This window comes from Mya arenaria, chromosome 5, assembly GCF_026914265.1.
Source record: "Mya arenaria isolate MELC-2E11 chromosome 5, ASM2691426v1".
Lineage (NCBI taxonomy): Eukaryota > Metazoa > Mollusca > Bivalvia > Myida > Myidae > Mya > Mya arenaria.
In genome coordinates this window covers 28379191-28443729 of record NC_069126.1, presented here as the reverse complement: position 1 = coordinate 28443729, position 64539 = coordinate 28379191, and the positions used below count along the sequence as shown (strand labels likewise).

General features: G+C 35.1%; 2 protein-coding genes and 1 long non-coding RNA gene across 7 annotated transcripts; all 3 read right to left on the bottom strand.

Annotated features, from left to right (window-relative positions):
* Window positions 1–7258: 7258 nt before the first annotated feature.
* Window positions 7259–25224, bottom strand: LOC128234983 (uncharacterized). Of its 5 annotated transcripts, none has more exons than XM_052949647.1 (13): window positions 24743–25224; window positions 18334–18630; window positions 16319–16461; window positions 15299–15485; window positions 14536–14847; window positions 14041–14243; window positions 13286–13400; window positions 12507–12641; window positions 11833–11961; window positions 11404–11599; window positions 11156–11172; window positions 9859–9967; window positions 7259–7658 (listed from the first exon to the last, which is right to left on the bottom strand). In XM_052949647.1, the coding sequence occupies exons 1-12, from the start codon at window positions 24885–24887 to the stop codon at window positions 9891–9893; spliced, it is 1956 nt and encodes a 651-aa protein (XP_052805607.1). In that variant the 5' UTR covers window positions 24888–25224; the 3' UTR covers window positions 7259–7658; window positions 9859–9890. The 5 variants fall into 5 exon arrangements, 4 of the variants coding, with proteins under 4 accessions (XP_052805607.1, XP_052805611.1, XP_052805609.1 ...); XM_052949651.1 differs by having other exon boundaries at window positions 24587–24862; XR_008261094.1 differs by lacking the exon at window positions 11156–11172 and having other exon boundaries at window positions 24743–25223.
* An 18-nt stretch (window positions 25225–25242) lies between these two features.
* On the bottom strand, window positions 25243–29210 carry LOC128234986 (uncharacterized). The gene is made up of 3 exons (XR_008261095.1): window positions 28728–29210; window positions 27754–27875; window positions 25243–25937 (listed from the first exon to the last, which is right to left on the bottom strand). It is a non-coding gene; the product is annotated as an uncharacterized LOC128234986 (long non-coding RNA).
* A 311-nt stretch (window positions 29211–29521) lies between these two features.
* LOC128234984 (uncharacterized) lies at window positions 29522–34466 on the bottom strand. The gene is made up of 7 exons (XM_052949652.1): window positions 34327–34466; window positions 33133–33319; window positions 32188–32505; window positions 31644–31843; window positions 30711–30825; window positions 29823–29957; window positions 29522–29644 (listed from the first exon to the last, which is right to left on the bottom strand). The coding sequence occupies exons 1-6, from the start codon at window positions 34327–34329 to the stop codon at window positions 29887–29889; spliced, it is 894 nt and encodes a 297-aa protein (XP_052805612.1). The 5' UTR covers window positions 34330–34466; the 3' UTR covers window positions 29522–29644; window positions 29823–29886.
* Window positions 34467–64539: the final 30073 nt, after the last annotated feature.

The window sequence follows — 64539 nt, the reverse complement described above, 5'->3', positions numbered from 1 at the left end:
GGATTCGACATTCATCAGTGATGTCGACATCGGTGAATCCGCTTAACATCTCAACAAGTTGATGGTTCAGATATAATAAAATAAAGCGTACAATCATACATTGCTACTCATAATATGTCGGGAAACTTGTAAGCTGCGTTTTAAATAAGGAGTTTTGACCGCTAGGCTATTTTTACCATATATTTCAAGAATATTTCGGTTGATTACAAGGAGAAACTATTTTCTTCACATAATAAATCGAGCGTCCATCCTAAGGTTTTAATGCACTTTCAATAAAGCTTGGTTTTCTCTTAAATACAATTGAGCACAAGCATTGAATAAAAACTATCTAAGGCAGGCACTGACCGTAATGGACTTTGGGTAATTGTCAATGAACAGTTCCAATCAATCCGAAAATGCTGGTGTGAAACATGTTTAAGTAAAATATAGAGTAGTAGCAGTAAGAGTATTAAAGGCAGGCGTTGACTGTGTTGTAAATGAAAATTCAAGTAGTAGTAGCAGCAAAACCACCACCACCATCACCAACACCAGCAGCAGCAACAAAAGTAACACAAGCAGAAAAAACAGCAGCACAAGCACCAGTACCAGCAGCAGCGATACCAGCAACACAACCAGCAGCAGCAGCAACAGCAGAAACATCCATATCACCACAAACAGTAGCAGCAGCAGCAACAACAATAGAAACAGCACTAGCAGCAACACTAGCAGCACCACCAGCAACAACAGCAGTAGCAGCAGCACTGGTAACAACACTAGCAGCAGCACCAGCAGCAGCAACAGTGCCATCAGTACAAGCAGCACCAGCACTAACAGAAGAATAATCATCATTAGCAGCAGCACCTGAAGCAGCAGCGCCAGCAACACAAGCAGTAGAATTTCCAGCAGAAGTAGTTGCAGCAACAGTAGCAGCTACAGCAGTAGCAGCAGAGCAGCAGTAGCATCAGCAGAAGTAGCAGCGGAAGAAGCAGTAGCAGCAGTAGCAGCAGTAACACCAGCAGAAGTAGGAGCAGAAATATCAGTAGCAGTAGTAACAGCAGTTCCAGCAGTAGAAGCATTAGCATTAGCAGCAGCAGGCGGCAGTAGTAGTAGTAGCAGTAAAAGCGGTAGTAGCGGCAATAGTAGCAGCAGCAGAAGCAGCAGTAAACGCATAGTAGCGGCAGTAGTAGCAACAGCAGCAGTAGTAGTAGTAGTAGTAGTAGTAGTAGTAGTAGTAGTAGTAGTAGTAGTAGTAGTAGTAGTAGTAGTAGTAGTGGTGGTGGTGGTGGTGGTGGTGGTGGTGGTGGTGGTGGTAGTTGTGGTGGTGGTGGTGGTGGTGGTGGTGGTGGTGGTGGTGGTTGTAGTAGTAGTAGTAGTAGTAGTAGTAGTAGTAGTAGTAGTAGTAGTAGTAGTAGTAGTAGTAGTAGTAGTAGTAGTAGTAGTAGTAGTAGTAGTAGTAGTAGTAGTAGTAGTAGTAGTAGTAGTAGTAGTATTAGTAGTAGTAATAGTAGTAGTAGTAACAAGTAACGTGATTACCTCAACAGGACTCATTTTCGCTGACGACGTCACATATTCAAGCTTTCTGACCGCTTCAGTATCACGCTATACCATACGCATCACTCGTTTATAATTGAATATTCAAAACAACATAAATATGCGTTGCCTCCCTTGCATTAGGTTGAAAAATACGCGATATTCAATCATATTAAGAATTCACAAATCATGTTGCCAAAAAAAAAAAAAAACACTTTCAAGTGTCATTTTAAAATAAAAAAGATGTTTTCCCTATACTTAAATTTTAGGCAATGTAGTTGTACGTCTTCTGCATAAACACCTAAATTGTCAGTATTTCGAAAGCCAATTCTAAAATTCATTGACAAATACGTTTTTTGTTAAACGCAGGATTCGGATTAAAAAAGAGAATTCGGTACACAACCTATTACATAGAAGCCGGTCCTATCACATGTATTCAGTTTACTGCGTTGTGATAAGTCATCTGGCCCATGTTCATGTTTAACATTTCAAACAGAAAATGCAAAATATCATTGATGAATGTAACTGAAACGTATATCTCATACATTCAAAGGGATTCAAAAACTTATAAAATTGATAAACACTAGTACTAAACATAAAGTTCCCTGCGGTCTCCTCACTCAAAGGGATTCAACAAGTAATAAAGCTAATAAATACTAGTAACATCCATTAAGTTCCCTGCGGTCACCTCATTAAACTGAATAAATAAATGTTTATAAATAGGGACTTAATTGGAAGATAGAGGGTATTGCTATGTCCATTATATTGTTCAGTACATGTGTACATATTGTGTACGTTTTAGAAGCAACCAATACTATACGCCTTTAATAGTCTACATGTTTAAACTATATTATTTATTTATTATTTCGAAACGCCTATTACCTGTTCATCAGCAAAACCCTGAGGGATCTTATCACCAGTTGTGCGCTTTATCAATTCTGTAATGATATGTAAATTTTGAGTGCAGTAAATGTTCAATTAGACATATTTATATATAGAAGAAAGAAATATTTTTTTTCTAATTTGTTTATATAGACTAGTAGTAATTGTTCGAATAGCTGTAATACTATTTTATCCAGATACTATTAATGGTAGCACAAGTAATGATAAAAAATAAATTATATAGCATTAATAGTAGTAGTAGTAGTAGTAGTAGTAGTAGCAGTAGCAGTAGCAGAAGCAGTAGTAGTAGTAGTAGTAGTAGTAGTAGTAGTAGTAGTAGTAGTAGTAGTAGTAGTAGTAGTAGTAGTAGTAGTAGTAGTAGTAGTAGTAGTAGTAGTAGTAGTAGTAGTAGTAGTAGTAGTAGTAGTAGTAGTAAATAATTGTTTGCTTTGCGCGGTAATTTATATAATTATCATCATTTAACGGACAGACGAACGGACGGACGGACAGACGGACGGACGGACGGACGGACAGACAGACAGACAGAAGGACGGACGGGCGGACGGACGATTTTATGTTCGCAGACATGTACAAAACAGTTTCTTGATAAACATCATATGTATCATATGTACATTGCAACTTTGTTAAATGGCATTCTTTTTGGTTGAGGAAGTTAGCTTAACTTCAGAAAATGATATGTATGATGATTTGTTTTTAGCCTATAACATTGTAAGTATTTAAGCACAGTCAATTGCTTTAACAAGTGCTTAAACAAGTGTATACGTATTGAAACAATGCACAGTGGTCCTTGAGGTACTCAATATCTGATGGTCTGCTTTAACCATTCCCAATATTATCTTCCGCATGCGAGCAACCATAACACCAAGGGCCCGATTGTTCAAATCATATTAAAGAACATTTTCTTTAAAAAGTCATATGTTTATATTTATGTTTTATAAAATGCAGTTTTGATTAGATATGTTTCTACTTTGGCACAGAGGTGACATCCTCAACACTTGGATTGTGGCCACAACTAAGTAACTTGAGGCCACAACTTAGTAAGTTGAGGCCACAACGTAGTAACTCAAGTTACTACGTTGTGGCCTCAAGGTACAAAGTTGTGACCTAAAGTTACTAAGTTGTGACCTCAACTTACGAAGTTAAAAAAAATGTATGTTTCTATTTATGGTCTATGAAAAACCTTAAGGATCATTTAAAGTCCTCATTACAATTAGATTTCCTACATTTCTAACACACATGTTTATTAAGAATAAGTTCACATGAACGTGTTTTATAAAAGTGAGAGGATGATGTAATTATCCTTTTGCTAAACATTAATTGTATTTTAAAAGGAAGACATCTTCGCTATTTGCTCATTTAAATTTCTAGGCAGCTATATGAAAGAGCAAATAGCAAAATCGATTCAGAACAGTCAAACCTCGTTGGCTCGAACTCCCATGGACCGGCAAAAATAGCTCAAGACTTTAAAAATTCGAGACAAGCAGTTCTAAAGAAATCAGTTGTTTACATCTAGTTTGAGCCGAAGTGCAATTCGAGCCAAGCAAGTTCGAGCCAACGGGGTTTGACTGAAGTTCATGCAGCATAGACTCAAAAGAGTGAGTTGGATACTCAAATACAAGTTTATACCCCTTGCAAACCTTTGCTTTGCTGACCATTCCAGAGCGGTAATCCAAACATTCATCGAAAATGATTTGTTGTTGCATGTAAAGTATGCCTTTGTTGTTTTGTGCCTGTTGCCCGATTGTTCAGAACTTCGTTAAAGGAAACAGTGTGTCGCAGATAGGAATATGTTTATTAAATTCATAAGCTTTGTAGGTGGCTAGCGAGCATGTACCCATATGATAATTAGGGATAGACAACTAACCCAGTAAAAGTTAATAAAAGAACACGCGATATGAATAATGTTGGGTCTAGGAAAATATTTCCAGACATGAACAGAAAATATAAAACTGCGAGCACGAGAACGTCTGTCCAATTAGAAGTCCGAAAAATGGCTTATTCGAAAAGATATACAGTTTGCGTTGACGATAAATATTTCAAATGAAATAATCGGAAAGCCATATATAAGCAGCGAAAGAAGAAGCTCTTTTTTGCACAGAGCCAAATAAAATGGTAAACACGGAAAAAAATATCCAACTTACCTTTTAATTTTTTGCCAACGTAGTAATTAAATCGCGATGGCCTGATTCCAAGATTGATATTAAAAAGCATGAAAAACTGTGATACCCGATTGCCACAGACAAATGTTTAGAACCAAATAGTCCGATTTTTCTTACTCTAAGTAAATTTGGAGATAACTCAAACTCTGACCTTGATGTTTTGTTCACAAATAGAACTTTAGATAAAAGGTTCATCGGTAATGCATGCATCACAAAAAGTAGTTCAGTAATAAGCAAATTGCAGGATAGAGCAACATAAGGACCACCGATATACGGCAAGATGTTATCTTTGCACTTTTATAACCTGTTATCATGGAGCGAAACCCAAGAAGTATCCGACTATCGGCGGAGTCAATGACAAAATCATATAAAAAGGGAATCCAGTAAAATTTGAAATTCAATTATGATGAAACTTAGAAAATACAATCGTGCACATCGCTCGAAAAAAACAACTCAAAGAATTATTCTAATCACCATCGCTTCCGTCATGACATAATTCCATTGGCATAAAAAAGTGTTTACCAGGGTAACATGACTTTCATCTTCAAACATGAACGTGTCCTTGTTTGAAAATTGATGTTGACCGTTCTATAAGTCCGCATTTGGAGTTCCACGTGCGCGGATTCCGTTTAAAATTTCTGCTAATTTTATAGTACCCTTTTGCTGCGAAAATCATCTATACAGTTTATACATGATGAAAATAGAACAATATATGAACAGAGTGACAGACACAATGCTAAAATGAGGCCACCAGATGTTGTAATATTCAATCGTTGCTCTTTTACTTTATCTACAATAGTGTTATTGTGGTACAATAGTGTTATTGTGGTACAATAGTGTTATTGTGGTACAATAGTGTTATTGTGATACAATAGTGTTTTTGTGGTACAATAGAGTTATTGTGGTACAAAAGTGTTATTGTGGTACAACAGTGTTATTGTGGTACAACAATGTTATTGTGGTACAATAGTGTTATTGTGGTACAATAGAGTTATTGTGGTACAAAAGTGTTATTGTGGTACAATAGAGTTATTGTGGTACAATAGAGTTATTGTGGTACATTAGTGTTATTGTGGTACAATAGTGTTATTGTGGTAAAATAGTGTTATTGTGGCACAATAGAGGTATTGTGGTACAATTGTGTTATTGTGGTACAATAGTGTTATTGTGGTACAATAGAGTTATTGTGGTACAATAGTGTTATTGTGGTACAATACTGTTATTGTGGTACAATAGTGTTATTGTGGTACAATAGAGTTATTGTGGTACAATAGTGTTATTGTGGTACAATAGAGTTATTGTCGGTACAATAGTGTTATTGTGGTACAACAGAGTTATTGTGGTACAATAGTGTTATTGTGGTACAATAGAGTTATTGTGGTACAATAGTGTTATTGTAAAAGTAGATGCAACATTTGTGTTTTATAGCTTCTATTTGGCATACCATATATTAACAACGAACGTAAGGTTTTTTGAACATTCGCTTTTGGAAAAAAAAACTTGGTCCATACGTTTCTTTATTGATTGGCATCATTTCATCTACATTCGCAATTTTCATATAATCGTGTTTGTTGCCAACAGTTATGTTATTTGTTAAGGCAGTTACCTGATTCTCGTTGTAGAGGTATATTCAAAGGCTTTCTTATAACCTATTGCAATATCCATTCACAAAATATATAATAGTAACTATAATTAATACTACTGGTCATGTAGTAATGTACATCGTTCCGAAAAAACAAAGTTGGTTGAGCAATATCACTATTTTATATACAATTATAATTTGAAAACGATAGTGAGACTGTTTTGTGAAAACAACATGGACTTTATCCCCATGAACTGGACGTCTAATTGCATATGTATATTAAATATACCAGTTTCCAAATTTAGGTAATAAATGCCTCAAATCTTATTTACAGATTTCACTTTAGAATCATTTATAATTGATAATTATTGTCTTGCTAATCCAATGCTGGCAGAAAATCATTAATAGAACGCCCGAAATAGACGTACAATTGTAACCAAAATTGTAAAATTGAGGTTTATATTTATGCCCATTAAGTGCTCGGTAAGGGGTTTTCAAATTCGATTTTTGGTAAATTTAGTGTTGACACTTCATCGACTTTTGTGTAATGATATACACCATTGCTAGATTATTGCTGTTTCTTGCCGGTTTGTCAGAAAACAAAGAGCAAAATGTGACGTTTAAACTATGTCGAGGATGGCGAATTTGCGCCGAAATTGTTGATAGGGAAAGGACATCAACTACACGGCTTATTCCTACACTTTATATTCCACGAAAGTTATTGGTGTGTTTCAAGCTGGTCGCGATCCCGACACAGAACGTTTGTAGTTCGTCACCATTTATTTGATCGCACCCTTTATTACTGCGCATTGACGCTGTGTACACTTATTCATCGGATTTTTTATGTGGACATGAATACTATTACGTCGTGAATCATAATATCTGCATAATTTCCTTAATTCAATGATAGTTATGGTATTTTGATATAAAACAGTCATGTTTGTTTACTACCAAACATTCTTTCAGCATTTTTTTGACGAACAAAGTTATTATTTCATTCGACATGTGACTTGAAATAACGAAATTTTTATTCAGACTACTGTGGAAGGGGCTATTTGCTTATCAATTAAGAACAAGAACAATACTAAGACTTATAAAGTGTTCGTCTTTTGTAAAGCGCTTTTTTCCATACCAAGATACAAACATACACGAGAAATAAAGACAAACTACAGCATCAAAACTGATTGAAATACAAAATGTATATTATAATGTCAACTGTTATATAAACTTTCATTTAACGATAGTCTTGTTAAATGGCACCAATTTTACAAAACACAACAATGAAGAAACCATACCATAATAAAGTCTTTAAGTATCAATACAAAGACCAAAAAAAAACGAATGATTGAACCTGGCTATGTTGTTCAATTTCCGACCATAAATAGTAAATTGTTGTGCGATTCTCAATATTTGTTAAATTGGTTTAGGTTATAAGACGTTTCCAGGTCAAAAAGGATGCTTTCAATGTGTACAGCAATTCCTTCGATGAACTGTATCCCTGTTATCTGCCATAAATAAAGAAAAGCATATACGAAGAACAAATATAAAATACAAACAAGATAACTAAACAATTTAAACATGGACAAATTTACAATTTACATTAACGACACAGTAGCATTAATATATATAATTGTTTTATACATTTTTATAGAAATGACGCCAGACTCATTTTCATAAACACGTATATGACGCATCAAACATAAATGACACAACGCCGTTTGTCCAGGACTGGTCACGTGGTGACCTAATGTGTGTTCTTATTGGGTCACCAATCTTTATATCGTACCAAAATGGCGTCTATTTAACGATTCCGATGAAAGGATGCAAACTTTTCAATTAATAAATTGGTCAATGTAAACAGGTTGTTGACGTGATATATTCGTTACGAGGGTACTAGGCGACCCGATGGGGCGCATGAAACCATATGGTTCCATTGCCAGGTATACTCCATATCAGATCGCATATTAACCCATAAGTTAAAGTAATTATTCATTTTTAAGTAAATTGGTCCTGAGATGTATCAATATGATTTCAATAATTGTGATTTTATTCAGTTACATAATGTATCAATGTAATTGAGCACAACTTGAATGAGTGCATGTTATCACTAAAGCAGAGATTATTAAATCCTGACAATAATTGAAATTACTAGGTCCAAGTTGGTGTTTATGAAACCAATTGAAGTGTTTTATACCTAATGTAATTTAACAAACTACCCCATAGTGTAATCCAGTAGTTGAACAAGTTATGATTACATGTAATGAAACAAATTAAATGGAGTATTAACATTTTTTACAAATCCGTTCATATGGTCGTGAGTAAATTTAAATACATGTAGAGCATTTAAACATGTTTTTATCTATATTTTCAAACTGCAAAATGAAACAGGGCTTATGTTGAGCGTGAATTCGCGTGATCCAATAGCATACTGGGCCTTCACGTCAATTCAAGTCCAGTTACGCCCCTGTCAGTCAGCTGTCAGTCGACAGGAAGGTACTGAGTCATTTTGCTGTACTATTTTCAGTGTTGGTTGCAGTTTAGTAGAAGTTTCTGTAGGTAATTAAAACATTCAGCTTGGACTTGATTTTCTACGTCGGCTTGTAATAAAAAAAATTACGCTTCTTGCAGTATGATAAAAGACGATGATAATAAAGGTAACTTTCGCAACAGCATTGACTGAAAATGCTCGGAATCAAATTGATCAGCTTTAATAACAAGGTTTGTCCATTTCCTTAACAATACAAGAAAAAAGTTAAAGTTTATTCAGTATGGCATCTGCATGATAACGATGTGTGGAAATATGTCGTGTACAGATAAATGACGGATAACTATTATTTGAACTAGATGACCGAAAGTGCATTGCAGATAAGATTGTTGGACTTTGCATATATATTTTTTTTATTTCAACTGAAATCGGACGTGGAATGCTTTGTTAAGATGTCTAACATGCCTGTTTGTTATGTTTACGTGTAAAGAAAACTTTCAATGGGTTAAGAAGAGAAAGAGTCAACATGAACAATATGGCTCGAATGTTGACCTTGAACACTGATCATGATATTGAGGCAGCATGTTTGGAATAAGGCTTCTGCACGCTGTCTTGATAAGATGAACATTTTATCACAATTTTATCAAAATCCTTCATTTGATTTATGATATATAGAAAAGACCTAACACATATGGCTCAAACCTTTCACATTAAACTCCGGCCTTGGCCTTGAGCCGGTTCGCCTGTAATATCAGGTCTAAACGGTGTTTGACCTTGACCTTAAGCCGGCGCACCTGAGAATGGGTTTCTTCATATTGTCTCCAGATGATAGAATTTTGACCAGAGTTTCATTAAAATCCATCACGAGGATAAGGAGATATAAAGACGACATTAAACCTACGACTTAAATCTTTCTTCTTAAACAGATATGCATGCTGTATGAATTTGGGTTATATTTTACCCCATTCAAGGGATATCTGAGATGTAAAGCGGACATAAAATATATTACTCGATTTTCTTTTTTTACAATTAACGATGACGTTGATCGTCAGCAGGCGTGCCTGTAAAATACGAGGTGTGGATTAGACATGAAACGTATGGCTCGAACCAAGGTTTTAATCTGTGACCTTGACCCAGAATCGGCTCGTCCAGAATATGGGTTCTGCACGTTACAGAATGTGGTGGACATTTAATCCAAGTTTCATAGTTGGCTAATTTACCTGCATGCAACATGGAACTGTCCTTCATCGGCTCACTTTACACAATCATAAGTTTGTGTTTGTTGGCCATCAGGTGACTGTGAACCATCAGTGATGACGTGCACAGCACCTAGTTGTGTCAATTAAAAAAGATAAACACTGAATTGTCAACACATTATGTTATTTTGTTTAAGTAAGTCTTGGTATAAATATAATTGTTTAGTGACAGTATACTATATGCATAGACTTGACAATCCACAAGTAATTTACTCTTTTAAATAATATTTATTTTGTTGAAAATACATGTAATATTAGCACTATTGCGTCTACTAAAAGACTATCGCAGTAAGGCGTTTAATTATCAACGCTATTTTTATAATACGACTAGTCAAAAGTGTACAGTTATTTAAAATCAACATAAAGAATGCCGCATGATGACATCATTTATGATATAAAATAGGCTACATAAAAGAAAAACAGTACGACGTAAAAACATTCTTTCGTCTGCATGTACATAACGACGGGTGATGCAAAATTGCGTGGACTGTTATTATATCTTGAGCATGCATTGCGTTATTTAATATATATTTTTCATGTTTTGTATTTAGTCTTTGGTTTACAAAATACGAACTAGCGTTGAAATATTCTTAATTTGAACTTATTTATTACTGCTAATTGCAACAGGATATTAGACCTCTTTTAACTTTAATTTAAATCACGATTCCGTAAAGAATATGGTTACCATTTGACAACAGTTTTATTGTGAAACAAATAAAATCGAAGCTTTGAACAAATGATTCATAACTATTCTAGTCGAGTGTATCTGGTGTTACTTTATAAAAATTTCAATAATCATGAATAGCATCTCTCCAAAACATTAAGGTTCTGGATATCCCGACTAAACTACTATTATTCTGTAATAAACAAACCTATTGGATTAACATGTGTTCACCTGTTCCAGTTTGAATTTTGTTTTGTGTTGTAATGTTGTATGACAAGTCCACGTTATTTTGTATCATCTTTCGTAATATGCGTGGTAAAAACCATAAATACAATCAATAAGGTGGTTATAAAGAAATAAAAGAGAGGCTGGGAAACACGTTCGTGTACTTTTTAAGTGGCAGTTGAGTTTAAAAAGTCGTTTTCAAAATTCCCATTTATTGCTTTTCTTTGCTATCTGAAATATGTTTCTAAACTTGTACAACGTAATGCAAAATCAATTCTCAGGTAACCTTACACGTGGTGTTTCGCATCCTTTCCAGTATACTCGACATGCAGGTGTTTCTTATCCTTTCTTATATACTCGACATGCATTTACCTAAAGGCTGCATATATCTGCAAAATACACATTTAAGTACTTATGTTTAAGCGAATTCCAGTGGTATGCATTAATCAGTTTATTTGTTTTATGTTTCACTCTGAAGATAAAAGCCCAAAATATGTTCAAAGAATTTCTAAAATGAAAACAAAGTCGAATTTCCAAAACATACAAACTTTATCTCATCATGTTGATGTATAGATCAATAATGGTTAAAATTTCGACAGTATAAAAACAAATACTCTTACAAATGTTGATCCTGTAAATGTAAATCGGCATATTCCTCGCTCCTCGGTGTATTCTGTCGTCTTTTTGATACAACGACGCCCCCGACAAATAAAATAACAACAGTCAGAACGGCCAAAATACCGCAAACAATTCCGATCAACATGGAGGTGGAGACGTCGTTACAAGTATGAGCGCTTGGTGTCGATAGTCGCTGATCTACAAACAAAGCGAAGGGGAAAAGTCGTACATTTGTGAACAAAATTGCACCTTATGCGGTTTTATATATCGAACACGAAAACATTCACTAATTATATTTCTATTCAATAAAGTTATTTAATCATTGTTTGTAAAAACATATATATAAGTAGGACTTTTATAATTTGTTTAAGTGTATGTCAAACACAAACATATACACCACAAAGCAACACTCAATAGAAACAAATATATACCTTTGACCAAGAAAACAGCAATTGCATTTACTGCCGAACCAATTGTGTTTTCTGCCATACATGAATAATTATAATGGCCACTTGATGGAACTCGAATCTTTAATTCAAGACTACTTTCTGTTTTACTACCTGGAAAATATTATGAAAATTGTATTATTGTAAAGCAGGTCTGCATAATAACTCTATACCGTTTTTTTATTATTAGCATGTGTTACATTGTGTTTTGAACTTGCACTGTGTTATAAAACACATTTTATTTGTAAGGCAAAATTGTTGTTATTGTTCAGGTAACGGTTTTTTACATCAATGGTTAATAATTATAAACAATTATCAACATGTTAATTTTACATTAAAAACCTTTTCGATATTAAATGAATGCTATGATGGGTTGCTGTTGATTTTGTTCTTTCCAGCATTCTGACTGACTCTCTTGTCCTACTGATTATCTTTCCTTATATTTCCAATATTCTGGATTATCAAGTATTCGTCAAATATGGCTATGAGAGTCTTTAAACCATAACAACTGTTAAGCCGGTGCTGGAGATGTTGACATTGTTATAATAACCATAAACATCAAGTACCCATTGCATATAAAAATATGTGCATGTGCATAAAAACAAAAACACCTGGACAACAATGATACTTTGGTGTGGTAAATCAGATCAAACTATTACCGATCTCTCTCAAAGACGTGTTCAGCCATTCGATCTTGGCAAATGGATTTGCGTCAACTTTGCATAACACGTTGACACTGTCATCAAAGGACCTTAGTACGGATTCTTCATTGGAAAAACTGATGAACGGTTTGTCTAAAAACGGAAAAGGAAATTTATTTTCGTATACAATATTGAACATTGCTCTTCTTCACAGTCGAATGGTGCAAACGGAATGTGGCTTAAGAGGAAATCACTTTTTTGGTACGCAACATTTAGTTGTCTTTTGGAGTTATTGGTATTCAAGAGGGTGTAACGGGTTACGTAGAAGTTCAAAATTGGCACTATTCGGCATTAAAACATGATGAACAGATTAAGTAATGTATTTGGTACGTATGCGTGGAAGGAGGTTACACACCCGATGTGGGTACTGATGATACAATAAGTATTAAGATAAATGTTTAAAAATGTAAATACTCAGTAACTGAATATAACCTCACTTTTATTCCATACTATCTTAGGTATAACTTAGATTGAAGAGAAGTATGATATGTTTCCAACAATCAGTTAATTTCAAAGGCCGCCTAGTAATGTTGTTTAATTAAAGTAAAATTCATGCAGGCAACTGTAAACAATTTGTATGTACTTCATATTCGATGACAGCGTTTTGTGTAGGATTGTGTTTACTCTTTCAACTCCACACAGCTGTCGCAGCTGAGTGTTTTGCATTTTGGTTTTAAATATTCATGTATAGTAACCATCAACTAAAGATTATCATATAATGCAAAGTAATAACTTACATGTAATGTTTAGTTTATAGTTTTCGATTACTTTGATCTCTGGAAACGCAGGATTTTCCAAGTAACACGATAGTGTTTCTCCATTGTTATGTCGTGAGAGGTTGGCAGATAAAATCTGCAAATGGACAAGGAACATCAACAATTCAACTTTGAGGTTGTTAAACGAGACTTAATGTTATTTTGAACAAATGGATAAATACACATTTCATTTTCAAAAACAATACAATTAACTGAACATAGAAAGCAGAGTCATATATATATTTTTGAAATTGTCAGACTGTTGGTGTCATACCAGCACATGTTTTACACAAAACACTGCATGAAACATCCCCGACCTTCAAAACAAGACTTTATTGACGGTGCAATTTTAGAAACAGTCAAGGGAATCTTTCCCGCTTACAAAAATAAACTGAACTACTTACTCTGCTTGCCGTTTATTTTATCAAATACACAAAAGGTAGAGAGCTATATACAATAAACGTCATTCAAACATTAAACCGTCCATATTTTGCTTTTATAAATTATACGCCGTAAAATACACTCAATGTGCCGTGTCTGCATTATTTTATTTAGAATAACGTTGTAAGCGTCGGGCGTAACGTGTTTGTTCTAAACATAAAAACATCAATCGGCCTCAGTTATTAATTGCCCCAGTCCTTACATATCCAGAAAATTAATGAATGATTTACGCTTTAATCGTAAAACGTTACTTGTTACACGAAAATATAAATAAATAGTTCTCAATTATGTATTACCTTAGTCCTTATATGTCCAGACAATTCTTCATCTGTTTTCTTTTTATGGGAGGTTTCATATTTATTCACATTTGACGAAATGTTCCATCTTATTTTACTAACTGGATTAGATACGTCGCTTGTACACTGCAACATGAGTCTTGTATTACCTTCTAAGTCGTTGGTTCTCTTTAATTCTTCAAGCTGTAGAAACTTCGTTGGGACTGGTTGAAGAAAGAAATACGATATTTAAGTGACCGAATGAATTGATTCATGTCGGGACCTATGCATGCAATTCAGTTATTAAAATTTACACAAATTTTGGTGCAAGTGATCGGTTTCTAGTTTACACAATGAAGTTATATTCGCATTCTTAAAACATGTAAATTACACACTGTATTTTGAATATTTAAAATATAAAGAAACTGTTCATTGCTTCGAGCTATTGTATTTATGTATTGTTTTATCATTTCAATCTGTTTAACATAAGGAACACATTAACTCTGATACACTTACATAAAACATCAATGGCAGAAGTCGAGCAATACGTTTTCAGTCTGTTGTTGTAATACGCCATAAACTCAACGCAACACATTACACTCCTATTATTGTCATAACGGCTGAAAGTTTTTTCTAAGATTGTTTCAGCATCAACTGTTTTATCGTCTTTCATTTTTGAAAAGCTGCTGCTTGTATTGTAAGTTGTTGAATCGTACATGAAGTACAGTCTTGGCTTTGGTCTGGCATTGAAGGTTTTGCAAGAAATATGTGCATGTTTTCCTTCTTTAATTGATTCCGATAATGTTATTGCAGGAACTGATGGTTTCCCTGTAAGTAAAGACATGAACTTAAGCTTATAATGTATTTTGCCAAATGAATTTTCCTGCTTCTCTACAAATGATATATAATGACATGTATAGTGTTCGTATTGGTGTGGCAATTTCGCATTTGATCTGTATTATCATCTTATAATATAGCATTACCATTTTTTATTTACTGGAAGATCTTCACAAGTTGTAATTAAAAACTGTTGATATCTTAAAATGTAACATCGAACGTTATAAGTTATAGGAATCATTAAAATAGTAATGCCTCACTTTATAACGAATAAATTATAAAAGATAAGTAACTGATGTTAATTCTGGTCCGATCCCTTTGCTTGCCCTTTTGATATGAGTTTAAAAATGCAACATTTCACTTTTTTCTGTTTCTCTGTTGTTTTCATTGTCATATTATTTTCATAAGTAATACAATATGAATTAATTATAAAAAAACTAACGCAAAACGATGAGATTGATTGATACGGTTTTTGGGTGTACGCCATCTCTAGTAGCCTCGCAAGTAACGGTATGATCTGTATCTTCTCCACTCGGAATGTATCCATAAAATGCTCGATACCATGGAGACCCTTCCACGGTCACATTGGGAAGTATACTTCCATTTTTCGTTAGCTTCAATTCCATGCCCTTAACACATGAGTATGAGTAAATTCAAATGTAACTTTATATAGTCGTCTTACGTACAAGCATTAAATAGTTTTTGCATATTGCATTAAACAAAACCAAATTAGAAAAAGTAAACCAAAATTCTCTGAATGTTCCGTCAGTGCCATACTTTTAAACAACTATTGTGCGAAAAAGGACTCGTCTGTGGCAGTACTCAATTATCTCCATTCATTTTTAACAATCATAGAGGAAGCCAAATTCCTGGTGCTTGTTGCAATGTTCAGATGTTTGACACTTTAATTGATTGCAAATCATAATTAGAAATTATTCGCTTACTTGCCGCCTGAACAGTATTAGACCAGTGAAGTATGCACTTACTTAGTGACTGAAAGGCTTTATTGCTTTCAGAAATTTGAATTTAGCATGGTAATTGTCGTTTAATAAACATATTCAAAACTATTTTGACTAGCCCCTTTACGTTTCCATTAGCTTGATCCGTTTTCGAAATAAAGCAATATTACCAGGATCAGAGAAAAAATACTAGTTATAAGACTCAGTGTATAGATATAACACGATGACACTACAATATCTGTTCGTGATTCTGACATGGTCTGAACATTTAACACACAAACTGTTCGTAGAGAATTCGCGTAAAATATGTATATTCATTTATTGTGGTTGAAGTGAAATGCCTGAAAAAAATGATGATATTCTTCATATATCATGAGAGTAAACGGTCTGTTCATCGGGAAGAACGTTTTGGTCTGGGGTTTTGCGCAAATTAATCAGTTGGATATTTGTATGTATATTTGGACCTGACTGATTAAATATTATGAGAAAAGAAAGTTGTTTACCAAGTATTTCTGGCTGATTCCAACCACAATACATTCCACGTTCATATAGACGCCAACCGTTCCCACCAAGCATCGTTCACAATCCAACTCTGGGATGGTAACATTGTCAGGGAATTGGGGAATTATCGAAAGGACCTTTGGCTCTGAAATGTAAATTACTGTTGGACAACCTCTTAACCATCAACTTATGTTTTAAATACGTGTATACTTGTTTCGTCGTTACACCTATGTCGGATTTCTTTTTTTATCTAAGTCAACAATGTACATTTCATTAACATCCTAGTACTCTTTAATCAGAAGCGGACATGTGTTAATCTAATTTTCGCACAAATACCCCCTTTAAACAAGAACTTTTCATAATGTTCTTAGACTGGCTCTGCCAAGAAATAAGAAAAAACAATGAGAATGAAATTGCTTGATATAACACATTATAAAGTATATCAATTGTAGCTATTTCATTTAAGTGTTAAACTAATAGACAGTGTTTAATAATGACAGTCATATTTGAGTTAACGACTCAGGAACTCGCAATATGTATAGGTTAATGTTTATTTGGAGGTATTTATGGTTGAAATCATTTCTGTTTACTGACAAGAAAAACCCCTTTCAATTAAACATATTGAGCCCCTACCGCCGATTTATGTACGTTTAAGAACTTGACACAATTTGACTACGTGAATGTATATTTTGTCCGTTTTTGACATATTGTTTCCTGCTCTATTTATTTAGGTACAATAATAACTGATGTATACTCTGGATTTGTATAAACTTAAACGCAATTAAGATTATGTTGGTATACGCTTGTTTATGATTATCGAGAAAATCTTACAAGGGGTAGTCTCTCATACCTTAGTGGTGTTGTAGTCTCTAAAAAAAGATGTTGAACATTTATTAAAAAAATTGTCCCATGACTGAATACGAATCTTAAGCAAACGAAACAAGCTCCATTTTTATGATAAAGTGTCAGGGCAAAATAAATGTTGACTTGTTCTTCTTGACTAAGGGCGAGCCTGCATGCAAAGCTCTTGTTTTCTTGTGATCCATGCATCGTCAGTTTTGCACCAATTTTTAGAATGTAAAGTAATCTAAGCAGAAACGTATTATGAAAACTATCCGAGTACTATGTACATTACTGTTAAAAAATATGACACTTACGTCACACAAAACTCATACACACCACACGTTTCAAATTCAATGTGAACGGCCAATAAATTGGCGATTTAACAAATACAAAGGCCCGTCAAACGCAGATCAATATGGTATTTGAAGGCGTGTGTTTTAATAAAATACTGCTATCCCATTTGTTCGCATATAATGCCAATAGTGATCAACTTATCATTTCATATAAACAACTTACATATCTTTTAAGAACAATATATAAAGTCTTTAAATCGACCGGCTAACGTATTACGACTCATTGCGAACAAACGATTTACTTTCTTGTTTCGGTAATTTATAAGAATTAGGTCGCTTAAGTAGATTAATCGAATAAGAAAGAAACACAAAGGAGAAACGAAGTTATAATACAAGCTCGTTTCCACGCGGTTTTAAAACGACTGACTTTGACAGATAAACAATACCGAACAGTTGCCATAAAGAAACAAGAAGTTTTGAACGGTAGGTTATAGTCATGGGTTGTCGAAAGATGGTGTTTTCATTGTTTTAATCATTTACACATTTGTACACGATATATATATTCTGTTCTACTCTGCATAAAAAATACCATGCCTTGTATTTTCTATATTAACTGATCTTATGAAAGCCATAACTAAACAATACTTCTACGCTAAGGTAAAGACATATATTTAAGCAATTTCGGGCACCAACAAGTTCCAGTTAGTTTAAAATATTAAAGCAAATAGGAAAAAAGAATATTTTCCGTTTTTAATTATTCTCGAAAAATATAAACGTTATGCATTTCGCTGAAAACATTACCTTTGCTAACATATATGAAATAAATCAAATATAATTGCAGTTTTGATTTAGAAATTTGGTTAAGTCTGGAAATGAAATACCTTTCACTGTAACTAAAGTAGTCCTCGGTGGTGAACACTGTACGCTGTTTAAAGTCACTGTATAACCACCGTTATCCTCATCTGTGACGTTATGTATTGTCAATATGACACGGGCTTGTTGACCATCAATGTGAAAACGCTGCAAGGTGGTATCAATGGGATTCGGCTTCTTTTGGAGATATTTCCACCATCTGACTAAACTTGTATCATTCCTTATATATGTGCTTGAGAACTCGAGTCTCACATCGTCACCTCGATTGATTTGTTCAGGATTTATAAGCCGCAATGTTCCACATACTACAAAGCAAATAGGACATTATTAACACATGTAATAGATATTTTGCAATAGGCAATATTATTAACAACTTTAACACGAGCAATGATTAATATACATGTACTGTTATTTCCTAATCAATTGCTTATCGTTTTTTTAAACATAAAACACCAAGTGATGTGTCCAAGTTATTAACATCAATCTTTCTTGTTCTCTTTAAATAAACGACGGCATTCTTTCAAAGACAAATATAACTCGACACTATGTAAAACATTTGATGAAGAAAACGTATGCAACAATTTATACAATTGAATGTATGTGTAGTCAGGGTGTAATGTTTTGAAACCAAGTACGGCTTTTTAAATACATATACATTTATGCAAATTTTTAAAGTAGAAAAGGTTCGTTTTTATACTTCATATTGAAATTGTCAGCTTTAATATGTCAAGTGCTTTACATATAAAGTTGAAAGCTACTATGACCTTATAAGCATTTTACACTGAGATAAGCGCCGCTATTCTGTTTTAGGTTGAGGCAAACAATAATTTAAATACAAAAACTAAATAACGAGAAAAATATGTATGCTCCCTTTTACATCTCACGAGATGCCATTATATTTGGAGTCGATGCAAAGTATTAAGTCATATTTCCCTCTAAGGTCATATAAACGATAACACCCATTCATGCATGTTTGTTTTATCATGATTATGATTTTTAGAGTTTGATATAAATACAATACTCGTATGCCCTCGTCAAATGTGTCATAGAATCAAATGATAAAAGACGACTTAAAAAACGATATGTGTTCACATTAAATGTGTACATGTCATTAATTTTTTTTTTTATCTGACCTTGACAATGTAGACAAGGTAACAAAACTAAAATATAAACAGTTTTAAAAATGACACTTTTATATCCCATACTTTTAGCTTCGGAATTGACAGTGATATCATTGAGGATATACAAACGTTGGCATCTGGTTTTACAGCCATAAAGAGATCAGGAAGTTTTCATATTTCCTGCTACTTCAAATGAAGAGCATGAAAGTGGATTTGAATTATGAGTTTGAATCATTGAAATATTAAAATGACATTGACTGCTTTAGAGTTTTAATTTGTTAACATATGAGCATGAAACCATTCCCTGATAGAAACATATTTCAACAATAGTTTTGTTCTAAAGTATGTTCATTAAAACCATTACAAGTATCAAAGACATAACAGCAGTGCGTGTGTTTTTGTATAAAAGACATTACAGCAGAGCGTGTGTTTTTGTATAAAAGACATTACAGCAGTGCTTGTGTTTTGTATAAAAGACCTTACAGCAGTGCTTGTGTTTTTGTATAAAAGGCATTACAGCAGTGCGTGTGATTTTGTACAAAAACATTAGAGCAGTGCTTGTGTTTTAGTATAAAAGACATTACAGCAGTGCTTTTTTGTATAAAAGGCATTACAGCAGTGCTTGTGTTTTTCTACAAAAGTGATTACTGCAGTGAGTGTGTTTTTGTACAAAAGAGATAACTGCAGTGCGTGTGTTTTGGTATAAAAGACATTACAGATGTGCGTGTGTTTTGGTATAAAAGACATTACAGATGTGCGTGTGTCTTTGTATAAAAGGCATTACAGCAGTGCATGTGTTTTTGTATAAAAGACATTACAGCAGTGCTTGTGTTTTTGTATAAAAGACATTACAGCAGTGCATGTGTTTTGTATAAAAGACATTACAGCAGTGCTTGTGTTTTGTATAAAAGACATTACAGCAGTGCTTGTGTTTTTGTAAAAACACAATACAGCAGTGCTTGTGTTTTTGTATAAAAGACATTACAGCAGTGCGTGGGTTTTTGTATAAAAGACATTACAGCAGTGCGTGGGTTTTTGTATAAAAGGCATTACAGCAGTGCATGTCTTTTTCTACAGTAGTGAATACTGCAGTGCGTGTCTTTTTGTACAAGAAAGATGACGACAGTGCCTTTATTATTGTATGACAGGGAGGACTACAGTGCGTGTTTTTTTTGAAAGAGAATATATTGCAGTGTGTGTGTGTTTTTCACAACAGATGTTTTCGCAGTGCAGGGGATATTGTACAAGAGAGACTACAGCATTGCGTGTGTTTAAGTGTAACAAAGATTAAAGCAAAGTGTGTGTTTCATACGGGTGAGATTTCTGCACTGCGTGTGTTTAAGTGTAACAAAGGGTAAAGCAGAGTGTGTGTTTCATACGGGTGAGATTTCTGCAGTGCGTGTGTTTAAGTGTAACAAAGAGTAAAGCAGAGTGTGTGTTTCATACGGTTGAGATTTCTGCACTGCGTGTGTTTAAATGTAACAAAGAGTAAAGCAGAGTGTGTGTTTCATACGGGTGAGATTTCTGCACTGCGTGTGTTTAAGTGTAACAACGAGGAAAGCAGAGTGTGTGTATCATACGGGTGAGATTTCTGCACTGCGTGTGTTTAAGTGTAACAAAGAGTAAAGCAGAGTGTGTGTTTCATACGGGTGAGATTTCTGCAGTGCGTGTGTTTAAGTGTAACAAAGAGTAAAGCAAAGTGTGTGTTTCATACGGGTGAGATTTCTGTAGTGCATGTGTTTAAGTGTAACAAGAGTAAAGCAGAGTGTGTGTTTCATACGGGTGAGATTACTGCACTGTGTGTGTTTAAGTGTAACAAAGAGTAAAGCAGGGTGTGTGTTTCATACGGGTGAGATTTCTGCAGTGCGTGTGTTTAAGTGTAACAAAGAGTAAAGCAGAGTGTGTGTTTCATACGGGTGAGATTTCTGCAGTGCGTGTGTTTAAGTGTAACAAAGAGTAAAGCAGAGTGTGTGTTTCATACGGGTGAGATTTTTGCAGTGCGTGTGTTTAAGTGTAACAAAGAGTAAAGCAGAGTGTGTGTTTCATACGGGTGAGATTTCTGCAGTGCGTGTGTTTAAGTGTAACAAAGAGTAAAGCAGAGTGTGTGTTTCATACGGGTGAGATTTCTGCAGTGCGTGTGTTTAAGTGTAACAAAGAGTAAAGCAGAGTGTGTGTTTCATACGGGTGTGATTTCTACAGTGCATGTGTTTAAGTGTAACAAAGAGTAAAGCAGAGTGTGTGTTTCATACGGGTGAGATTTCTGCAGTGCATGTGTTTAAGTGTAACATAGAGTTAAGCAGGGTGTGTGTTTCATACGGTTGAGATTTCTGTAGTGCGTGTGTTTTTGTACAACAAATATTACAACTGTGTGTGTGTTTTTGTATAATAAAGATTACTGAATTAAGGCGTGTGTTTGTTTCAAAGGAAGAGTAGTGCAGTGCGTATGCTTTTTATGAAAGGAAGATTACAGTGTGTGCTATTTGTCTGGAATTGTTAGATGATGGATATGTGGTCTAGTTGCTTTGGTGCCCGATCTCCTCTAAAGATGTTTCGAGGTTGAGCTCCAATAGGACGCAAATGATAATGAGTGTGTTTAGTATCGTTTTACCCACTTGTTAACGTGTTGGTAGGTAGTAATATTATCTGCTTTAAGTCCGTAATGGAAATAAAAAAAATGATATGACATATAACCATGGCATGATTCAACGATATAAATGATTTACTGTTTCGAAAAAGCATACGAGTATGTTTGATGTACATAAGCATTATTTATCAAAATTCCAAAATGACTCTAAAGCATAGCATGCCCCTGCGTTCTGAAGGCAAGTTCAATTTTGACTCTATAATCAATTTTCTTTTTGGAATGTCGTCCAACGGATTGTAGCAATACATATGTCAGAGATTTGTGATTTATGCATCATCAATTTCACACCAAAACGACTTTTGCTTTTAAAAATAGTGTGTAATCTAAGCAGAATCGGTATGAAAAATACCCAAGTACTTTCTACAGTACTTTTTATAGAATTACGACGCTAACTTCACACAATTTTCATTCATCCCGTTTTTTCAACTCGAATGTTAATTGCCACATATTGGCGATTTAACCACTAAGTAGGTACGTCAAAGGCCGATCATTCTGGAATTTAGATTCGAATATATTGAACAATACTGACATCCAATTAGTTCATAAATGAGCTCAACTATTATTAACTGATCATTTCATTGAAATAACTCACATATTTGTTAAGAAAAAAATATGAAGTCGACTCCCGACTGACTAACTGATAACGACACATTTTCGACTAAACAATGTGCACAAACGACTAACTTTCATTAAGTCGCTTAAGCGAATACCTTGTTAGATTAATTGAATTATTATGAAGAATAAAAGAGTACCCATTTATTATGATTAAATCGTTTACACGTGGATTTTAACCGCCGTACTTTTAACTCCAAAATAATATTTACCACACTGAATGCAATTCTTTACATTCTCCAAAAATGTCGAAAACAATAGTTGTTATGAAAGATACCGAACTTATTTGAAAGAAAGGTGCAGGAAACAAGGTATTGCTACCTTATGAGATGATAGTAGTTTAAAGTAAATATTTTAGCATACTAATCATTTAAATGTGTTGCCTTTTCAACAACTAAATAAAGGGCTAAAATCTGGTAATCAGTTATTAATATTTTCCACAAACGTATTTTATAGTAAGTAATTCGAGGTTTATCACTCAAAATTTATGTTTGTTATAAATCTGTATGCATTGGTTTTGGAGTAAGAGTGTCACTTTAACAATTTAATTGTATTCATATAAAACAAGTAGTTTTAACGGTATGGTATAATCATGGGTTGATGTGGCGTTATTATGTTCTTAATCATTTTCACACGATAAATAGAGTTATAATGATACTGTTGATATGCTGTTCCCACACAAATTATAGACTACATTATTTAGTTTAAAAAATGCTAAAGGATTTGATTCGAAATACCTTGCACTAAAACTACAGTGTTAATGTGGCCCTTGGTGTTGAACATAATTATTTTGCTTCCTAAATCCGCAATGTATTCACCGTTATCATCAGCTATGATGTTAAGTATTATCAATGTGACAGGGGTTGTTGACCCTGAATTGAATGACGCTGTATGGCGGTGTCTATTACTTTTTCCTTTTTCTACCATCATCGGACCTAATCTGTATTTGGTTTTTGATAACTTGGAAAACCGTGTGTCACATTGTTACCTTGATTGATTTGATCATTATCACAGAAAGCTAATGTGCAACATTTTACAAGAAAATAAGTGTTTATTACAAAATTGTATGGCTACTATAGTCGAACTCGTTGACACCTCTAACATAAATAAACTGATTTTCATTTTTTATTGATCATATTTTACTGATATTTTACAAAGTTAGGTTCTCAAATATTAAAACAACATTTTAGCATTGTCAGATATAAAGCAATTAATTTTATAAGTTACCATCTATCTCCGTAATGTGTTTATTTACACAATGGTATTCGTTCTGAGAGAAATATAACACGACCCAGTCAAAACATAAATTATATTCCGAATTCATTTTGTTCATTATCTAAATATTCAGGGGTATTATTATATGCAGCAAGAAAGATTTTCTTTTGTCAAAAAACACGTGATAAATAAAATGTATGGAACAGTTTATACAATAAAATGCACACTTATCAGGGTATTTTGTTTTGAAACCGAATGCGGCTTCTCAAATACATAATAATATATAAAAACATTTAAAGCAAACCCTACATGAAACGTAGATAGAAGAAATAGGGTTTTCTTATATTTGACAGTTTTAAAAGTCATGTCAATTGTGAAAGCATTATGAGCTGATTAACATATCACGAGGTGAGCGCCCCAAGTCCATTTGTAGTCGAGACAATGTATTACGCGTTATTTCCCTCTAACGTCATATCTACTACAATACCCATTCCTGCTTGTTGCGGTTCTCATGAGTTTTACAGTCTGATATAAATATAGTATGCCATCGTCCTACTCGCCTTGAAAAGGGGAAATAATGATAAAACATGACTTGAACTGTAAATTATATTTTCACATTTGATGTTATTGTTTTGTGTAAAACTCATTTAATAATAATAAGTGTCTTACCTTCACATTGATGACTTGGTAGACAAAATAGAACATAAACGATTTTACAAATGAAAAATATATAATCCATCTTTGCTGCTTTGAAATTGACTATGATATCAATCAGGAAATGCACACATTATCCTCCAGTGTTCACACTCATTAATAGCTACTTACGACACTTCGAATGAAAAGGATGTAGAGTGAATTCGACGTATGAAGTAAACTGCGGAGAATGTGTTTTTCCTTCATGAACTATAACAACAATGTGTGTGCTTTTTGTGCAAGCTAGATAACAACCGTGTGTGCGATATGTATACATGAGAAGTGATGCAGTACCTGTGATTTATGTGTAATAAAGATAAATGCAATACGTATGCCAGATTTATGTGAGAGTACTGGCATATGCATGGCTAGCTATTGTCGTTTTTGTTGTCGCCCATTGTCATACTTTATTGCCCCGAAAACAAACCCTTGAAAAATCACGGCACACTATAAAATGATACAGCTCATCTATAAATTACTGCGATAAAGAATGCGAGGACATGAAATTTTTACAATTTGTCAATCGATTCGTAAATGTTGACAGAAACATTTATATATCAGTGCGACACATTATATTTGAAACTATATAAAATCAGTAGAAATGCGGCGTTGCTGCTATTCCACTTTGCCTTCAGTGCAAATCTTAATTGTAGATTGTGACATTTTGATAAGATTTAATTTGGATTAAAAAATGAAGTGTCTACAAACATGTTGAAAAAAAGGTCAGAATCATACGTTATTGCATGAGATACATTAACACAATGCAATAAAGAAGACAAAGTTAAAAGAAGCATTGTAATGTAGCATAGTAAACGTTCATCAGTATTTACATGAACAATGATTTGGCGACTAGTTTTAACAACATCAGTTACGACCCATTCTATATACATTGAATGGTAAGCAAACTGAATATAATCAATGATATTGTTACAGTTCAGTTCTCATGCATTATTAATGTTCGAACAAGGGCTCTGTATAGGATTACATTTATTTTATATAAAGTATATGTGACATCGGTGTCAACCAATTTAAAAGGAGCAGAACTACGTTAAAATATCACAATTAGCTTTCAAAGTATGATTAGTGATTCACGTGTAATATAACAATCTAGCAACGTTACATCAATACACAAAAAGTAATCGGGTCATTTTCCTCGTGGATATTCATTTAACTAATCGTCTAACACAGATCCTTTCATTTTAGCCGTCTGAGCAAAATCAATTGAAACGTATGTTGTCCCGGCGTCAAAATTCACTGTTGGAATCCCTCGTGTGGAACCCTCTGCGGGTAGATCAAGATCAGCGTAGATGAGTGCACTATCCTCGGCCTACATTGAACAACACATACAAAAAAGTTCATCAATTCATTACGATAATGTAATAGGTAATTCAAAAATAAAATTCAAATGAAGTTGAGTTGAAGTCATTTTGACTACATGGAGTTTAAGACCTAATAATTACAAGGAGATTAAAACACATTAACTACAAGGAGATTAAGACATACACAGGGAGTAAAAACATAGTAACAACGTGGATAATTTAAGACATTGAGTTTCAAACATATTCAATACACGGATTTTAAGGCTTATACACTACAAGGAATTTCAAACATATTCAATACACGGAGTATAAGGCATATACACTTCAGGGAGAATAATACATAGACACTATAGGGGGTATAAGGCATATACACTTCAGGGAGTATAATACATAGACACTATAGGGGGTATAAGGCAAAGACACTACAGGAAGTATTAGACATATACACTACCGGGAGTTCAAGGCATATACACTACCGGGAGTTCAAGGCATATACACTACCGGGAGTTCAAGGCATATACACTACAGGAAGTGTAAGGCATATACACTTCAGGAAGTATAAGACATATACACTTCAGGAAGTATAAGACATATACACTTCAGGAAGTAAAAGACATATACACTACAGGAAGTATAAGACATAAACACTACAGGAAGTATAAGGCATATACACTACAGGAGGTATAAGGCATATACACTTCAGGAAGTAAAAGACATATACACTACATGGAGTATAAGACATATACACTACAGGAAGTATAAGACATATACACTACAGGAAGTATAAGACATATACACTACAGGAAGTATAAGGCATATACACTTCAGGGAGTATAAGACATATACACTACCGGGAGTTCAAGGCATATACACTACAGGAAGTATAAGACATATACACTACAGGAAGTAAAAGACATATACACTACAGGGAGTATAAGACATAAACACTACAGGAAATATAAGATATATACACTCCAGAGAGTACAAGACATATGAACTATAGGGAGTTTAAGGTATATATATAACATGGAGTATAAGACATATACACTCCAGGGAGTGTAAGACATATAAACTTCAGTAATTTTAAGGCACAGGAGGTTTAAGGAATATGCACTACATGAAGTAATAGACATATAAACTAGAGGGAGTTTAAGTCATATACACTACAGGAAGTGTAAGGCATATACACTACCGGGAGTATAAGACATATACACTTCAGGGAGTATAAGACGTATATACTACAGGAAGTATAAGACATGTACACTTCGTGGAGTATAAGGCGTATTCACTATAAGGAGTATAAGGCATATACACTTCAGGGTGTATAAGCCAAATACACTACATGACGTTTAAGGCATATACACTACTTGGAGTACAAGCCAAATACACTACAGGGTGTATAAGCCAAATACACTACATGACGTTTAAGGTATATACACTACATGACGTTTAAGGCATATACACTACATGACGTTTAAGGCATATACACTACATGACGTTTAAGGCATGTCTAGGAGAAGTAATTTAAGACATATTCAGTTCACTGACCGTAGGTAATAATTACAACAGAGAGTTGCAGACATATTACTTTCAATGAGTTTAAGATACAATTATTAGTGTAGGGAGAATAAGACTTATCAAATACGGGAAGTTAAAGACATTTTTCATACGGAAAGTGTAAGTAAAATAAATTACAAGATGACAATTTAACTAAAGGGACTTTAAGTCGAAATAACTACACAGAGTATAAGTTTAAGACATATTAAATACAGGGTATTTAAGATATATTAACTACATTTTTTTTATTACAGGGAATTCAAGTACCTCAGGTTTTGTAATTTTTCTCTCTTCCTTTTTAACAACACAGGCGTACTCAACCGGTTCAGCAATAGCTTCAGATGGAGCATCACCGTGATTGGAACCAGCCAGATTGTCGTACACAGGACCTTTCCACAATTATATAGAATTGAACATCTTAATGATTTATTAAATTATGATCACCCTTTTATTTCCTAACTGGCATTTTTGAAATCAAACTTGTAAATCTCTAATCGCATCGTAATTATTGTCAGTTATGTTACCATTCCTCTAACCTAGTACCTTCAGTAAAAATCGCTATGTTTGTTGATTGTTATATAAAATGGTATTTCGTCAACAACAAATCAGTGACAATACTGCAAGAAGCAATGCATTTGTTTTTGTGGTACACAACTCTTTATAATATAAAGAGAGCATTCCAGAAAATGAAATAATGATAAGGTCACATTTGGAATGCAACAGTTTACATGCAATTACCTAGTGGTTGAAAACTCCTGCAAAAAAACATAAGCGTGGATGATTACATTTGTGATTATACAAACACCAGTCCTTCAACATAAACTACAATGTTCGTCCCTTATATAATCTGTGAAGGTTACTTCATCAGTGTATAGAATTTGTGTTTTTTATTTGATCTTAGGCAATTTCAGTTATTATCAGTTTTAAGGGACGTACATGTTTAATCCTGGCTACGACCTTTTTTAAACTTGTTGACGATGAGTTAATTTAAAGCAACAAAAACACTATCTTATTCGAACAGAAACTTGTAAATACAAGCCTACTTAAATCATTTTATAACGTTACTAATAATGGTTAGACATTTATCAGTCACATTTCTATGTTTAACTCCAGCTCCAATTTGAACGGTCGATGATGTTGTTACAAGCAGTTTTTCACATCGGAAACAACGTTACTTTCTACTATATCTGACCCTATAAATGTGAACGACTGACTGAAAATTAAATTAGAAAAAAACTTACGGTCGTCGCTCCTGTATATGTACACTATAAGAACCTTCTCTCGTCGGGGCTTTCTTTCTTCTTTTCGATAATACCACACACCCGACGGCTAACAGAACGATAATAAGAACAGCAAGACAACCACATATGATTCCGATCAACATGGAAGAAGAGTTGTCTTTACCGGTGGATGGTGAAGTAGGCCTTGGATTCGGTATTGTTGGTTTAAGTGACTTTTCTATAACAAATAATATTTGATATCTAAATCTATTAACATTCGACAATATCCCGGCGAAGGGGTCATTTGGGAGCATACATAGAAAATATGAGTTGACAATATGCATTTAATACAGTCAGGGGCTGGTATGGGCGATTTATTTGAAGTTGTAGGGCTTGTGTTCGGCCGTTTTATAGCCATTATTATTTTCTTAAACGCCAAAATGTATCATCGTTTCACATTAGATTTTCCAATGAATATTTAAACTGATTTAGCCAAAATGTATACAAAATCGATGTTTTCCTGACTTAGTTTATCACTTAGTGCTTACCTTTAACGTTATTGCAAAAATAAGTAGCGTTACATCATTTGCGTTTTCCTTCCTCCTTTCGATAAAACCACACACCCGATGGCTTTACACAACGATGATCAGAACCACCAGACAACCGAGAATTATTCCAATCAACATGCTCTCCATTCATTGGTAAGGAAGGCTCTTATGCCATGTTGATATGAACCATTTACGGTTATAAAGCAAAACTTTCCAACCAAATAAAAAACACCTTCTCGTTAGCATCAAATCAAATGTTCATCCTAGTGACGAAGATGAAAAGTTCATTTACCGCCGAACCAATTGTGTTTGTCGCATTGCAGGTGAAGTTATGGCGGCCAGTTGAGTGAAATTGCATGTTCAGTTCTATGCTCTCTTCAGTCTTTTTACCTAAATAAGCAAATGTTAGTTATACATACAGAATCTAACGTCTTATTTTCCTTTTGACTAATTTTCAGTTTTTTGAATAAGCGTATAGTCCTATTGCATTGTACATGTACATCTTATTCTTAAAAAGCAAAATGTAATACGTTCTACGATCTTTTACTTATCAGACACAAACAAGTACCTATTTCATTCGAAGAAGTGTTTGACCATTCTATCGTAGCTGCTGGGTTTGCCTCACATTGACATTAAACGGTAATACTGTCTTCCACGTAAGTAGTAACTGGGGAACTGGGAGAAAAACTGATGAACGGCTTGTCTGAAATCGTGAAAGAGAACATCTGTCATATTGCTCAGAACTTTATGGAAAAAAAACGTGATAAACGACATCATTATTATCTTTCAATGAGAAATATTTATGACATGATATTATAGTCTCATAAGCTAAAACTTTGTTAACTTTAACAAATTTCTTGACAATCGGCCCATTGTAAGCATCAGGTCATGGTCAGATAAAGATGGGATTGCCGAAAGTATGTTTCTATAATAATTATCCTGAATACATTTCAAAATGATTTGCTTAGTGTCAGGCTTTACGCCATGTAAACAAAACATTTGGACATTGTAAGAGTTTTGAATGTAGAGTTTATGTAAGGCCTTAGTCCATGTGCATTGTTAGTACCGGTGCTATACATTTGTAAGGCATCGATTCATATTCATTCAACCAGGACAATGTAAACATTTTGAATACTGAGTTTATGTAAAGCCTTTATCCATGATTATTCAAATAGGGTCATTGTTAAACATATGAATGCTGAATTTTATTTCGCTTAAATCCATATGCCTTGAAATACAGTCATTAATACAGCTTTGAATGCTGAATTCAGTTATGCCAAAAACTATGTGCCATCAAATGTGGTCATCGTTAGAATTTTTGTTGCTGAGTTCCTAAAATGCCTAAATCCCTGTGTGTTCAAATAGAGATTTTGATGTTTGGCGTTCTGAATTATAAAATTAGCGTTTTATTGATTTCATTCAATACAAATTGGCTAATAATGAATTGTTAACTTACAAGTAATGTTGATGTTATAGGTGTTGAATATTTTGATCTCTGGGAATGCAGGATTTTCTATGTAACATGAAATTGGTTCTCCATTGTTATGTCGAGTGAGGTTCGCAGATAAAATCTGCAAATGGACATGGAAAATGATCAATTTCACATTGATTCTGTAATACAATACAAAATGTTATTGCATCGACATCGATAGATCATGCACATGTCATTTAATGTATCCTTCTAGAAAATATCATGCAGTAAAATGAATAATACCAATCATACATAGAGCTTCACATCATTGACGGTGCTATTTAAGTAACAGTTAAGCGAATACCAAACGTTTTCCAGCTTAATTAAACTTATGCTTAACTGCTTGTTTCTGCTTTTCGCAGATAAGTTCATGACTATTTATGCAAAACACTACTGAAACAAGCTCAGAAGCAAAACGTTTAAACATAAAACCCGGTTTAATAGCACTGGGTAAACGCTAAAGACATAGAACATAAAAACAAAATATTACAAACAAGAAACATGGAAGAACAGCACAAAACTCATCAAACAGAACTGTGCATACATACTATATATGAAAAACTACGTATGTTTATCAAGGATTGTTAGGAACCGCATTGAAACGGTCAGTAAAATGTAAATTTACTGGGGGGTTAAACCAGTTTAAGTACACAAACCTCACACTTAACCCAACAATCCTTAATAAAGAAAAAACGTAAAAGGTAAATCTAATCAAAGTATGCAAAACACACATGTTGCATACGGGAAATATTAAGCGTTAATCAAGCATAAATCAATATGTTATAAACAATTAAAACTATAACGATAGATTCAAGGGGCCGTTTTTTGTATAACCACAATTTAAATAACGATTCAATCGTTAAACGTTACATATACGTGTACAATTTATTTTTGAAGACATGCTCAATGATGTATTACCTTAGTCCTAACATGTCCGGATAACTGTTCAACCTTTTCCTTTTCCTGGGAGGATTCATATTCAAATTTGGACGTAATGTTCCATCTTATTTTACTAACAGGATTAGATACGTCGCTTGTACACTGCAACCGGAGATTGGAATTACCTTCTGCATCGTTGGTTCTCTCTAATTCTTCAAGCTGTATAAACTTTGGTGGAACTGGTTGACAAATATTTAAGTGACAAGAATGAATTAATTTTTATGGTAACATTTGCATGGAATTCAGCTTTTAAACATTCACACCAAAGTTGGTGCAAAGTATCAATTTCAAGTTCACACTCCTAAATGGTATCACATTCTCAATGAATATGTACATTACCCACAGTTTTTTTATAATAAATTAAATGTACATACAGTTCATTGTTATCTGTACTTAGTAATACATGATAAACAATCATTGCTCTCTATATTGAACAGGAATTAACAATACAGTCCAAATGTATGTGTTTTATCCATTTCAATTTGTTTAACATAACGAACTCCATTAGCTAAGTTATACTTACATAAGACATCAATGCCAGAAGTTGAGCAATGTGTTTTCATTCTCTGCGTGTTTTGGTCATACTCTCGAAACTTTACACAACAAGTTAAGCTCCTGGTATTGTCATATCTGCTAAAAGTGTTTTCTAATATTGTTTCAGCATCAACTGTTTTATCGTCTTTCATTTTGGAAAAGCTGTTGCTTGTATTGTAAGTTGTTAAATTGTATATGAAGTAAAGTCTTGGCTCTGGTCTGGCATTGAAGGTTTTGCAAGAAATGCTTGCATGTTTTCCTTCTTTGGTTATTTCCGGAAGCGTGATTGTAGGAGTCGATGGTTTCCCTTTGAGTAAAAATAGGAACATTAATTAACTTTTATTCGTGTTCTTTCTTCATATAATCCAAAGAATATAATGAAATGAATTGCACTGGTACCAAACTTGCGTTTAATCGGAATTGTCATCGCATAAGATTGAACTATCATTTTCACTTATTTGTAAATTTTCTCAGATGTAATAAAATGCATTTGATATCTGAAAATACTACATCGTACACAATTGTTACAAGGAATCATTTAAAATTATTTTGAATCTCTTTAAAATAGTAATGTCGTTTCATGGTATTTTGCAGAACTAAAAGAATGCCAAGTTTCACTTTGACAATTATGTGAGGTATAATGATATTTTCATCATTACAAAGATGTTTTCACTTCAAGCAAACATTTTCATGATGAGACACATTCATTTACAATTAAACCATTATGCGACATTTTGAGAAAGGACCGTATCTGATGCTGGAAAATCTCGTTGTTCAATCTCTTTGCTTGCCCATTTCATTTGAATTTAAGAAAAGTTACATCACACTCTTTCTCTTTCGCTGCTGCTTTGTTTATCATGTTGTGTAAATACTACTACTAATATATGTTCATGTAATATAACACGGGTTTATTGGTAAAACTTATGTAACTTACGCAAAACGAGAAGATTGATTGATACTGTTTTCGATTGTTGGCCAGGACTAGTAGCCTCGCAAGTAACGGTATGATCTGTATCTTCATCATTTGGAATGTATTCATAAAATGCTCGATAAAATGGAGATCCTTCAACAGTCACATTTGGTACCTCTTGCCCATGTTTCTTTAGCGTCAATTGCACATCCTATAACAAATACATATTATACTCTAATACAGTTCATAGAATCCCCCAGTTATCACAATATATGAGAGTGTTTTCTTTAAATGCATCTTTGAATAATCATCTTACGTACAATAATCATCATTCTTCGGTGCCATTCTTTTAAGCGAAACAGAATTATACAGAATTTACTTTTAAACAATAGACGATTTTTAAAGACAAGTCTCATCTAGACTCCAAGTTCGTTATATTTTTGAAATGCGTTCCAGATGCATGTTGCAAAGTATAGACTTAAACAGTCTCTGAATGCAACACAAAATAAAAATATCCATTTGGAATACTCATTCACGTACCGTATGAACGGTGAAATTGCATACAGCTGTTTGTTTTAAGCATTGTAATTGTCGGTTATTGAACAAAATTAACGCTATGTTGTTTACATCAGTTTAGACCCGATATTTAAACAGAGCAATATAAAAAACAACGATATTGTAGATGACTCTATATAAAAATACTACCAACTGACGCCAGCCACATTCAGTAGATCAGATCGCAAATGTGTTATGGCTAAAAGCGTTACTAACGGTTTAAAAAAATGCATTAAACATTATTTTTTAACTTAAATATCACAATCCGCGATCTGATTTTTTGTCGGCAGTCCTATGTCACTGGTTTCCATGTATTTCTGCATAAATGGCTCGTTCCAAGACAAAAAAATGTTGTTAAGACGTTCAATCAGTGAGAGTGCAGCTTTAAAAACACAGAACGTGTGTATTGAATTCGGTCAAATGTGTACATGCATTGAATGAAGTTGGAATGAAAATAAAAGATAAAATGTCACGGTAAAGGAATAAAAACGTAATGTCCGTCCTATATACGCGAGTCAATACTGATATTCAGAAGTAACATCTTAAGTCTCGTTTATGATTCGAAATTATACATCTTTTTTGACCTATCAAATTGTAATTTAGAGGACTGCTGTATGTTTAAAAAAGTGACCAAATAAATATTAGGAAGCAAAAGCTGTGTACCATGTCTTTCTGGCTGATTCCAAACACAACACATTCCACGTTTGTGTAGACGCCAACCGTTCCCACCAGGCATCGTTCACACTCCAACTCTTGGATGGTAACGTTGTCAGGGAATTGCAGATTTGTGGAAAGTACCTTAGGCTCTTAAATGTAAACGTTTTAACCATCAAATTATATCTTAAATACATGTATTTTTGTTTCATCATTAATCGACGTCAGAAAGAATGTAATATATTGGTCAAAATTAAAATAAAAACATCCTTCTGCTTTTTATTCAGAATCAGACATGTGTGTGTGTGTGTGTCTCATTTTCGCACCAAAAACTCCTTTGGAAAGCCTAATTTCATTGAATATAGGACTTTCAATATCGTTTTAGGACTAGTTCTTTCAATAAATAAGCAATACAAATAACAATACAATTGTCTTAGAGAGCACATAATAAAGTATATGAATTGTTGCCATTGTTGTTATATGTATTCATGTTATTTTTTGTTCGTCTCAACTATTCTTTTCAGTGACGTATATATTTCCTTAACGCTAGTTGTTTACATTGTTTGTTTAAAACATTGTTTTGCTATTCGCTTGTGTTTAGTTTAGTTTTTCTTCAAGGAAAGCTTACAAAGGTTTGTTTTTCGTGCACTGACATTATTTGCACTGGATACGAATCTTAAGATTAATGTATTTACCATTATTTTATGATAAGTTATCAGGCCAAATAAAATGTTTTGTCTGTTTTGATGACTTATGGATAGCAGTAAAAGTCAGTTTTATAACAAGCCGCGTGTTGCATTTTAAAGAACTATATATTCTAGTAAGCAGTACCACAGTCTGGAAATACCCGCGTACTTTTAACATTACTGCTATTAGTTCATGACACGTTAATGTCAGGTCGATATCGAATAATGAAATATACTGCTACCCATGGGTTCAAAATTTATCTCAAGCATTATCAAACTAATTTAAACAACTATCATAAACGTTATCAAAAGCTATAGAGCCGAATTCATAACAATGACTCTCACTCACCCTCATTGAGTTAAGCCTCTGTATTCACATAACGGCTAAGCTATTTTTGAGTGAAAGGTATATCCGTATTCACAGGTTTGTGTGAGACTCAAGTGTTTTGCGTTAGTGGGAGATTTGTGAGTGCTCGGCTACGCCACTTGAACGACGCTCGAGGATTGGTTGTGAATACGAATTGAATGTGTGTGAGTGATAAATGTTCATGACAAGTAGAAAAGATGGAATACATGAGATATTTGAAACAAATATGGGACATCCTCGTTCCCAGACACTATTCAAGAGACCGGTATAATCCATTGAAATACATGTACCTCAATAACATGGACTTCTATAAAATCAAATTTTTAAAAGGATGCACCAATCACATATATTGTTTGTTTGGTGCTGATCTTAAACGCCAAGCAAACTTGATGGTTGCAATTCATCGATGGCTACAATTAAAGGCAGCTTTATGTACGTGATGATTGCGGCCTTGGGGCGTGAAGTAAGCGGCTTAGCGACGTGAAGTTAACGGCCTTGCGGCCTAGCGGCATGAAGTTGGCAGCCAAGCGGCCTCAATTTGTTCTCTATCTCAAAGTAATTGTCCCTGTGTTTAATTGGAAACTAATGATAAATCAATGTTTTAATTTCTACATTATAAATGCGGCCTTATATTGTTTTCTATTTCAAAGAATTTTATATTAGTTTTCTTCTAAAACAATGCTAAAATCATTGGTTTTATTCAAAATTCATCATTCTGGAGCGATAATTTACATTTGTTTCAAAAAGTCGATCAAGCGGCATAGAGGCGTGATTGTAGCGGCGGACGGCCTGGCGGCCTAGCGGCCTAAAATTTATTATAATTATATATTTTTATTATCATATGACAGCTTTATGCAGACTACAAAAGCAAGATTATATACGAAAGCATATTTCAATCACGTAATACAATTTAAACGGCTACCGCGAAAGTAACATGAAAACATTGTAAAACAAACAGTTAAAATTATGTGAAATTTAATGCGCAACAACAAGTTAACAACGTTGAACGGAGTAATTTTTAAGGATCATTTTTCTGAGGAATTATAACAATAACTTATCTGAAACATCCATAGCAACCGAGCGTTTCGAAATGATTTGTTGAGGAGAAACGCATGTTAACTCTTTTATAAAGCTTAATGGCAAAAATATAATCATCAATCTTTTTCGATTTTTGTTGTGTCAGGTAAACTAAAACTTAAAAAGAAAGCCATAAGAATCATTGATATGAAACAATGAATTTAACCAAATAATGTTACTTTAAAGTTGTTTTTTATTTCCTTATTTTTCATGAACGCTTGGATAAACGTTGGCAAATCCATGAAGCGTGCAAAAGCGTCTAAACACGGCTGAGCATTTATAGTGCATGGGCGTATAATCAATATGAATCAATCCAAAATTTACATTTACCCTTATTATTCTTTATTGTTTTGTGGTAATAATGGCAATAATTGTTGTTTTAACTTTCGTACTCATCAAAACATATTATCGAGATCTTTTTATTCCGGTTTTAGATATGCATGACCAAGGTCTTTATTGCGAAACTCTAATTACAGAAGTCACGAAAGGTCGACCGATTTGTGCAAAATAACCGCATCTTTTACAAAATCAGGTGCGAATGGAAATATTTTATGTGATGTCTTTTACGTGGCGTCAGATTCAGTCTTTTAAATGCATATTGCATGGTCATGCCTGTTAACATGGACATTTTCAATATTTTCATGAGTTTGTCATTTATATAATTAATTGCCATTTAATAAGGATAAACACATGCAATTGGCCCAATATCGTGTGCCTGAATTTTTTTACATGTTTAATCCTCTATGTGGGTGTATTATTGCCCTTTCCATAAATTATTTCGAATTACAAACACTTTCTCGAAAACACGTGCAATTATTGCATGCAATGCTATATTTGTAGAGCACTATCACGGTAAATAGAAATAGAAAATCTTGGTTTTCTCGTCAACAATTTACATAATAAACATTGTTTTTTAAGTGTTTGTGAATCAGACCTATTCACGGCCTATTTAGATTTTGATGACAAGGGATGAAAAGATTTCGAAGAATATCTTATTTCAAATATAATAGCTTCAATTTGTCATCGCGCAGAATTTCATCACTGCACTCTACCCTACCCTGCACCTATACTAAACTCCTACCTCGTGGCTTATTGACTCTGTGTATTTCATCTCATTACTGACCTCTCTTCCTTTTATACGTCTCCCTATATTTCTTTTTTCTATTCCCATTCCCGTGTAACCTTTTTTGCATTCTGCTATATATTCCTTCATTACATTATGGACCACCTTCCCACTCCAACTCTTTTTCTCTTCTAAGCTTTCCCTTATCTTATGTCTAACCCCCTTTCCTCCTCACCACATTACCACTCTTCTAGTTTTACTTTCTTTTTCAAGCCAACTGGAGAAATAAAATAGTTTTATGCTTAAGCAACGATGCGGCTCTCGAAACAGCTCTTATTTTTATTTTGGCTTTTAGCTGTTTCGTAAACCATTGAAAAAGTGACAAGGTATAGATATTGAATACGTATACAATTGTGTTATGACAGTACTTTAGAACACATATTGAAAATTTAACCTTTTAAAGCTTTACGAAGGCTAAGCACATTGATAAACGTCACATTTGAAATACAGGGATTCTGCTTTATTGCTATGGTTGTCCTTTTTATGAGATAAATATTGCCATTTTATCTGCCAATTTCTTACTGGTAGGAGTAAATTGTTTGTGAAAATAACATGTCGATGATGCTTGAAAATATTCAATGTATTCGTCTTGATAAGGACAAACAGGATGACCTTCATTATCAATTGACATTAGCGATAGGGCATCTTATAACAAACAAGAGTAATGCGTTGTGTCAAATAGTGAGATCATATCAGCATAGTTTCACTTTGAGGAGATACCGTAGGCTTTAGTTGAATACGGATATATTCGTAAATCGTACAACAAACCATATTATAAATTTATTGAGTTTATTAAAGTTAATTATTCCTTGCGGTGCATGGACATTCTAAAAGGGTAATTGTAGATACCACAATGTGCTAACAAAGCAGTTTCCCGTGTTAATTGATGAAATATTTTCATATCATATGAAACATCAAAGCTATTGTAAAACCATCTTGGAAGAATACAGATGCGTCAGTTTTCCAATGAGTGATTTGAAATTCGATGTCAACAAAAATGAGACCATGTTCGTAGACTTCCAGGAATACGTAAGAAATTCAGAAACTCTACAAAAAATCATAATCTTGTTTTACGTTGTAGTTTATGTGGTTGGGGTTGACATTGTAAATGAATGATGTTTACACATATCATTCAAAACCTAAAAAGCGGAGACAACAATGAAATTATTTTTAAACTTATACTCATGGTCTCATAATACAAAATGGACTTCAGTCGTGCGTGAATTTACATTTTTGCATTCCACACTGCAATTCCGATGCATGTTATTTCGATCAAATTAGTGCAAGTGTTTATACGACCGGCGTCAAGTGAAAACCAATTATGCACCGATCACTTACTACAATGGGACGCCATTTTCAAGTAACATCGACTTATCCAGGACATATAGTGTCATATTTGGTGCTAAATACAGAAAAATGTCCTACTTTATTGAAAGATATTGAGTGATATAGAATAAAACTAGTAGCGCACACACATAGTTTTACACTTGGTGAAACAACGAATTCTCGCTCGGTGATTTGAAATCTAAACTTATTCAAACAATATTTAAATCAAACCAATCCTTAACAATTTCATTTGCTTTTATACATTAAGTTCTCAAAATTCAATTTCATAAAAGAGATGGTCGAGATGAAGTAAACAGCTCTAATAAGTACATCATTACTTTGAATAGAAAACTGAATTCAATTAACTATCATTATGGATTAAACGTTCTAACACAAAAACACATTTTCTTTCTCCTGGAATTACATAAAATGGGGATAGCAGTTTTACAATAACTCGCTGTTAATTCGTATAGAAGGAACATCTTTATTTGATTATTTTTGAAAACAACAACACTCCATTCAATTATAATAACAACCTACGCCATGCAAACGCCGATTGATAATTATCATTTCGCGTGCCATCAAAACAATACTCCAAACGACTGAGCAGTCACACAGCCTCTGATCTTTCTTATAAAGCACACAGTAAGCACGGACTTTGCGCTACGTGCAATTAATATTACATCAGTGCAGACTTGTATTGATAAAATGAAATTTCAATTCCAAGGACAGCTATGCCGCTTGTCAAATGCGTATCTCGCTTAAATAGTTTTAGGCTGGTGATATTCATTAATTATGACCAACACAGCCTTGGATTCATACCTGAATAAATATACTCTTACAAAAGTATAATCTCATAAACTATATAAGCGTATACATACTATGGTACATTCCCGTCAAAATCATGTTGGAAGACCATATTGAACGAACATATAATACCTGTTGAGAAACGGCGACATTTGATGTCCATATGCTCACGTGAGGATGTTGGAGAGTTAATGTCGAAACTTTTATGCGACAATAAACCAGCATATCTTTGTTGCATATTAGATATTGGATTTATCTGTAAACAAATGGTAAATATTATAAGCCTAATAACAGAAAGGGAATATAAACGACAATACACCCATTGTTGTTTTTATACACACTTTAGCTGTCCATCAAATTTGCTTCTGTAGTGCTCATGATGCAAAACGGCATTTTATGTGGAGATATGATCTCACCAACTCTGACACTCCATTGGATTATGCTAGATCCATTTCATACAGAGCAATAGAAATGATATTCCTTAAGCAATTTTATTTAGATATTTCGTTTTCGTATCGATGCATGCAATGTGGTTATTGTCTTCAAGTGTGTATATATAATATTGGTATCTAAATTGTGCGTTATGTTTACTTATATAGTTAGGTAATTCGTAATAAACCACCACGAAAAAGAAACACGCCTGGTAATACCATTTTTGTGGAATTCCAATATATGTACTCGAAAATGAAATATATAAGTGTTTATGTTGTTTAAATATATCTTTAATTGCATACTGTTATGTTGTAAACGTGTATGTTGTATATATATATATATATATAAACTCCTAGTTTTGCTCTTCATTACGTCGACAAGTTTTTATTGATCAAAATATGACAAATGTAACATGTGTTCATCGTTATCGCAAAATAGACCCCATTTTGGACTATAAAATCAAGTAACCGATATAAAAACACAATATGGTCACAATTGTTTAAACATATAATCATTCAGGCAGTACACATACTTCATTACAATATGACTTTCCATAGCTTTAGCAGCCTTTTGTTTATTTAAGGAATGAATTGCGTGATTGATGTCATTATCGGGGATATGAACGCAATTTGGCTGGTCAAAGTACGCGTGGAGTCCAATTCATTACTTATATTTACACCAATAGTGCATTATTTCATTCAGGAATTGTTAAGAAATACTTCATTTAATTTAAGAAAACCTTTCAGTAATCAGTTCTTACTCATTCTGTAAATAAAACGACTCGACTGTAACCGGAAACGTTTTATTAACTGACGTCACGATAACGCGGGAAAAGATCAACCACTTGAAATCACTTTTAAACGTAAAATTGAAACACATAGCAACGATACATTTGATATATCATTATTTAACACTTTCTAAAATGTTTATTTATATTTTACGGCACCTGCTGAAACAATGCAAAGATTAACAAGATAGAAAAAAATCCATGTATATTGTTATTCGATGAATTGCGATCCGAACATATCCGAAGATGTTGCGTTCACCGATTGATAAACGCAATTGCCCAAAGGCAGTTCATTTAAGGAATGGAAGTTGAGGCGTAAATATTCGTAATTATAATTTCTTTTAAAATCTTTCGTCAAAAAGTTATTGAATGGGTATATCATGGTTGTCCCTTATTTTAATCGTACACTTTCAACAACTTATGTTTGTATAATATTTTCAATTCTTTATAATAAGTTGGGGTTACTTCAATTTTACTGGCTAACTATCTGAAATACTTATCTCGTTGTTGGCACAATCTTTCGGATACAGAAGACAATAAATCAACAAAGATGTTGAAATACTACTAAAAGTAAACACGTTTTTTATATATAAAAAGAGAGCATTCACAGAACACGAAAAATGAAATAGAACTTTAGAAATTCAACAGCATTTTTATTAAACAAGCGGTTTTAAACCCCGGCAAAAATATATGCGTGTGTGCTTAAATTTTAGTTATACAATTTCAATTCTTGACATCTTATGTTCGTCCCGGACGTAAACGTTTTATTACTACAACAGTTAATAGAGGCACGGTATTGAAATGAAAGTCCATAACAAATACTTGTTGATATTGTTCGACGAAACTTTCATTATTTATACTTATAAATATAGCAGATAACTGACGGTTGTCGATCCTGAAAGTGAGCAACATAGATATCCTTCGCTCGCTCTTTCTTTTCAATAGACTTTCAATAAATCCACACAACCGATAGCAAACATAACGATAATTAGCACCGCTAGGCAGCCGCAAATGATTTCGACTTACATGGAGGAGAATGGTCTTTAGCAGTGACTGGTCACGTAGCCATTGGAATCAGTAGTATTGTTTTCAGTGATTTGTCTACGGACGATTTACCATTCATGGATATCTTTTAACGTTAACGTTAACAAAGCGAACCTATTCTGGACGAGCGATACATTGGATGCATAATATACAACTAAGTTGCCCATTAAAACTGCATTTAAGTCCAAACCAATTATGATTTTCTTTGTGCGAGTAGAGCTATAGTGATCACTTGTGTAAAGTAGCTTGTTTATTTCCATTTTTTTTTTAAATCCAATTATCTCACAACCACACACAATTTATGATTAATGTCCCCTCAATTGTATATTTGAACATTTTAAACAAACTGATTAGTTGTATTATTACTATGTATACATATTATTTTTTATTCAAAACAAAGCACATCTATGACGCAATGATATATATCGGAAAACTTGACGGCTTGAGAATCAGTTTATCACAAAAGCAGCCTTCACCTGTGCATTTAAACAAGATCAAATAGATGAATGGGAGGCGTTCCACAAGCACTTTTTAAATATAAACTTAGTGACATTGCTGCTTTGCAAATACTTCAAAATAATAAACTTACACGGAAATGATGTTGTATTTATAGTTTTCGTTTACTTTGATGTCTGGAGACGCAGAATATTCATTATTTTTGAGCGTGCACTTTAATATTGGATAAAAAATCGTATAATTAATGTGGATGTGGAAACCTTTTTGAAATGAAGAGGAATGTTATTTGCGCCTTTTTTAATTTTAAACAACCCAAAGAACGAGTAATGCTGCCATTTCAAATACGGTTTTAATCGCATCTTTCATCGGTTAAGCTATTTTGTTGCGAAAGTGTTTGTGCGTTGGTATGTGGTAATCGTAGGTATTGTTGTGCCCGGATTTTGGGACACAAAAGACATTAATTTAAAGTTAAACTTGTTCTTGTTATTAACATAAATACATTATAAATGTAACCTATACTATTTAAAGTAAACTTATTTAACACTTACCCGATTTTATTCAGAACATGATGATATTCGGAGGGGTAAAAGTATCATGAACTGATTCTGTATTTACATTTGCCAAAAGTGCATTTCAGATAAACTTTACCCCACCCGGTAATTGTAAGCATTTAGTGAACGTTTTCAACAGATGCATGCTTTTAAATTTAAATTGTTCAACAATAGCTTTCCTCGATATGTTGGTTTTAAGATGCATTTGTTTTCCTCACCGCTGGTGCGACGTTATATCCATATTGCTTGCATTATTTATCGTAAAGTTTCTGTACTCGCACAATGTCAGCCATTTTGTTTTTCTGCGCAACTTCCGCTCGTTTAAGGTCAAGTGCAGTCATGTATAAAGTGACTCATCTTTTTGATTTGTTTATGCTTACATTCCAAAACTTAAGGCTATGTCCGGAGCCTTTCTTTGTATCAGTTACATATTTTTCCAAGATGGCTGCCTTTGATTCACTTAAACGTTCTATTTTGTGGCAGTCACATGACTGCCATTCAAATCGTTGTCACTGCCATAATTTTTCTTGGCACTGCCAACGTTTTGGGTGGCATTGCCGTCATTCTTATTGGTAGTAGCGTTATGCCAACTGTGCGAGTATAAAAGCGCCACGATTTTCGTTGGCAGGCAGTCTGAGTCAAGCATTTGTTCAGTGCAGAACCACGTTACGTTTGCTAAAGTAATAAATCTGAGTTTCAACTGAAATAATTACAATAGTTACATTAAAGAACTACTTGATAAAATAATCACTCAGCAAACGTATAACTTATGTGACTTTGTATGAATTGAACATTTATAAGTAGTTTTACTAACGTTCATTGACAAAGTCCTACTAGTGCAGTATACATATTGAAGATATAACGCACAGACAACTTTTATAAGCAAGTAGGGTGACTTTTGTGAGTTATCTCGCTTAGATTGCATTACCAAAACAATATTGAAATCGCGTTGAACTACAGAAATAACACCGCTAGATTAATGAATAATATAACAAATAAATTATATTATATTACGGGTTTTTCGGAATGTGCGCACCAGCGAAAACTAGTGACTTTTAATGAATATTATGATATAAAAACATAATATTTCTGTATAAACATTTGTATCCAGTTCGAGTGATGTTTTACCTTTATTAATGCAATAAAACTGTTAAAACTTATAAACTGTTTTCAATACGTGGTTGACAATTGGTACGAACTACAGAGTGTCTGCGTAATATCAGAGTTGAGTTGGTTACTTGAGAGCCAAGCTGAGCTTGTTCACACGGCCTACAATAAGTTGAAGCGAAGTTGTGATATAAATTTGCGTCGAGTACATTCGCTAGCGTGAAACTAGGGCGAGCCCCCTACATTTTGGTGTCAGAAGTGGGATTGGTTATTTTATACCAATCCAGTGAGACGCATCTACGCATAACATGGCAAGCCACGAAAGCGATGAAGAGGTTACCTTCCCCAGAACTAGAAGCCGGACAAGAACGGGAGCAAGAGAGCAATCCGGTGAACAAGAGGAGGGTGGTGACTGCAGCCCATACCGCAACGCAAATTCTGTTGAGCGGCATACGCATCCTGACGTAAACGAACCAGCCCAGGTGCAAATATCAGCAATGATGTCAGACATGGCTGGTGTTTTGAAAGAGGTGGTCAGTGAGCTACGGGTACTTAAAGAGGCGCAGCGTGCACATGTGCCAACGGAAGCACATAACAGCAGGGAAAGATACAGACCGATGATAGGCCCGGAACCGGAAGTAGCCGCGCATGAATACAGATGGAGAGCGGATGCTAACAACTCCCATAACAACCGACGGGGTGAGGTTGTTAGCCCGGAGCACATGAGAGCCAACCACATGGACGACGACTATGGCATCGAGAGGCCCGACCGGCAAATGGCGTTTGAAAGACAGGCAAGGAGACACACGTCTCGAGACAGGCGGCAAAACCAGCCTAATTTTAAATTACCACCATTTACGGGAAAAGAGAACTGGAACGTCTGGTTAACGAAGTTTGAGACAATTGCGGACCGACAAGGCTGGGACTTTGAGGAGCGCCTAGACAATTTGTTACCGAAGATCGAGGGGCAGGCAAGTGAGTTTGTGTTTTCTCAAATATCAGCGGACGTTCTGAGTGATTACGAGGCCCTAGTCGGGGAATTAACGGGCAGGTACCGTGTAATCGAAACAGAACAATTGTTTGCTGTTAGATTCAGCAGACGATACCAAAAACATGGTGAGACCGCTGAAGATTTTGCGTCCGAATTAAAGCGTCTTTATGACAAAGCCCATCGGCATAGGGACAGACGTACACGGGACGAAGATCTCACCAGGCGATTCTTCGACGGTCTGCAAGATCAAGAAGCTAGGTTTGCCGTAGAGTTTAACAAGGAGCCGCGTAATATAGATGAGGCCGTGTTCCACGTGGTGAGCTGGATACAGATGAAGGCTGGAGTGAGGGGTGATAGGGGCAGAAATGCAGCCAGACGCACTTTTGATGTTGATATTGACGTTGAAGAGCTAGGGGGTGAAAGTGAAGAGCAGTTACGACGAACGGCGGACGTGAAGACATTGCGATCTAAAGCCCCGACAGCAAAACGGAAGGATGAGAGCAAACCCGCGTCACCCGACAACCAGCAACAGCTTCTAGAACGACTGTTGCAATGTGTTGAACATTTAGAACAGGCTGCGAGGCAAAATCGGCCACAGAGGAGAATGAACAACGTTGAGTGCATCAATTGTCGAGAGCGAGGCCATTACGCCAGGGAGTGCATAAACAAACGCGTGGTGAAGCAGGAAAAGAGCGGTATGAATACCGAGAAACAAGAAAGCGGGGCTTTAAACAGGCAGGGACCGTCTCTCGCGGCCAGAGGGGGGTCCAGTTAAGTGAGAACATTGTAGTCAAAGGCCATATTTATGTAGATAATGCAAGCACGCAGGCGGGGGTCCTTAAGAGCGGAGAGACACATGCGGACCTTGGCGATGGTATATACATCCGGGGCGAGGTGAATGGTGTTCCAGTTACCTTCACTGCAGACACCGGGGCGACGAGAACAATTGTATCGCATCGGTTGTATAACAAGATAAGTGACAAAGAACGACCGGTGTTGAGGGGGTCTACTCTTCTTCGCGGGGCGGGCGGTGCTCCTATTCGGGAGTGGGGTAAAGGTACTTTTAGGGTTACCTTGGGACCACTAGGTATGGAGAAAGAGCTCGCAGTGGCGGAGATAGAAGACGAGGCGCTTCTTGGTTACGACGTGTTGGTTGGCGGTGACGGTGGCCCGGCTGACCTACTTCTAAGCAAAGACCGTATTTTGCTTAATGGGTGTGAGATACCGTGCTTGCGGAAAGGTAATCTACAAAAGGTGAGGAAAGTGGTGGTGGCGGAGGACATTTGTTTGCCAGCGCAGTCTGAAGCCGTAGTTGATGTCTTTGTTGAGAGGATAGAGGAGGATGACCTGGGCGAGGAGGCAAACTACATTGTGGAAGCCACAGAATCGTTCAAGACAAGGTACCCGCTTTTGATGGCATCTACCCTCGTTAACATCAACGGCTCCACTACATGTAAGGTGAGAATACTTAACCCATTCCTTACTGCGACAACCCTTAAACAGGATGCAGAGATAGGGATGGCTGAGCGAGTAGAGCGTGTAGTAAGCGTTTTGGCTCCTAAGGAAGATGCGAAGGAGGAAAGTAATGCGGACCGGGTCTGAAGGGTGCAGATCAGAAGCGCGACCGATGAACAGCCAGTGTGTATGGATATGCGGAGTGAAGTTGCTAAGGTTCCTGATCACTTGAAATCTCTGTTTGAGCGGTCGGCGACAGGCAGAAGTCAGCGCGAACAAGAGGTATTGTCAGGTTTTTTAGTGAAGTATGGGGACGCGTTTTCTAAACATGAATGGGACTTGGGTCTCACCGATTTAGCGGAGCACTCTATCAACACAGGTGAGGCCCCGCCAGTAAAACAGCGGCCCAGACGAGTTCCAATTGCGCATGCTGATGAAGAGAAAAGGGCAGTTGAAGATTTACTCCAGAAGGGTGTCATACGCAAAAGCACTTCCCCTTGGGCCTCACCAATTGTCCTTGTCAAGAAGAAATCAGGTGCAATACGACCATGTGTAGACTATAGGAAGGTCAATGAGCTAGTAAAACCAGATGGCTTCCCTTTGCCTAGAATTCAGGACTGTCTCGACGCGGTTGCGGGTTCCAACATATTTAGTAGTTTTGACCTTACAAGTGGTTATTTTCAAATACCAGTAAAAAGGAGGACATCCCGAAAACAGCATTTTGCTGCAAATACGGACACTACGAGATGGTACGTATGCCATTCGGGCTCAATAATGCAAGTGGGACTTTTCAGCGTGTTATGGAACTCGCGCTGCAAGGGCTCCAGTGGGTCACTTGTCTGGTATACATAGATGACATCATCGTCTTTGGCCGCAGTTTTGATGAGCATATGACCAGAACAGCAGAAGTTTTAGACCGCATTGTAGCAGCCGGACTGAAGTTAAAGCCGGAGAAGTGTCAGCTATTGCAGACGTAAGTAACATTTCTTGGACATGTGGTCTCTGCTGAGGGTTTGCGTCCAGACCCGACTAATGTGGCCAAAATTCTAGCTTGGCCGCATCCAGTCAACGCTAAACAAGTGAAACAATTTGTAGCCACTGGGTCTTATTACCGCCGCTTTGTGAAAATTTTTGCAAAGATTGCCCATCCATTGACTGAACTGACAAAAATCGACAAACCATTTGTATGGAGCGATGATTGTGAACAGGCTTTCGCCACACTGAAGCAGTGCCTGACAAGTCCCGATATTATGGGTTACCCTCGTAATGATGCTGGACAATTTATCTTAGATGTTGACGCTTCTGGTACTGGCATAGGTGGGGTCTTGGCTCAATTACAAGATGGTCGAGAAAGAGTTATAGCTTTTGCAAGCCGTGGGTTGAACAGAGCGGAGCGCAACTATTGTGTAACAGAGCGGGAGTTGTTGGCAGTCATCTTTTTCGTTCAGTATTTTCGCCAATGCCTGTAAGGCCGGAAGTTCCGGGTTCGAACAGACCACCAGGCCCTCGTTTGGCTATTCAGGCTGAAGGAGCCTAATGGTGAGGTGGCTAGGTGGCATGAAATATTGGCGTCATATCAATTCGAGATTGAATACAGGCCTGGTCGTCTTCAAGGTCATTGTGACGCGTTGTCGAGATGTCCGGTTCCCAGCGACTGCACGTGCGACGCGGTTGACACAGACGAGCCACTTAAATGCGGTCCATGCTCAAAGTGCAAACGACGGGCGGAAATTATGCGCTTAGAGCCACCATTTCCAGTCAGAAGTGAAGAGATCATTGCCCAGAAATCATTCGTTTCCGGAAGGGCCCAAACTATCGAACCCCCGGATGTTGGTGACCAAGACGCTATATCGGTGGTCAGAACGGTCGATGCGGAAAAGCCGTCAACATCATCCACCGAACCATCAAAACCCAGAGCTGTTTGCAATTGGTTAGATGGTTATCAAGCTGCAGATATCGCCAACATTCAATCCCGTGACAGTGATCTTGAGCTGGTTTACACTGGGATGCTAGAGGCGCGCCGACCAAACAGAGAAGAGATGGCGTCCAAGAGCCCGGCGGCAAGGCACTATGATATCATCTGGGAAAATCTGTCCTTAGTTGATGGTGTTCTTTACCGTAGACAGTCTCTAGAAAAGAAACCGCAGATGGTTGTACCAAATGAACTAAAAGATTAAGTTATGCGCCTTGTCCACGATGGATTGACCGGCGGTCATATGGGGGTTAAGGCCACTAAGGCAAAACTCTTGGAAAGCTTTTATTGGTATATGATGAAGGAAGACGTTAAGCTTTACGTAAGTTCTTGTGGCGTTTGTGAGGCGGACAAGCTTCCCCAGAAGAAGCCACGTGCACCAATGGGTCATGTTAGGGCCGGAGCTCCATGGGACATCCTCGCATTGGACTTTATGGGGCCACTTCCGGTTACGCCACGGGGAAACCGCTACGTGCTTGTCGCAGCTGATCATTTCACCAAATATGTTGAGGTGTGGCCGGTCCCAAGCCAAACTGCAGAAGTGTGTGCAGACAGGATAATTAATGACATAGTGGCAAGATGGGGCACTCCTATAAGTATCCACACTGACCAGGGCTCCGCTTTTGAAAGTAACCTTTTCAAACAGCTGTGCGAGCAACTCGGTGTTAAAAAAAACGAGAACCAGTCCACGGCGTCCGCAGTGTAACGGCCAGGTGGAACGATTTAATCGAACACTTGTTAAGATGTTAAAGTCATATCTGAAAGATTCCCAAGAAGAATGGGACCTCCATCTTGGTATTCTGGCGGGAGCATACAGGTCAACACCTAACAGGGCGACAACGCTGACACCTAATATGCTTGCCCTTGGACGCAATATTACATTGCCGGCGGACCTGGTATTTCCATTGCACCATGTGAAGACAAGCAACACCGCCCTTGATTCTCCAGCAACATCGTATGTGAGAGAGCTGAAAGACAAAATGCTTCTTGCACATAGCGTAGCACGCGACCATATTGGGCGGGGTGCCAAGCGTAGAAAAGAGATGTATGATACTCGGGCATTCTTCACCGAATACAATGAAGGCGATTTAGTCTGGTGCTTACATGAGGCCCGTCATGTTGGAATTAACCCTAAACTAGAAAAGGCATACAGCGGTCCCTTTGTCATCACAAGCAAGCAGTCAAGGGTTAATTTTGTTGTACAAGTAGATAAAAAAGGGAAAACTAAAGTGTTTCATCATGACAAATTGAAGATGTACCAGGGGAGGTCTCCCTCTAAGTGGGTGACGGATGTCAAAATTCAACTTCAACAACAGTGTTAATTGGTGTATTATATGCAAACATAATACATGAGCTGAAAGTGTGTTTAACAGTTATACATATAAAAGAAGTTAAATATTGTTGTGAAAACTGTAAATGTACATACTAGATGCACATAAAGAGTAATAATGAGAGCAAATAAATAGTAAAAAAAAACAAAAAACAATGGTCTAACGGGCGTCCAGCCGGCGGATTTTGTAAAACGTTATAAAAAAAAACATTTCTGTTGTGAAACGCAAAAACGAAACATATGCAATTAACAAAATAACGCGTACGACTTTTGCGAATATACTTAGTAAGGTAAAGGCAATCAAGCGAGTCCTCCAGAGAATGTATATAAAGAGTTATAAAAACATTGTTGATTTTACAGATCCAGACAGATATGTCAGCTGTGAGCAGAGTACAGTACCGGTGCAGAAGGTGTGACAAGGTTGGGCGTCGTTATCAGGTCGTGGCTCACATTCTCAAAGCCCATGTCCCTATCGAGAGAGTGCCTTTCTTTTGTACCAGGTGTTTCTTTCGATGCCAGGACAGAGACACCTTGTGGAACCATACGGAACGCTACAGGGGACACATCAATGAGGTCAAGAAGAACGGACCAACGGGTGAACTGAAGGACATCCTAAGGGCATCGACAAATCCTTGGTATGTAACGGACAAGGACATGGTAATGATTGATTGCGAGGTGCCTTCACCACAGGTCGTAGGTTTTGACGAGGACCCGTTTCAGAACAACGACGGACAAGACCACACGTTAACTGCACCAAGCCCCAAGGGACCACCACCACCGAAAGTGTCGTCACTATCATCATTCAGGCCTGCACTTCAGCCATTTGGGAATGTGCCTGAGTTTCGAGCAGTCCCATTGAAGGATTATTTGGCTAGTAAGATACCAGCACAGAAGATACCTAAAGTCCAGATACATTCAGGGCAAAATTCTGTCCATGCTTTCAGCAGTGTTGTCCAACAACCATATGATGTCGCAGGGCATGGTCTGACTTACACTGATCTTGAGTCAGTCTCGATGTTTGATATTGGTCCCAACGTTAGACAGGTAGCCCAAAGTGGTCAGCGAAATCAAATGCCGTCAACAGAGGTTGGTCACTTCATGGAAAATTCGTTTCCGGCCTTCCAGACTGCTGGGGACATTCCTAGAAATCCAATCTTTGAGCAGAGAGAAACACGTACTCCCTCATACGAAAGGAAGCGCAAGGCAGTTGACATTGCACCTACCCCTTGCCTAGACGAAAAGCTCACGGAACTGGATCTTGTAATGCCAGTTTTGCAAGACTTGACTGGCCCCTTATTTCTTGGGAAAACGCCTAAATGTTGAGAGGACCAAGCAGACAACATCAAAACACCAATGCAATTACAAGAGTCTATGGCTTCGATGGAAAAAAACATTGTTGCAGCCATAGAGGCACAGACCGCAGTGTTCCTCTCCGGGTTTCAGAGGGTTTGTAAATCATTGGATGAAACAAACAAAGAGCTTTGCAGAATTGAACGCAAAGTCAATCATCTGGACCAGCAGATAACTGATAGTGATAAGGAGAACACTAAGCATGTTAAGGGACAGATTAACAGGAAAAAATGAAGGCTGCAGGAGCATCCCTTTTTATTAGTGGGAGGCAATGTTGTGCCCGGATTTTGGGACACAAAAGACATTAATTTAAAGTTAAACTTGTTCTTGTTATTAACATAAATACATTATAAATGTAACCTATACTATTTAAAGTAATCTTATTTAACACTTACCCGATTTTATTCAGAACATGATGATATTCGGAGGGGTAAAAGTATCATGAACTGACTCTGTATTTACATTTGCCAAATGTGCATTTCAGATAAACTTTACCCCACCCGGTAATTGTAAGCATTTAGTGAACGTTTTCAACAGATGCATGTTTTTAAATTTAAATCGTTCAACAATAGCTTTTCTCGATATGTTGGTTTTAAGATGCATTTGTTTTCCTCACCGCTGGTGCGACGTTATATCCATATTTCTTGCATTATTTATCGTAAAGTTTCTGTACTCGCACAATGTCAGCCATTTTGTTTTTCTGCGCAACTTCCGCTCGTTTAAGGTCAAGTGCAGTCATGTATAAAGTGACTCATCTTTTTGATTTGTTTATGTTTACATTCCAAAACTTAAGGCTATGTCCGGAGCTTTTCTTTGTATCAGTTACATATTTTTCCAAGATGGCTGCCTTTGATTCACTTAAACGTTCTATTTTGTGGCAGTCACATGACTGCCATTCAAATCGTTGTCACTGCCATAATTTTTCTTGGCACTGCCAACGTTTTGGGTGGCATTGCCGTCATTCTTATTGGTAGTAGCGTTATGCCAACTGTGCGAGTATAAAAGCGCCACGATTTTCGTTGGCAGACAGTCTGAGTCAAGCATTTGTTCAGTGCAGAACCACGTTACGTTTGCTAAAGTAATAAATCTGAGTTTCAACTGAAATAATTACAATAGTTACATTAAAGAACTACTTGATAAAATAATCACTCAGCAAACGTATAACTTATGTGACTTTGTATGAATTGATCATTTATAAGTAGTTTTACTAACGTTCATTGACAAAGTCCTACTAGTGCAGTATACATATTGAAGATATAACGCACAGACAACTTTTATAAGCAAGTAGGGTGACTTTTGTGAGTTATCTCGCTTAGATTGCATTACCAAAACAATATTGAAATCGCGTTGAACTACAGAAATAACACCGCTAGATTAATGAATAATATAACAAATAAATTATATTATATTACGGGTTTTTCGGAATGTGCGCACCAGCGAAAACTAGTGACTTTTAATGAATATTATGATATAAATGCATAATATTTCTGTATAAACATTTGTATCCAGTTCGAGTGATGTTTCACCTTTATTAATGCAATAAAACTGTTAAAACTTATAAACTGTTTTCAATACGTGGTTGACAATTGGTACGAACTACAGTGTCTGCGTAATATCAGAGTTGAGTTGGTTACTTGAGAGCCAAGCTGAGCTTGTTCACACGGCCTACAATAAGTTGAAGCGAAGTTGTGATATAAATTTGCGTCGAGTACATTCACTAACGTGAAACTAGGGCGAGCCCCCTACAGTATTTGTCTCTGGTTACCTGTCGTTTAAATTGTACCCGAGGTTTAAATAAGAGGTATTGACTAGTTTTTGTTGTGATAGTCATGTGACAAAATCAGTGTTCGGTTAATTAAATAGAAAACACAATTCTATTTACATAATAAATCGAGCGTTCACCCACAGGTTTTAATGCCCTTTCAACAGAGCCTGGTTTTGTCTCAACAAATCAGCACAAACACTGAACACTTCTAACTAAGGCTGGCACTGGCGGTAGTGGACATTTGGCAATTGTAAATGTACAGTTTAAATCAATCAGAAAGGGTTGTTATGAGCTTACACACGTTTAAGAGAAATATGGAGTAGTAGTAATATTATTTTAGACAGGCACTGACTGTGATGTCACTGGTTTCATACCTTTGACTACAACTACTTCTACTACTACTACAATTATATATAGTTTGCAAGATTGATGTGTGTGTGGGTTGGTATTTGAAGTTCTTTATATACCGTATTTTAGTTAAAGAAGTGTCCATGCAAAACATGAGTCCGTATCGTAATAATGTAAAGCTAGGGAATCAATCCAGTCACCCGTATATGCATTTAATTTTATTCATGAACCAAGTACGTATGAAATTGAATGCATATCCAAAATTTACCCATGTGAATAATTTAAAACGACATTTATCAACTTTTTGATATTTTCTTTAATTTATAATAATTTGTGGACTTCAAATAAAAATGGGGTATCGACAGTTTAGCAGGAAATTCATTGAATTAGGATGTGTCCAGGCAATAGTCATACTTGGAATATTTATTGTGTTTGGAGATATGTTTTTGATATCCTTTCGAATACCGCTACCGTACATCGACGCGCTACCGTAGCCGCCTAATGCAGACCAATTTTTCAAGGGTGCTGGTTACCGCTACTGTTTTACTGTAGGAATACTGTAGACGACTGAAACGTACCAAAAAAGTAGGTACGTCCCCAGTTCCACAGCCGCAAAATGCACATTCTCCACAAATTTGTTGTACGTTTTTCATTAAAATAAGAAGGATTGTGAATTTTAAAAACAGCATTAATACGCTATGGTACATTTTCTTAGAAACAGTTACTACACTACGGAATTTCTTTCAAATATAATAACCATGCAAAATAAGCAACGGTATTTCTTTCAAAATCGTCATTCAACATTATTCGCCTCTGGCTTTTGTAAATATGATTTAATAGTACAGCATGCTTATGTTTTTCCTCTTGTATCAGGAGTACGCTTTGGTATCACTGTTAAATTTAAGAAATGAGCAAAACTGCGCAGTGGTGTTACTGTGATATTTGTTTTACGGACTGTGTGTTAACTTCGATAAGGTAGACATTTCATGTTTGAATTAAAATAAATCAGTCACTTAAGTGCACTTTGGTAGCGTTCTTGAATCTAGAAGTATGCAAAACTACGCAGCGGTATTTCCTGTATAAACATAATACGTAATCAACATAACACAACCCATTTCAAAGGTGACGTTGCCTTTGAAGGTCATTTAACGCTAGTTACGCTTCCCTTTAAAACTGTTGAAATGTATTCTATAACGTTCATATAAATCCAACTGGACATCTATTACGTGATCGCTATAAATCTATCACGGAAACCATAGTGACTGCAAATATATCAACAGAACATCCATTACAAAATAACTGTCACAGTTGCCATGAAAACCACTGCAATAGACAACAAACCAACCGGACAAATATCACAAGGTCGCATCAAGGTTACATTGGAACCAAAGTGACCCCTGTTATGAAAGTTGTATGGGAAAGGAGCATGACTTAATACAACATGCATCAATACATATCTGTCGATGAAGCAATGATCAAATGTCACGGTCACCATTCATGAATCGTTGGTGCTCCGTGTGTCAGGAATTAACAGGCGTACTTAAGTCGAAAGATAGAAGTAGGGTTGACTAAAACAGTTGTAGAGAACTGAAGAGAAAACATCAAAGGATGATCATGTTGTATTTGCCGACAAGTTTAAAACATCAGTTTCTCTGGCGTTTGGAAAAAATCTATACATTCGTGTCACGCATTAAACACCGGAAGGACATATTGGTGTATCGCAAAATCAGTCCACGAAAAGAGATGGCAAAGTTAGGATGCTCAGCAGGGGGGAACACATGGCATGAAATATTTCGGACCGGAAGCCTATGTCACTGCATGGGAATAATCAAAACATGTGTGCAACCCCATGACATGTTTCAATCCTATAATAAATAGCCGACAGAACAAGGTTTTGACGGAAGAAGTAAATACAAAAGAAAAGTGGGAAAAACATGCATCAAAGTTATTTCTTAATTAAAAAAGAACATGGGTGTGGTAGACAGTCATCATTTACAGTGTACCAACACAAAGCGCTTATTTGTGGACCTAATTTGTGTGGTTTGCCGTGGACATCTCGCTTGTGAGTCATCATGTATAGAGCGTCAACCCTCCGGCTACCTATAAGCTGTTTGAGAGGATGGTAATACTTTTTTACAGTATATTATAAACATGCTGTAGAATGTTAAATAGTAACCATAATCATGTTTAATAACATATTGATCGTTGCATGTACCACCAAAATGAAACATGAAAAACATCTTTTAAATTCAATCAGCTGTTTAATGTTTTATGTTTCTGTTTTTAGGTTGCAGAACAACTTATCTACGGGAATAGCACACGTATAAGGAAATCCAAACAAACAAGTGACATTTTTTAACTTGACCTCAAAACAACAACTCATGTATGTAAAACATTTCCAAAAATATATGTTTTTTATATAATTGCATTTTGAAATGACCCTTAAATCGAAGCAATGAACGGCCTCTGAAGTTCATGAAAATGCATACGTTAAATTATTTCTACTGTTTAATGGCACATCTTGAATTTCAGAGTCTAGTACAAGAAAGCGCCGTTTAGATCAATCATGTATTAAAATAAATTTTCAATATAGTATTGATGAAATAATCATAACAAAATGTTGTTCAAGTGTCAACCTTTTGTCCTAAAGGGCAATTGTCGCTAACAACGTGTCTTTTTAACAAATATTCATCAATATGTGATTTCTTTTTACATTCCGATGATATTGCATTACACCAGAACCTCCACTAGACTCTGTTGCCGTTTCGTGAATCATATGCTGTGATTATACTGGTGTTGTTTCCCGTGACAAATCTTGCGATATTTTTAGCAATATAATAGTTACAGTCAAATACTTTGATTTATGTTCTGGTCTATGTTTATCTATTATATAATTATGTACATTTAAAATTATTATCGTTATTGATTTTCGTCATGTTTGATTTTATCCCTATGTATTCCTCAAGTTCCTATGATGTAAATAAATGATATATACAGTTTATAATCTTGATGTATGAATGAATTGTGAATCCGTATTTGGATTTTAGTCATATAAGTATACATTTATATAGGAAATGAATGAACATGTGTGTACAATATCATGATAGAGAATTGTTATCTTAATTCCTTTCTGATTTATTTGATAAAAAAACATATTGTTTTGTAATCACTCTATGCATGTGTAAATACTAAAATAAACAAAAATATGTATAAAGAATGAAAACTACAGGGACAAGCCCATTAGTCGAACAGTAAAAAATAGGCCCTGTTAAGGTACACATCAAGGACCCAAACAACAATGAACTAGAGACACAAACCTTGTTACACCACTTCTTAAATCATAAGTTTCACTTTTTGTTTTATTACTGAATATATCATGGAATTGACACGTGCCTGGAAAACTGTACAACAATGTACAATAATGTGATGCCTGCATTAAAATTAAGCACGGCTAAAATAGCGTAATTATACATACATAGTTTAGTCACACATGGCATTCAAGAGAGTGTTTATGTGAATTTTTCAATTTAATCCACACACATGCATAATATTATTGAAATAATAAAAACATTTCGCAACGTTGCCTTACAAACATCTTTTTAAGTATTGTACTTTTGAAATATTTTGGAAAACCTTTTTCTACTACTGTAGTACAAAATTGCTGTTTTAGAAATATCAAATACTAGCCGTAGCGTATTTATGAGGAAAACAACAGACATAAATATCGAGTTACTAGAAAAGTTAAAACTGCCATAGGGTATCTATGCATGAACACGTGGTATAATTCCAAGATTGATCATAACATTAAACGTCTCCGGCAATTTTGAAATACATATACCTGAAATGTTTGTACTAAAACTACCAGAGTGTATTAATGCATAATATTATCCTTTATGTACCTAACAAATTGTAAAAAGAAGTAATTCCTATCTACAAAACTCGCCTATAGTAGTTTTATAAACATTAAAAAGTAGCCAATACCAAAGATGAAAATTACCACAACCTACATATCACAGGATTACCATTGCGCTGTTTTGCATGTGCGTTTATCTACTGATGATGGTCTTCAATTAAATTACTACAACACACGTCTACGGTTATTCCTATATTTGTTCAAAATTCATCATATCCGTAGTGTATTAATGAGAGTTTTGTATTTTTCCGAAGTCAACCAGAGCGTAGTTATGCCGATATGTCATATTTATTAATAAGTGAATATTTAAATTGCCGTTACATAATAAAAACAATAAAATGCATTTTATTGTATTAATGTGTCTATTAAAGGGTTTAAGTAAAAGGAAAAATGTACATTTTCACTAGAACATTACCTAATTAGGGATAATGTATATGTCACTTATTCGTGAAATGCAAACTTGATTTATAAGGGTGTTATGTTATATAATTTTATGTATTATATAATGTTTGTAATTAATTTCTTTAATTGTGTTATAAATTTGTACTGTTTAGAAATTGATAAACATTTTACCCAATTGCTAACGCATGTTAATCGTTAGATTTTAGTCTCTGCTTTAAGCAAAACATGTACATGATTATAAAAATAAGCGGTATTCCCACGCTGTACGATAGCGGTAATCAGAAGCCGAAAATTTGAGTACGGTTTACACTGCTGTGGTAGTTCGCCGGTGAATGATAGAGGTAATGGGGACACCCGAATTTAGGGTCTGCATTAGGCGGCTATGGTAGCGGAAAGGATATTATCTACACGCGTCTCTTACAACAGGAACGATGTTAGTCTTATTACTGAAATGTTTTACCAAAATGATTTCTTAACGCACCTACATTTCTTCATTACTGTTTGATTTTTTATTGATATTTGCAGAATTAGTTGTATTCAATTTGATTCTCAAATCACTTTCAATTTTTTATTCATATTCAATAGGGCATCCACTCTGAGCACAGCCAGCGCTTCCGAGTGCCCAAGTGAAATTGTTGTCTTGTAAAAGCAATATAAAACGTGAAACATTAGAACTTAAATGAGACAAAAACGGTACGTGAACAATACAAAAGAATGAGACATTTGAACTCAAATGAGACAAGAAGCGCCCCCACTGCCATACCATATTTACACCCTAAAGGCTATGGTCAATTAAGGACCTTTCACGATTTATGATATTATACGCAAGTGCTGAAAATATAATAGTAAGCGAGCTTTTGGAGAGCTCAATTCCATATATCCTGAACAAGTCGAACACAATTATATATTTTATAATGACGAGTGTCAGATTATTTTAATTACATGCTTTACCATCACAAACGAATTACCTGTTTCACTTGCTCTAGTGCTGTGCCAAAAACTACAAAGCAATGCTCGTTCCCGCGCTTCATGCATTGCAGACATGTACGTTAGACAATGAATTATTTAAAATCACAAATTCATCCGATCGTTTAAATAATGTTTGTATGTAGAACACTTACTAGGATGATATCCGGTGGGATCCGGTAGGAATAACACCAAAACACTATTATTTTAAAAAAACACTTTAATTGTGACGTCATATCCGTCAACATGACGTCATCATAAGTGAATGTTCATGGCGTCATTTCCAGTTCCAAAACATTAAAAATCGACCTTCTTTGAAAATATTTTTAACGAAATGAAGACGAACTACCATGTTTTCCTCTTACGATAAAGAAGGAAAATGTACTATCGTTTCGAATAAGTCTTTATCTCAAATACAAAATGAGTAATAAGCGTATGAACTGCTAAACTATTGCTAATTAAGAAAATAAGGCCAATTTCGAAAGCATTGCATATATATAAGTCATTCGTAAAGATTTAAAACATACCTGACTATCTAAATGCTTTCGTTTTTTTAAAGAAACATCAGCTAATTCAGGTTTACCGGCATTTGAATTAAATAACAAATCTATACTCATGTACCACTTAAATAAGTTTAGGGTTTGAGATTTAATTCTAATTACTAATTATTATTATTTGCGTATCACGTTTAGAATCACAACGAAAGTTATTCGAGCAAATACACATTAAATGTTCAATTGTAAGTGCGTATACTGTAACTCCAAAAATAAATATACATATTTAATGAAATAAAGCTATTTACAAGTCAACCAACTTGCGATCATTTTACAGTGGATTGTTAAAGATAATTTAAATTTTAACTACTTCATATCATCTTGGCAACCATTCAAAACATATTCTGATTGAATATCTCAGAAATTCCTCTATTTAATCACTGTGATAAAAAATAAGACTATTATCACTTTCTTTTTAATCGCTCGTGTCTTGCTCATTGGTGGTCAAAGATAAGTAACACATGTAATAAACATAACGAAGGAAAACATGAAATCTCTTGGTGTTTTGACATACAAGCGAATACAAATGAAATAATATTAGAAACACTTGTTTATGACAAATAGGTTACTGCATTTACAGTGTCATTTTCACGCTTAATGAAGACAAATGCATACTAATATAAGTTATTTTATTGAATGCTGACTGTAATAAGGACTTCAAAGGACACGTTTCTTAAATCTTTACCATATTTCTTTTTTAAAATGAATTTATACGACATATATAATTATTATAACTATGTTATTCTGCCATGCACTTGTTCATATCTGATTTCATGTATATAATAAATGTGTATATGTGTGTTAATATTATGAACGAATTTCAATAAGGTTATTCCAAAGCAAATCAACCTAAGCGACCTTTAATACCATGTTAACGTGCTCAGTTCGTCAATATATCAAAGGGTTTCAAGATTTAATTAAATGATACAGTCATACAGATACTGTTTATCTCATAGCTATATTATTGTACAAACTACAACATAGAGGGTTCAACGACCAGGAGGAATTGACTTTAAAGAGAAATATAGAAAGGATGTTTTTAAATAATATAATTATATTAAAAGGAGTTGACTCAGACTGTTTTAAACAATTTATTAACGGCATGTGCCATTATACAATTGAAAGAACAATTACCAAATTGGAAAGCTAGTTGACTTAAAAGGTACCAATACATTTATTATCTCTGCGGTTATAACAATGCTGATATATTTGTGTTGGAAAATTGTAGAAAAGCAATGGTCCATTATTTCTTTAGTTGTTTCGAAAATTATCTTTACAACATCTATGTTTACTTCAGCAAACCGAAGCTGCACATTCAAAAGAAGGAGGCAAAACTTTTCACCGAGCGTATTTGCTTCATATGCACATTTATTCAGATCTTTGGACAAAAAGGGATGAAATAGTCCGGCCAAACACTGCATCGGATAGTTCATAGTATTTAATAATAAGTTAAGAAACCATACTCTTACTACAATCACAGAACCGACAACCGATAACTTCAACAATATTGCTTTAATTGGATGGATTAGCAGTGCGATCTTGCAAAGGCCATTCACATACAAGTGTTGTTTTTTGAAAACAAAATGAAGGCGGCGAATGGAATATTTCACAAGAGGCTGACCAAGCTGTATGGAAAACAAAACTGAGGGCAGGGAGACTTAATTGTCGAACTCACTTAAATCCATCGAATATAAAAGGCATAACCGTAACACATCCCAACACCGCTTGCCCTGTACAGAAGAAACAGTATATGAACGTAGAAACACCAGCAAATGATCACAAAACGCACACACAACTTGCCATTTGCTCTAAAATTGCTTACAATGAACTAAATGCCAGTCATTTGTTGGAGTGGATTGCGGTTCACAAACTATTAGGAGCGGATCTTATTGTTGTTTTCACTTACAAATTCAACGAAAATGCTTTAGCCATATTGAAAGTTAACGAAAAGATAGGGCTTGTTAAAATACTCAACTTTGATATACCAGAAAAAGGCAAGTACTTGAAAATAACAAACTATCTATGTGTCAAACATACTACTACTACTACTACTACTACTACTACTACTACTACTACTACTACTACTACTACTACTACTACTACTACTACTACTACTTCTACTACTACTACTACTACTACTACTACTACTACTACTACTACTACTACTACTACTACTACTACTACTACTACTACTACTACTACTACTACTACTACTACTACTATTAGTATTATTAGTATTATTATTATTATTATTAATGCTATATAATAACTATCTTTATCATTACTTGTGGTACCATTAATAATATCTGCATTAAAGACTAGTACAGCTATTCGTACAATTACTACCTGTCTATAGAGACAAATTTGAAAAACAAATACTTTCCTCTATATATTGTTATGTCTTATTGAACACTTTCTGTTAAAACGTACTGTACCCAATATTTACATATCATTACAGAATTGATCAAGCGCACAACTGGTGATAAGATCCTACAGGGTTTTGCTGACGAACAGGTAATACTCGTTTCGAAATCAAAAATAAATAATATTGTTTAAACATGTAGACTATTTATAAACTATCAAAGGCGTACAGTATAGGTTGATTCTAAAATATGTTATTTCGATGCATTGTCATGTTTAACTCATTTGACTTTAATGATGTATTAAATCCGTAAACGGAACATTATTTGGCAATATGTACACATGCATTGTACAATATAATGAACATAGCAATACCCTTTTTCTTCCAATTAAGCCTCTATTTATAAACATTTATTTATTCAGTTAAATAAGGAGACATCAGGGAACTTAATGGTTGTTACTAGTATGTATTAGCTTTATAAGTCGTTGAATCCCTTCAAGCGTATAAGATAAACGCTTCATTTAGATTCATCAACTATATTTTGCATATTCTGTTTGAAATGTTAAACATGAACATGGGCCAGATGACTTATCACAAACTCAGTCAACTAAATACAGGTGATAGGACAGGCTTCTATGTAATAGGTTGTGTACCAAATTCTCTTTTTTATTCCGAATTTTAGAATTGGCTTTCGAAAAACTGACAATTTAGGTGTTTTTGCTGAAGGCGTACAACTCCTACCATGGACATTGCCTAAAATTAAAGTATAAGGATGTATAATTTAGTAACAACTTTTTTTATTTTGAAATGACACTTGAAAGTACTTTTGTTTTGTTTTTTTGCAACATGATGAATTGAATATTGCATATTTCAGCCTAATGCAAGGGAGGCAACGCATATCTATAATTTCAGAGTAGATTAATTTGATTACATATCGTGCTATTGAAATAAATCAATACAAGTCGAAACCTCAAAAGAAAATTTCCATTACATATTTTAATGATATTTTATAATCATTATTACTTAATTTTGAATATTCAATTATAAACGAGTGATGCGAATGGTATAGCGTGATACTGAGGCGGTCAAAACTTGAATATAAATCAGTTGTGATTGTTCTTCAGATTCCTGTGTTTGATTGCCAAAGCCGCCTCGCTGGATATAAATACTATGCTCTGCTCGATACTGACGAGTTCCTCATTCCATACACATCAGATTTCAAAAATGCAATTAAAGTTTATATGGTGAGTATAATTTCAAATGAGACCTAGATAAAGAGCTATAAAGGCAAACATGTTGTTTATATTATGTCTTAGCAAATACTCTAAAAATGACCCGTTGTGAAAAGAGTAAAAGGTCATTTTCTACATCTGACTTCTCTGATTATCGGACTTTCAATGATAAGACGATGGCATTCATAGATTGTGGACTTCATAGCCCAGGTATAAATATGACTTAAGCAGACTATATTTTTGAGACCATTGACTAAAGATATATATTTTATACATGGTTTACAATTTATTTACGCTACGGATTGGTTAGGCACTATGCTATGTTACTGGCATAAGCGTGTTTTGTTTAAAAATTATCTATCGCTTACGCACATAGTTACAGAAATAATAACGTTTCTATGGTTCTTTAGATATTGTATGTTTTAAGTAAATGGACAACAAAACAAATGCATAGCGTTCCTTGCATATGTATTTGGGTGAGGTACAAGCTATAATGTACGGGTTACAATTCACAGACAAATATCGTTTGTTTTTGATTCAGGATAAACAGCTGAAGATACTCCCAAAGTTGGCTGGTTTCAAATTCCAAACAAAAATACATGCCTTAAACTGGAAGGAATCTAATTCTTCGAGCTCCCTTTTGATAAAGCGTTTCTTAAAATCAACACCGGCGTTTGAGGACAGAGCGAAAAAGTTATATTTACCAAGTCGGGTTATCGTTGATAAGATGATGACACACTCTTTACACACAAAGCCGGGCTTTGAACAGTAAGATTGTCTTATTAAATGTGTCCTCTGCAATATTTTGATTTGTTGAAAATGTGTATAGGAATCAGCCTTGTTTTATATGTTTCTCAAATCGTCCGTCATGCAACTATTTAAATGACTGGTTTGAACAAGTTATTAGATACTCATATATATATTTTTTAGGAAATTTGCAGACCCAAAAGATATAGTCGTGCATCACTTTCGAGCATGCCGTAAGGAGTGGTTGAATGGAAAACAAATAAGATTGAATCACCTTCTTGACAACAACAGCCATGCAACTTCTGTCTGTTTTAACTTTAAGCGACACGGAGATTCCGTTATTGTGGACCTTGCAAAAGCGGTAGACAAAGTGATACAACAACAGAAAGAAATCATTGGATTGTGAGCGGAACGTTTGGAAAATACATGTACGTTAAAAAACGTTCAATTAAGTGAACATATTACGTGAGCATTTCATATCTGTTAACTAAAAACATGTGAAATTAATTGATGTAAGGTTAAACAAATCGGAAGCAAAGTCAATTACCTTCTTGATAATTTTAACTCGTGACAATTGAGCATTTAAAAAAATGCTAGGTGAAGTAAAGAACATCTGAATTCTACATAATTTTGCTTTGGTGCTTGTACCTTTTAAGTTTTTTTCTTCAAAATACCACCTATTTATGTATACAACGAAGTAACTATATCAAATAAAAGAATTTTGTCAACTTGACGTAACATTACTAAGTTGTAATGTGACTATGATCCTTTCATTGTTGCAAAGAAAGGTAGCAGCAGTTCAATAATTAGAGGAGAATACAAAATTTAAACAACCCTAAAACCCTTACTCTCTTTCTACACTGATTTGCATCAAATAGGCTTTTTCAAGTTCATTGAAAATCAACGATCACTCGAGAATGACCAGTGGAATAAAGCATCAATTTCATCTACAGTACAAAGAAAGCAATACTGAAACGTTGGTGCATGTAACCATACTTCTGAGAGCTTAACTCTGGCTTTTTTTAGCGATGTCAGAGGGTTATATGAGGAAAGAACCATTATTTCTTTCAAC

Bases quoted from the DNA above. Each gene is read 5' to 3' on its own strand.
- LOC128234983 (XM_052949647.1), bottom strand. From the start codon at position 24,887: ATGTATACATATCGCACACACGGTTGTTATCTAGCTTGCACAAAAAGC. The intron at 16,462-18,333 runs GTATTTCATTTC...TTTACATTTCAG, and splicing joins TACTTTAGTTACAGTGAAAG to AGCCAAAGGTCCTTTCGATA. The intron at 12,642-13,285 runs GTAAGTTATTAC...TTCCGTTTTTAG, and splicing joins CTATAAACTAAACATTACAT to ACAAACCGTTCATCAGTTTT.
- LOC128234984 (XM_052949652.1), bottom strand. The intron at 30,826-31,643 runs GTAATACATCAT...GTCCATTTGCAG, and splicing joins CCGGACATGTTAGGACTAAG to ATTTTATCTGCGAACCTCAC. The intron at 29,958-30,710 runs GTAAGTTAACAA...TCACGATTTCAG, and splicing joins CTATAACATCAACATTACTT to ACAAGCCGTTCATCAGTTTT.